Source organism: Dermacentor variabilis, chromosome 3 (genome assembly GCF_050947875.1).
Source record: "Dermacentor variabilis isolate Ectoservices chromosome 3, ASM5094787v1, whole genome shotgun sequence".
NCBI classification, from domain to species: Eukaryota; Metazoa; Arthropoda; class Arachnida; order Ixodida; family Ixodidae; genus Dermacentor; species Dermacentor variabilis.
In genome coordinates, this window is record NC_134570.1 from 149,015,809 (window position 1) to 149,087,897 (window position 72,089).

At 45.5% G+C, this 72,089-nt stretch overlaps 1 protein-coding gene across 1 annotated transcript; it reads left to right on the forward strand.

Moving 5' to 3' along the window:
• Nucleotides 1-23,198: 23,198 nt before the first annotated feature.
• On the forward strand, nucleotides 23,199-30,184 carry LOC142576388 (uncharacterized). Its single transcript, XM_075686503.1, has 8 exons — nucleotides 23,199-23,666; nucleotides 23,725-23,781; nucleotides 23,837-23,932; nucleotides 24,028-24,081; nucleotides 24,596-24,658; nucleotides 24,768-24,938; nucleotides 27,471-28,218; nucleotides 29,788-30,184. The coding sequence occupies exons 1-8, from the start codon at nucleotides 23,349-23,351 to the stop codon at nucleotides 30,000-30,002; spliced, it is 1,722 nt and encodes a 573-aa protein (XP_075542618.1). The 5' UTR covers nucleotides 23,199-23,348; the 3' UTR covers nucleotides 30,003-30,184.
• Nucleotides 30,185-72,089: the final 41,905 nt, after the last annotated feature.

The following is a 72,089-nucleotide window of genomic DNA, read 5'->3' on the forward strand; positions in this document are numbered from 1 at the left end:
AACTGTTCAACAAGGCGACCTCGCGCATCTATACGAGAGTCTCCCCACAGGGAGCTGTGCGCATTGAAATCGCAAAGAACAGCATAAGGTTCTGGCAATTGATCGATCAAGGAGTGAAATTCATGTTTGTTCAGTTGGTAATGCGGGGGTATGTAAAGGGAGCAAATGGTGATGAGTTTGTTTAGTAGGACAACTCGAACCGCCACTGCTTCAAGGGGCGTTTGTAGCTGCAAAGGTTGACACGCAATACTTCTATGAGTAAGAATCGCAACACCACCCGATGATGCGACGGCATCATCGCGATCTTTGCGAAACGTAACATAAGTACGGAGAAAGTTTGTGTGTTTAGATTTTAAGTGTGTTTCCTGTAAACACAGCACTTTTGGATTATGTTTGTGGATGAGTTCTTGCAAATCATCAAGGTTTCTAAGGAGACCTCTGATGTTCCATTGAATTATTTGTGTATCCATGTTTAAGGTAAATTGGTGCTGTGTTTACGGAAACGGAGTGGATGCCTTATATTACAGAGCCCTTTCGAGGCCCTGTAATAGGTGTTTTGTTCTTTCTGAAGCGTTCGAGCGATTCTCGACGCTCCTTAGGCGTTTGGTGCGCCTTGGGGACAGGTGTAGTGTCCATTGCCTCGTGTGAGGCGCCGGACAAGCGCTCTTGCGAGCGAGAGGTTTTCAGAGGGGATCCCGCCTTGGAGGGCAAGACCCCTGCGCCCACCAGCCCGGAGGTCGATGGGGCTCCCTGAGGGATTTGGCTGCGCTGGCCGTTGCCAGCGCTGGAAGGGGCCTCGGAGGTTGGGGCAGCCTCGGCTGCACCCACCTTCGGGGTGGATGGTCCCTTCTCCTCGGTTGACGGAGCAGCGCTAGCTGCAACCGCCGCGGGGGCAGATGGCGTAACTGCCGACTGACTGTTTGTGGGTCGGACAGCCGCCGGAGGCCGTTGTGACGCTGCCCCCTTACGCGCCACATCGGCAAAGCTGCTCTTAGACAGGTATGACACCCGCTTACGTGCCTACTTGAAAGATATATTTTCTTTGACTTTGATTGTCACAATCTCTTTTTCTCTTTTCCAGGACGGGCAGGACCGCGAGTATGCGGCATGCTCGCCCTCACAGTTGACACAATGTGGAGTGTTCTGGCACGTTTCGGATGAATGTTCTTTGTCACTGCACTTGGCACATGTCAGCCGGCCTCGACAGTTCTGTGAACTGTGGCCGAACCTTTGGCACTTAAAGCATCTGAGAGGATTGGGCACGTATGGCCTAACACGAAGTTTGATATAACCGGCCTCGATGGACTCGGGGAGGACACTTGAACCGAAAGTGAGTATCAGGTGTTTTGTTTGGATTTCTTTTCCATCTCGCCTCATCTTAATTCTTTTGACATTTATAACATTCTGTCCGCTGAAGCCCTCTAAGAGCTCAGCCTCAGTGAGCTCCAGCAAATCATCGTCCGAGACAACGCCGCGTGAGGTATTCATCGTGCGGTGCGGGGTTACTACTACTTGGGTGTCCCCAAATGATACTAGCTGAGCCAGTTTCTCAAATTGCTTTTGATCGCGGAGCTCCAGGAGGAGGTCACCGCTAGCCATCCTCGGCACCTTATATCCAGGACCAAAAAGTTCGGTAAGAGACTTAGATACAAGGAACGGGGAGATTGTTCGCACTTGTTTAGCTGGTTTTTCTGCGTGTATTACATGAAAACGAGGAAAATTCTGGACTTGGCGTCCGAAAAACTGGAAGATCTCTTCGGTGCGCCCTCGTTTCTGAGGGCGATCAGGGAGTTTAGGAAAAGCGTTTTCCATGAGTACAGTTGGGTTTTCGGCCTCGATGCCGACCACCCACCATGGAGCCCAACAGGGGGACGTGACAGGACTTTCTGCTAGAGGAACCCTGCCAACGCCAGCCGTACATCGCTGCTATAACCAAATACAGCATAACCAAGGCTGGCTAGCTACACAAGGTTAACCCTTGCCGCCGGGAAACTAGGAAGTAAGGAGAAGTGATGAGAAGACAGGAAAGATGAAAAAGGCGAGAGAGAAAGACGAAGATTGGAGAGGAGGACAGGAAAAGGCGACTGCCGATTTTCCCCGGGTGGGTCAGTCCGGGGGTGCCGTCTATGTGAAGCCGAGGCCGAAGAGGTGTGTTGCCTCCGCCGGGGGGCCTTAAAGGTCCAAAACACCCAGCTTCGGCTCAACCCCCAGGATCCCATTTTCCCCAGACACGGCTAAGCCGCGCAAGGCTACACGCGCGAGGGTCCAACCCTCGTGTGCTCGGGTACGTGGTGTCGCAACACACCAAACGCCTGCTGACGCAGACGCCCCTGCGGGGGAAAGGTTGCTTACTGTTGTTGTCACGCTCTGAAGTTTTCGCTGTAGGAACATCAGGATGTAGTTGTGCAGCTACCTTAGGCCCTACGGAGGCAAAATAGGCACTAAATAATTCAGCTGTACCTTCGTCAACAGTTTCAGGGAAAGTGGAGATGTTGGATCCTAAGCCGATTGCGTAATTTACCGTGTCCCAATACTTTTTTCTATTTACATGCGCCTGCTTCACGAGTGATGAATAACATATTTTTCCTTATCCTCATAGGAAACATAGATAGGTTGAGATAGCGTTTAAATTGAGTTATGTAATATTCGTTTGATCTCAACTGTTACCATTTGTGGTACCATTTATCCTTATCTTTTTACAAAGTTAATATTTCAGTATTCATCGTAGGACACTTTGGGTAGCTATGTTTTTATGGGTAGGCAAAGACCGCCGTTCAACGGCATTTTTAAGTATGTCTAGAAATTTCATATACTCGGTATCAACGTGTTTATCATATGCCGTAATGAAATCTCTTCGTTCTAATATTTCACGCAGCAGGACCCAGTCTATCTGACTCTGTATTTTACTCTGTACCGAACGCAGTGTTTTTCAATAGGAACAATAATGGATGAATGGTCTGCAATCAACTCACCGCAAGGACCAGCCTGCGCAGCTTAAGTAGTATGACACAGGATGTGATCTGCTGAGTAGTTGCGTATTGGGGCGCGAGTTGCTTCTGTTTAAAAAGTTTTCTCCGAAATTATTAATGCTCTTTTGAACAGCTTACACCTCTATGCCACGCTGTTACGGATCTGTGCGCTGGCAACGGCGCGTGCAAGAACACGTTAGATTTTATTGAGAGTAACGCTATTTTTGCGCTATGATGCAGAGGAGTGGTAACTACGCTCGGTCGGCACTGCGGTAACGCCAGATACGCTTGCTCATAGATATCTACATCAACGAACAACATAAGTCTTTCTTTTTATTTCAATAGTAGGCCCTGCCCAAAGGGGCAAGGCCTCTCAAATATTGGCCTAATGGATCAATGGAGTGTGTCCCCCATCCCCACGGTAATGTTTAATAAAATGCGAATAAGGAATTTTCTTCGTAAGTCAGGTACATTAATCAGTTTCTAGTCAGGTTACAATCTTCGGATTTACCGACAGGTTCCAGACAGGTTGAAACAAACTAATTCACATGGTATATTACAGGTGTATACAAGATAGTGGCAGGTTCTATAGCACTGCCGGTGGGAACAAACAAAGTACACATCATGTCCTACACAACCCATCAATCAGGGTGCACTGAAATCTCACCCTACCGTATGCGAGTTCGATGAACGCGCTCGACTACTTCTTGAGGAACTCTTCCCCTAAGAAGAATTCTACCTCCAAATGGTAAATGACTATGTTGTACATTCTTGACAGCAGCCTCCACTGGTTATTTCGGTGCTGACCCTGGTTAACAGCCAGCCCTTGCTTTCCCACAAGACGAAGAACCCTACGGCAATCAAGAGCCGGGCCACGTGGTTGTGCGGGCACGGTCCTTGATTAATAAACCTTTTGATTTTCAAAGAGGAATACGCCTTATCCATCAACGTCCAAAATGTTTTAGCTACCCGACAGGATAGCAATGCATGTTTGTTGTCCTTATGTGCTAGACAGTTGACACAATTTTCGCTTTTAGTACAATGCCATTTGTATGTGCGGTCCGCTGTGGGTAAGACGGACCAGCCGAATCGCCAGACGACATCCTGAATGTCACCTGGTAACCAGCTTGGGGTTAACAAGACCCAGGGGAATTGCCTTTTTCTCGTATCGTTTACTGAAGTTAGGAAGAGTTCCTGTGCTAATTCTGTGTTGCTTACCTCCAAGAGGAGTGTTTCTAATTGTAAGGAGGAGACTGCCTATAAAATGACATGCCTATAATAGGCTGACGGGTTTACTGCTTTAGGGCCAGTTGCCTAGGCCTGAGAAAGAAGGCGACCTTGAACCCCCAAAATGTAGCTAGCCAGCTTCCTTGCTGGGTGCTCTAGACTCAGTTGTAGCACCCTCAGTGTGGTTTTAAGGGCATAGATGTCTGCCAAAACAACTACTAAGGGAATGTTCCAACCGCCTTTCTCTCTTGGCAAGCCGAGATTCTCATACTTCACCAAGGCTGTCTTGGTGTTCCAGAAGAAACGTATTATTTGCTACTTCACCTGTCTTGCTATCTGGTATGGTACGACCACAGAGTTCGCCAAAAACCACAGGCGGCTCGTCAGGACGCTCATTACGAGGCACCTTCCTACGCTAAAAGGGAAGCTAAACTTGAGGGCGTGAGACAACTCCTCTTTGAAAGACTGGAGTTCCGTCTTCCAGCTTTCGACTGATGCTCCCTTGGGATTGTATTCGATGCCTAGTATACGGATCCTGTCTACCATGGCAACTCCATGCAGTGTTGTTGATGCTGAAGAATGCAAATAGAGCGACTTACTTTTGTGTATGCTAAGTTTAGCGCCTGAAATAGATGCATGTTCTGCGAACACTCTTAGGGCTATGCCTTAACTATCTTCATCTCTGTGATAAAATGTCACATCGTCTCCGTATGCCGTGACTTTGACGGAGCAGTTACGTGGGAGTTGTAACCTCAATGCACTTTTTGTTTTTCTACTTGCAACAAGAAAGGTTCTATTGTCAAAGCGAAAAGCAAGGCGGAAAGCGGACAACCTAGCCGCACTCCTCGTCAAAGCTGAAAAGACGCGACTATTTTTTTATTCAGAGTCAGCTCGCTACCGATGTCGTTGTAAAGTTCCATTATCTGGTAGACGAACTGCCTAGGGAACCCAAAGGCTAGCAATACTGCAAATATATACGTGTGCTCCCGCCTATCGAATGCCTGTGCTTGGTCAAGTTAGCCATCCTTTGGCTTGCCTGCTTGCCTTGCCGTGGTGTACTCTAAGATATCCCTATTGAGCATGTTTAATGTTTGGACGATCCTCTCAGAGACAGAACATGATTGCCAGGAGTTTATTATAGATCGCACGATTTCCTATATTCACATTGTGAATACGGTGGTCCCCCGCAGGGGCGTCTGCGTCAGCAGGCGTTTGGTGTGTTGAGACACCACGTACCCGAGCACACGAGGCTTGGACCCTCCCGTGTGTAGCCGTGCGCGGCTTAGCCGTGTCCGGGGAAAGGGGGATCCTGGAGGTTGAGCCGATGCCGGGTGTTAGGACCTTTAAGGCCCCCCCGGCGGAGGCAACACACCTCTTTGGCCTCTGCTTCACGTACACGGCACCCCCGGACTGACCCACCCGGGGGAAATCGGTAGTTGCCTTTTCCTGTCTCTCGCTCTCCCTCCAACCTTGGTCTTTTTCTTACTTTCCATCTTTCCTGTCTTCTCCTATCTTCCTCTCACTTCCAATTTTCCAGGCAGCAAGGGTTAACCTTGTGTGAATAACCAACCTAGGTTATCTCATATTTGGTTATAGTGATAACGTACAGCTGGCGTTTGCAGGACCTGTTCTTACAGTCCCTGTAGCGTCCCCTTGTAGGACTCCCCGGTGGGTGGCTGGCGTTATTGCCGAAAATTCAATCCCTTTATGGCAACCTCTTTCCCTCCGCTTCCTGATCGCCCTCAGAAAAGAGGGCGCACCGATGATGTATTCCAGTTTTTTGGTCGGCAAAAAGAATCCTTCCCTCGTTTTCACAAGATCCACTCTGAAAAACCAGCTAAACCAGTGCGAACTATCTCCCCATCCCTTGTTTCTAAGACATTGACTGAAGTCTTTGGTCCAGGTTATAAGGCGTCGAGGATGGCAAGCGGTGATCTCCTCTTGGAGCTCCGCGATCAGAAACAATATGAGAAATTGACAAAACTAGTGTCGTTTGGGGAAACCCAAGTAATTGCAACCCCGCACCGTATGATGAACACTAGCCACGGTGTTGTCTCGGACGATGACTTGCTGGAGCTCACTGAGGATGAACTCTTGGAGGGCTTCAGTGACCAGAATGTTATCAATGTTAAAAGAATTAAGATCAGGCGTGACAGCAAAGAAATCAAGACAAAACACCTTATATTGACTTTCGGCTCAAGTAATCTGCCCGAGTCTGTAGAGGCCGGGTACATCAAGCTTCGTGTTAGGCCATATGTGTCAAACCCCCTGACATGCTTCAAATGCCAACGTTTCGGCCACAGCTCGCAGAGCTGCCGAGGCCGCCAAACCTGTTCGAAATGCAGTGCCCACGAACACACCTCTGAAGCTTGTGAGAACTCTCTCCACTGCGTGAACTGTGATGGGGAACATGCCCCGTACTCGCGCTCCTGTCCATCATGGAAAAAAGAAAAAGAAATAGTTACAATCAAGGTTAAAGAAAACATATCTTTCAAAGAGGCACGCAGGCGGGTTTAATACCTGCCCAAGAAAAGCTTTGCCGATGTGACCCGTCAGGGGGCAGCGACACAAAGGCTTCCGGCGGCTGTCCGACCCACAGTCAGTGAGTCGCCAGTTACGCCGTCTGCCCCCGCGGCGGTTGCAGCTAGCGTTGCTCCGCCAACCGAGGAGAAGGGACCATCGACCCCGAAGGTGGGCGCAGCCGAGGCTGCCTCAACCTCCCAGGTCCCATCCAGCGCTGGCAACAGCCGGCGCAGCCAAATCCCCCAGGGAGCCCCATCGACCTCCGGGCTGGTGGGCGCAGTGGTCTTGCCCTCCAATTCGGGACTCTCCCTGGTGACCTCTCGCTCGCAAGAGCACGTGTCCGGCGCCTCACAAGAGGCAATGGACACTACACCTATCCTCAAGGCGCATCAAGCGCCTAAGGAGCGGCGAGGCTCCCTCGAACGCTCCAGAAAGGGCAGAACTCCCGTTACAGGGCCTCGAAAGGGCTCTGTAATTTAATCTCTGTAATTTCCATAATCACTACTTCTGTTTCTGTACACACAGCACTTATTGACCTCCAATATGGATACACAAATAATTCAATGGAACGTCAGAGGCCTTCTTAGAAACCTTGATGACGTGCAGGAACTCATCCACAAACACAATCCAAAAGTGCTGTGTCTACAGGAAACACACTTAAAATCTAAACACACAAATTTCCTGCTACAGTATGTTACGTTTCGCAGAGATCGCGATGATGCTCTCGCATCATCGGGCGGTGTTGCCATTGTTATTCAGAAAGGCATAGCGTGTCAACGTTTGCAGCTACAAACGCCCCTTGAGGCAGTGGCGGTTCGTGCTGTTCTCCTCAACAAACTTATCACTGTCTGCTCGCTCTACATACCCCCCCATTACAAATTAACTAAACATGAATTTCAGTCCTTCATAGACGAATTGCCAGAACCTTACGTTGTGCTTGGGGATTTCAATGCGCACAGCAGCCTGTGGGGAGACTCTCGTATCGATGCGCGAGGTCGCCTCGTTGAACAGTTCCTTTTTTCGTCCGGTGCGTGTCTGCTGAATAAGAAGACACCCACATATTATTCTCTTGTAAACAGATCATTTTCTTCAATTGACCTCAGCCTAGTTTCCCCTTGTATGCTGTCTGAACTCGAATGGGAGGTCACCAAGAATCCTTACGGAAGCGACCACTTCCCCATACTGCTAAAGACACATAAAGAAAAAGAATGTCTACCACAGGCTCCTAGGTGGAAGATCGATACAGCCGACTGGGAGAAGTTCCGAAACTTAACTAATATCTCATGGAATGACATGTCTTGTTTAGGAATTGATGCTGCTGTGCAGTATCTCACAGCCTTCATTATAGACATGGCATCTAAATGCATATCAGAAGCACATGGCTTGGCATGTAAACGGCGGGTCCCGTGGTGGAACGAAGACTGCAGGATCGCTCGTAAGAAACAAAACAAAGCGTGGGGGTTGCTGCGCGCTTCTCCCACTGCAGAGAATCTAGTCAACTTTAAGCAAGTAAAATCCCAAGGCAGGAGAACCCGCCGACTGGCCAGAAGAGAAAGCTGGCAGAAGTATTTATCGAGCATTAAATCGTTCACAGACGAGGCCAAAGTCTGGAACAGGGTAAATAGAATTAGAGGGCGACAAACATATTCACTCCCTCTGGTAAATACACAAGGCGATACACTGCAAGATCAGGCAGACTCACTTGCGGAGCACTTTCAGAGCGTGTCAAGTTCAAACAATTATTCGCAATCTTTTCTCATATATAAAGAAATAGAAGAACGTAAGCCTTTAACAAGAAAAAGCCAAGAGAATGAGCCTTACAACCGTCCTTTCAGTATTGCCGAATTGAGAGCTGCCTTGAGTGCATGCAAGAGCTCTGCACCAGGATCTGATAGAATCATGTACGAAATGCTGAAAAACTTACACAATGACACGCAAGTGACACTACTTACACTTTTCAACACTATCTGGGACGCAGGGTACCTTCCGACCGCATGGAAAGAAGCCATTGTGATCCCTGTTCTAAAACAAGGCAAAGATCCTTCATCAGTGGCAAGCTACCGCCCGATAGCCCTCACAAGTTGCATGTGTAAGGTATTTGAAAAAATGATAAATCGGCGACTGATCCATTTCCTTGAACAGAACAAAATGCTTGATCCCTATCAGTGTGGCTTCCGAGAAGGGCGCTCCACAACCGACCATCTTGTACGTATTGAAACAAATATCCGGGACGCATTTATACATAAACAGTTCTTCCTCTCGATATTTCTCGATATGGAAAAGGCGTATGACACAACGTGGCGATACGGCATCTTGCGAGACTTATCGGAAATGGGCATTCATGATAATATGCTCAACGTAATAAAAAGCTACTTGTCCAATCGTACCTTCCGGTTGGCAATGTGCTGTCACGTCCTTTTACACAAGAAACTGGTGTACCCCAGGGAGGCGTGCTCAGTTGCACACTTTTTATTGTTAAGATGACAACGCTTCGTGCTTCCTTACCCCCGGCCATTTTTTATTCCGTCTATGTGGATGACATTCAAATAGGCTTCAAATCCTGTAACCTCGCAGTATGCGAGAGACAGGTACAGCATGCTTTGAACAAGGTGTCAGGGTGGGCAGAGAAAAATGGTTTTAATATCAATCCTCAAAAGAGTTCTTGTGTGCTGTTCACAAGGAAGAGAGGCCTGGTCCCGGATCCTTGCTTGGAAATGTGTGGACATCAGATACCTGTAAACAAAGAGCACAAATTTCTAGGTGTTATACTCGACAATAAACTTACTTTCGTCCCACACATTAAACATCTTAAAGAAAAGTGTCTGAAAACAATTAACTTAATGAAACTTCTATCCCAGACTACATGGGGTAGTGATAGGAAGTGTTTAATGAACCTATACAAGAGCCTAATTCGGTCTCGATTGGATTATGGTGCCGTTGTGTATAACTCTGCCGCCCCGAGCGCGCTAAAGATGCTAGACCCAGTCCACCATCTGGGAATCCGACTGGCCACTGGCGCTTTCAGAATGAGTCCCATACAAAGTCTATATGTGGAATCAAATGAATGGTCTCTCCACCTACAGAGATCATACATTAGCTTTACATATTTCCTTAAAGTACGCTCCAATCCTGAACATCCATGTTTTCATAACGTTACCGATATGACGTGCGCTACACTTTTCAGCAATTGTCCCTCCATAAGACAGCATTTCTCGCTGCGTGTGAAGCAGCTTAGCGATGAAATGCATGTCCCGCTCCTCGAGCATCGCTTAATGCACCTAACCAAGCTCTTACCTTCTTGGGAATGGCAGGTGATACAAAGTGACATATCCTTTATAAAAGTTACAAAGCACGCTCCTGAGGCTGAAATCCGAATGCATTTCCTAGAACTCCAGCACAAGCACTCCTGCGCAGAGTTCTACACAGACGCTTCGAAGTCAAATGCCGGGGTATCCTATGCAGCCGTCGGCCCATCGTTTTCGGAATCCGATGTACTGCATCCGGAAACAAGTATCTTTACGGCCGAGGCCTACGCACTACTCTCTGCTGTAAAGCACATAAGAAAATCGAAACTTCCAAAAGCAGCGATCTATACAGACTCTCTCAGCGTCGTGAAGGCCTTAATGTCGCTCAGCAAACATAAAAATCCCGTATTTAATGAACTATGTTCGGTCTTGTGCAAAGCGTACTCATCTAACCAGAATATCATAATATGCTGGGTCCCTGGCCATAGGGGAATCGAAGGTAACGTTCTGGCGGACGAGATGGCCACGTCAATCACATTGCAAGCTGTTAACCCTACCTCTGCGGTGCCTGTCACAGATCTGAGGCCTTTCTTGCGAAGGAGGCTGCGCGATCACTGGCAACACATGTGGGATGCGGAAACGGATAATAAGCTCCACCTGATAAAACCACAGTTAGGATTTTGGCCGTCTACTACAAAATCGCGCCGAACAGATGTCCTATTCTGTCGTCTCAGAATAGGACACACGTTCAGCACCCATAATTTTCTACTCACCGGAAGTGAGCCTCCAACCTGTGGTAGATGCGGGGAGAGGCTGACCGTACTCCACGTCCTCCTGGAGTGTCGGGAAGCCGAATCTGAGAGAAAAAGACATTTTTCATTAGCATACCGCCGGCACATCCCTCTTCATCCTCTAATGTTTCTCGGTCCAGAACCGCTTTTTAATACAAACAGTGTCCTAGGTTTCCTCAGAGATGTCGTCTTACATGTTATTAGTCCCATGAATTCGTAGCGCCTCCTCTCTCGAGAGGATGCCACTGCGATAATTGTTTTGCGTAGCACATGCCTCCAGGCCCTTGTGCTTCAAGGGCTCTAACGAGGCAGTAGTGCTCTGGCATTTCTTATAATCGTGATATATTTTACCTATCGTATCATTCTTTTTATACGCATCTAAATTTTCATAGTACAAGTCATATGTCATCGCCATAATTTTATCATACAGATTTTACGCACATTAGAGCGTATATTTTAAGGCCTCTTTACAGCCACCTCACACGAACGTCATAGTAATCATAATTACACCGCAAAATCATTAGCACAGACATGGCGCTCTTTGGCCATACCAGGCCCTTGCGCCACGAAACCCCATACATCATCATCAATACGGTGGTCAGCAGCTTGTAATCAGAGCCTAACAATGTGATGGGGCGCCAATTACATGGGTCTTTGAGGCCGTCATCTGTCCTTGGGAGTAAAATTATCCGTCCTTTTTTAAACGACTGTCGGAGTGTGCGTACTAATAAACCTATTCAGTACTTCACACAACTTCGGACCTATGAGGTCCCAAAATGCGGTGTAAAATTGTGCTGTAAGGCCGTCACAACCTGGTGCTGAGCATTTATGCAAGTGACGTAATGCACGTGAGAGCTCCTCTAATGTTATTGGGTTAACCAAATGACAGTACTCATCTGGAGGGATTTGTGACAAGTCCACCAAGAAAGGGTGGCCGGGGACACTATCTAACTCGAGGTCAAGCTCGTGGGTTGAGAGACTCTCATGTTGCGCATAGAACCTTAATATGTCCTGTTTATTGAAGTCCTTCTTGTTCTTCCTTTGACTTAATCTGCGACTGCTTACGTAATTAAAAACTTCCGTGTGTGAGCTTGGCACGTATGCAGCTGGAAATGAAGTGACGGAAGACGTTAGGTTCCTCTGTCGCGATAATCGTATCTTGAGGTCGTTCATATAAGTTTTCATTAACATTGAGGATGGTTCGCCCCGCTGAATTACTCGGATGCGTTGCAATGTATTCCTGATTAAGTTAGAATGCCTGTGTTTGAGCTTCTTCCTTTCATCTATGCATGTATCTTTCCATAATGTTTTAAGCTCATCCCAGTTCCCTGCATTCATTGATGCTGCTAAGCCGTTACGAAGACTAGTCATTGCTCTTTCATCATGCAATAGTTTATGATCTGCATGCCAAAAATGGGAATATAACAATTTATCTTTAATTTCACACACCAGCTCTACTGGTCTGTGATCCAAAATGTCTAGGGCAAACGGAGGACGTTCCACAGCCTTGCAGTCCACGATTGAGGATTCCAACGAAGGGGATACATACGTACTGTCCAAGCGAACCTGCGCATTAATACGACACCATGTGTATTGGCTCCTTTGGCCGTGTCGTAACACATACGCGTCTGTGAAATTGAACTGTTCTACCAGTTTTTTAAGTTCAGAGATGTATATGTCTACCCTTTCCTTAGATGGACCTGTTCTGCCTGATAGATTATTTAAAACGCAGTTGAAGTCTCCCGTGAGGATAAGATGTTTCCTTTCTAAGAATAAGGGGTTCAACTGTTTATAAAAGCTAGCCATTGCCAGGCCTCTTACTGGCGCGTAAGTGTTCACAAGTCTAAATTTCTCCGTTTGGTACTCAAAGTCGAGTACGACCATTCGGCCTTCCGGGTCAAAGCTAAAGTACCATCCGTTGAGGAGTGACCAGTTTAATACTACGATACCTGCCCCACATGCTTGGTGTATGGGGAGCAAGAAAAACCCTTTAGCCCGGAATTGCCTTTCAAAGCCCTTTCTCTAAAGAATCTATATTCGTTTCTTGTAAACATAAGATATCACAGTGTAGTTTCGGGAAAGTCTTGCCACTGTGTTTTGCTTAGCGTGGTTGCTAAGTCCCCTAACGTTCCATGTATCTTTAGAGGCATAGCTTAGTAAGAAGAGGAGAATAAATTACTGTGCGGACCTTTACAGGTATCTGTAACCTTATTTACCTGATCTGGTTTTACCTGTTCTAACGGGTGTGCTGCATTTAAAGGAACCACTTCTCCGCTGGATGAAGTGCTCGTGCCCACTGTTGCTGGGTTGTGTGCGTTATACCGGAACGGAAACGCAAACACCACTCAGATAAAAAAACCTATACACATGTAGCAGCATGCGCACATCGTTCGCCTATCTCAGTGGCGGCTGAAACACGCCTGCGCAAGTCACTAAATGTCCGAAAAGAAACCTGAACTAACAACACAGAACAAGACGCGGTACTGCGTTTATCCCTCTGCTTCCACGATTGGAACGCTCTCCACGTGAGCGGCCCCGAAAACGGCTGTGCGAACGGGCAGGCAACACCGCGGCAGTCCGATCAACCGCAGCACCCGCCCCAAGGGAACAGCGCTGCGCTACGAAAAAAAAAAGAACACCGCCCGCAGTTAGCTAACGTCGTTCGCCTTCTCTCAACGACGGCGGGGACGCGCCCGTACAAGTGACTAACTACTAACAAGGCAGACAGGCTACCGTGAACAATGAGAAGCGAAAACATCGTCGCTCACATACCTAGAAAAAGTCACTGCCAGCGTCCATAGGGTCCCAGCGTCACTGCCATGTTGCCTGGGCGTTAAGTCTGCCCATTCAGTTCCGGCCGACCAGTCTATCTGTCGTTCAGCCCTGTGGGCGCGCCTTGGTTTCTTCGCACTCCCGTGCGTGCACTCTGTTCCTCCTCCTTTTGTGGCTGAGAGGGTCTGGCTGTAGCCGTGGCCGGATGTCTTGGCTGCTGGCGTCCATCTTCTTGCGTTTCCCGGCTGTGTCCCGTGCGTCTGCTTCGTCGGCGTGGGTCCTCGCTGCTCTTGCTCCTCGGTAACTCTGGCGTTCATTCGTCTATTACGAGCGCGCCGGGCTCTTCGGACTATGACAACGCTTCCGCGTCCCAGTGGTTCTTCCCGTCTATGCTCGCCTCCGAACCCCGTCGGACGCCCCGCGCGTCCCCCCGTTCTGGCTGCCCCTGGGGCCTATTATCTGTCGCTGGCAGGGCTGATGGCTGCTGCTTTGCAATAAACTGTGTTCCAGGAAGTCGGTGCTGTTCCTGTGCGTCTTGCTCGCCCCCTGTTTCATGGTCCGACCGCACTGCCGAACCGCTGCCTCCTCCTATACCATCGCTTGCACCTGAGCAAGGGTTGACTTCATGTACGTCTTCATCACTTTTCTTGTCCCACCACGTGCTCTGGCTCTCGCCGGCTTCGTTCCGCTGTCCCGGCTCCCCACGGCTCGGGCGAGATGGCGGCCCGGAATCCTGCCGTCCGTGGCCTTGCTGTTGCGTTGTGCTTTCGTTGTCGCCATGTTGCGTTCACTCCCGGGCGCTATGGCCGCCATGTTGTGCGGCTGCGTGTTCGTCGCCGACCTCAGTCGGCGTCTTGGTGCCGACTTTGTCGCTGCTTTCCGGACGAGTGTCCTGCGAGCCCTTCGGTTCCGCCCTCTGTACGGGGTCTTGCCTCTTCTGTTGCGTCCGAGCTGCTACTTTCAGCGGCGTCAGTGTCCGTTGGTTTTTCACGGCCTCCGTCGCCCTTCCGAGCTGCGGAAAATCGTCCACTTCCATGGCAGCCATACTGTACGATTTCCTAGCGGTGCATTGCACGCTGGCGTGCGCGCCACCACAGCGGCGACACGCCAGCGAGCAGGTCTCTTCCGGGTGGCCGTAGATACCACACCTCCTACAAAACGGTGTCTGGCACTGTGCCTTGCAGTGCCCTTCCTGGCTACAACGACGACATAACCGGCGAACGCCGCGATACTCGAACGTGGCGTTCGAGTTCGGGAGAGGACTGTCGTGCTTCATGTCCATTCTCAAGTAACTTGCGCCTGTGCGTATGCTGGGCCTGTCCTTGTACCTAGCTTCTATTCTCAAAGTGGTTCCAAACATCTTCAAGCTCTCGGCTACCTTCGTTGTCCGAAATGTAGTTCGGGAGATACATACAAGTGACACTGGCGACTTGCCGTGCCACAGGGACTAGGGCTACTAGGGTTCCCGAGGCGAAGTCCGCCTACTTCGAGAAGCTTTTCCACTGCAGGTGCTGAGTTGATGCCGACTTGAAAGTCGAACGCTCCATGGTGCTGGACGCTGTGAATTTCGTTGACCGTGACAAGGGCCTCAACGGCGTCGATGACTTCGTCCACCGACGTGCCTAGCGGCGACCTGACGTTAAAGAAATTATGCTTTGGCGGTGGCATCGCTGCGGTGACCACGCGTGCCGCCCTCGCGCGGGCGCGATAAGACTTGGTTCTGGCGGCAAACAAAGGCGAAAGATTATTACGTGAATTTGAGAAGAGACCTGAGCGATAAAATTACCTATGCTGTCCGCGGTTGGTCTCCTAAATGGTGTCACTTACTTGGCCAAGCGAACCTTCAAGCTATTTTTAAATTTGCATGCTTAAACCTCAACTTGTTATTCTTTAGCAAGTGTATATCTGACTGGGCTTTTCCACATGTACTTGTTATTAGAGATATTTTACATGTTGCCGTATTGACGTTTCAAAGCTAATAACATTGTTAAAAATAGACCGAATCGATTGCACTGCACGACTGCCATTTCCATGCGCAGCAGTCGCCATCTGGTGTTGAACACCGAAGTTTTAAACGCATGTGGAGCACTTTTTTTTTAACCGGATACTTTTTATTATTAGTTCTAAAATCCAGTACACACACAGTTGGTTCCACCCATAGCCTTCAAGGCTGGTGATGGGTCCGCACGCTAAACAACTACAATATTGACAGACTTTTTGGTGAATGGGCTCAATCACAACACACTTCAGTAACACTCAAGAAAATTGGCAAGCTTCAGTATATAACTTTGTGGTATATTCGACCGAAGCAGAGAGTCCAAGGAATGTCCAAAGCACCGACAGGGCATCAAAAATAAAAACAAGCTGTTTCTTTTTTTTGTATATTTCTTTACACGCTTCTTCATTCCAATAGTTCCATAGAAATGAGGAAAAGATGTTTTAACGATGCCAAAATGTCATTCCTTTCCATTACTTTGTTTGGAACTTCATTACACACGCAGGCTCCTTTATATTGTACAGGTCTATGGCTGTATGTATTATGAGAAGGCGGGAAGGTAAATAGACTGTTTGTTGCGGCTCTTGTTTGTTTCATTGATAATCTGAATATAGTAAGGGGCAGCTCGTTATTTGACCTCATTTATTGTATTTACTACTTCAGCTATCTTCAATTTATATGAAATTGATACGGGTAACATGCGTAGCTGTCCAAAAAGTGGCATACAAGGGTGAGTACTTCCTGAATAATTTATTATACGAATAGCACGTTATTGAAGGCAACAAACATGGTCTCAATATGTTTTGTATGTCTTGCCCCTCATTTGCAGGCAATAGCATAAATCGCTGAGCGCAAATGAGAAATACAGAACGCGTGAAATGGAAAGTCCAAAGCACTATCGAGCCCTTAGTAATACAATGACAGCCATGAGTTAATTTGGAGCAGACATCAATAACTTGTTGTTTCCAATGCATATCAGACTCAAACACAGCACCAAGATATTACTTGCATTGCGACACGCTGAGGACATTCTTGTTGTTAATAACTGGTGCAACGTGGTGATAATTTATATTATTCGCGAGTGAAGCACGGTGTACTTTATTTTCTGGTTATAAAGTGTCAGCTGATTACTTATGTACCATTATGATATTTCACTAAGTTCTTCATTAAATTTGCATTTCAGTTCATCTAACGTATCGCCTGTGGAAAGTAATCCTGTGTCATCGGCATGCATAATAGCTTCAGAATCCTTCAGACCTCACGGAAGATCGTTATTATAAAAAAAAACAGAGGCCCAGCAAGGAACCGTGCAGAACACAGAAAATTGTGTTTTGTGGTAGAGACGTTAGATTGCTTACAGCAACATATTGTTTCCTATTTGAAAAATAACGTTTAATTAGATTATAAATCTTTCGTTTCAGGCCCTACGTTTCCAATTTCTGTAGCAGTATTGTCTGATCTACCGCATTGAAAGCTTTGGATACGTCTAAGTAAACTACTATGACTAGTTTGTTATTATGCAGTGCAGTATTTATGAGTTGTGTAAGAACAAGAACTGCGGAAGACTTTGATCTTTCGGGTCTGAAGCCATGCTGATTAGGTCTGATGATGTTATATTTGTTTTAAATATTCTGTATACGCTTACAAAGTGGCTTTACAAAAACTGTATTGATTGCATTTTAGCAGCGGTATCAGCCTGTACATTTCTATGTCGGATCGCTCACCGGTTTTAAAGATAGGTATGACCTTCTTCACCTGCAGTTGATCAGCATACACTTCATTTTCCAACGTATAATATAAGATATGCAGTAGATGGATTCCCAGCATATCAAACTTGTTTTTTATCAGCCTAACGGGTAGTGCATCTGGTTCTGCCGCCTTAGAGACTGAAGGGTTGTTTACTGTTGTAACTACTTCTTCAATTTCTATGTGTGGCAATGCAAAAGTGTTGTTGTCACGCTCTGCCATTTTCACTGAAGGAACATCAGCATGTACTTGTCCATGTACCTTAGGCCCTACGGATGCAAAATAGGTACCAAATGATTCAACTGTACCTTCGTCAACTGTTTCAGGGAAAGTAGAGATGTTCGATCCTATGCCGATTCCGTAATTTAGCGTGTCCCAATGTTTTTTTTTTGTATTAACATGCGCCTGCTTCACGAGAGATGAATAACATTCTGTTTTTTTTTCCATTTCCTCATAGGAAGCATGTAATATTCGTTCCATCTGAACTGTTCCCATTTGTGGCGCCATTTATCCTTAACTTTTTAAAAAGTTAATATTTCAGTATTCATCCAAGGATACTTTGGGTAGCTGTATGTTTATGGGTCGGCAAAGGCCGCCGTTCAACGGCATTTTTAAGTATATGTAGAAATTTCCTGTACTCGGTATCAACGTGTTTATCATATGCCGTAATGAGATCTCTTCTTTCTAATATTTCACGCAGCCGGACGTAGCCTATCTTACTCAGTATCTTACTCTGTACCGAATTCAGTGTTTCTCAATAGGAACAATAATGGGGGGGGGGATGAATGGTCTGCAATCAACTCACCGGAAGGGCCAGTCTGCGCAGCTTAATATGACACAGGATGTGATCTACTGAGTAGTTGAGGTATCGGGTCGCGAGTTGCTTCTGTTTTGAAAAGTTTTCTCCGAAATTAGTATTGCTCTTTTGAACAGCTTACGCCTATACGCCACGCTGTTACGGATCTGTGCACCGACAACGGCGCGCGCAGGTGCACGTTAGACTTTTCTGACAGGAACGCTATTCTTGCGGGATGAGGCACAGGAGCGGTAACTACGCTCGGTCGGCCACTGCGGTAACACAAGATACGCTTGCTCATCGATATCTGCGCCAATCAACAACGTAAGCCTTTCTTTTGATTTCAATGGTAGGCCCTGCCCCAACGGGCAAGGCCTCTCAAAAGTTGGCCTATAGGCACATTGGAGTGTCCCTCCCCACGGTAATCTTTAGTAAAAGGCGAATAAGCAATTTTATTCGTGACTTAGGTACATAAAACAGGTTCCAGTGAGGTTACAGACGTCAAGTTCACAGACAGGTTCCAGACAAATTGAAACACACTACTTCACATGGTGTATCACAAGAATATATTTACAAGAATGTGGCAGGTTCTATATCCCTGCTCTGGACGCAAACAATACACTTCATGTCTTGCGGAACCCTTCAATTGGGGCGCACTGAAATTTCACTCTTCCATGCGTGAGTGCAATAAACGGGCAAGACCACTTCTTAAGGAACTCTTCTTCACCCAAGAAGAAGAGCTCTGCCTCCAAATGATCAATTACTATGGTGTACATTCTTGAGAGCAGCCTCCACTGGCTCTTAAGGGGCTTACCCTGATTAACAGCCAGCCCCCTATTCTCCCACAGCACGAAGAACCCAACTGCAATCAAGAGCCGGGCCACGTGGTTTTGCGGGCACGGTCCTCGGTTAACAAACCTTTGGATCTTTAAGGAGGCATATGCCTTACTCAACAACGTCCAGAATGTTTTTGCTACCTGACAGGAGAGCAAGGCGTGTTTGTTATCTTCATGTGATTTACAGTTAATACATTGTTCGTTTTTGGTGTAGTGCCATTTGTACATGCGGTCCGTTGTGGGTAAGACGGACCAACCAAAGCGCCAGACAACATCCTGAATGTCAGCCGGTAACCAGCTGGGGTTTAACAAGACCCATGGGAATTGTGTTTTCCTCGTGTCGTTTACCGAAGTTAGCAAGAGTTCTCGGGCTAGCTCTGTGTTGTTCACCTCCAAGAGTGGTGTTTCTAATTGTGAGATGCGATTCTCTTGAAAATGCCTATGACATGACTATAAAACGCTCAAGGGTTTACTGCTTTAGGACCTGTTACCTGCGCCTGAGAAAATAGGCGACCTTGAACACCCAGGAAGTAGCATGCCAGCTTCCTTGCTGGGTGGCCCGGACTCAATTGTAGTACTCTCAGTGTGGTCTTAAGAGCAAAGATGTCTGCCAAAACAACCGCCGAGCGGATGTTCCAACCGCCGTTCTCTCTTGGCAAGCCTAGATTTTCATACTTCACCAAGGCTGTCTTGGTATTCCAGAAGGAACGTATCATTTGCGACTTCACCTGTCTGGCTATCTGGTACGGTACGACCGGAGAGTTGGCCAAAAACCACAGGCCCATTAAGGGCGTAAGAACGCCCATTACGAGGTACCTTCGTACAGCGAAGGGAAAGCTGAACTTGAGGGCGTGGGATACCTCCTCTTTGAAAGAGTGGACTTCCGTCTTCCAGCTCTCGACTGACGCTCCGTTAGCATTGTACTCGATCCCTAGTATGCGGATCCTATTTACCACTGTAACACCATGCAGCGTTGTTGGTGCTGACGAGTGCAAACAGAGCGACTTACTTTTGTGAATATTAAGTTTCGCGCCTGAAATGGAGGCGTACTCTGCGAACACTCCTACGGCTACGCCTAGACTGTCGTCGTCTCTGTGATAAATTGTCACGTCGTCTGCATATGCCGTGACTTTTACCGAACAATTGCCTGGAAGATGTAACCCCAGCACGCTCTTATGTTTTTCCACTTGCAACAGGAATGGTTCGATCGTCAGGGCAAAAAGCAGGGGTGAAAGCGGACAGCCTTGTCGCACGCCGCGTGAAACCTGAAAGGATGCTACTATCTCCTGATTCATCGTCAGGTCGCTACCGATATCATTGTACAGTTCCATGATCAGGTACACAAACTCCCTGGGAAACCCAAAGGCTAGTAATATCGCAAATATGTATGTGCGCTCCATCCTGTCGAAGTCTTGAGCTTGGTCGAGAGAAGTTAGCCACCCTCTGGCTTGCCTTGCCCCAGTGTACTCTATTATGTCCCTGTTGAGCATGTTTAGGGTTTGGACATTACGCCCCGAGACGGAGCAAGATTGCCAAGAATGTATTAACGATGGCATGATCTCCTGCACTCGCATCGTCAGTACGGTGGTCAGCAGCTTGTAATCGGTGCGAAGCAGCGTAATGGGGCGCCAATTACGTGGATCCTCGAGGCCTTCTTCCGATTTGGGAAGTAAAATGATCCTTCCCTGTCTAAACGATTGTGGGAGAGTGTGCGTACTTATGAACTTATTAAGGGCCTCACACAACTGCGGGCCTATGAGGTCCCAAAAAGTGGAGTAGAATTCGGCTGTAAGGCCGTCGCAACCTGGCGCTGAGCCTTTATGCAGGTGGTGTAATGCTCGTGAGAGCTCCTCTATTGAAATTGGGGTAACCAGGTAACAGTACTCTTCAGGAGAGAGTTGTGGCAAGTCCGCCAAGAAGGGATGGCCAAGTACACTATCCAACTTAAGCTCAAGCTCGTGGGTAGAGAGGCTTTCAAAATGTGCGTGAAACCTTAAAATGTCCTGTTAACTGAAGTCCTTGTTTTTCATGCGACTCAATCGGCGACTGCTTACATAGTTAAGTACTTCCGGATGATTGCTTGGTAAATGCCTGGCTGGAAATGAAGAGCCAAAAGACGTTAAATTCCTCAGCCGCGTTAATCTCGTCTTAAGGTCGTTCAGGTAGGTCTTCATTAACAGTGATGACGGTTGGCCCAGCTGTACGATCCGGATGCGATGCAATGTGTGTCTGATTAAGTCGGACTGCCCGTGCTTAAGCTTTTTTCCTTCATCTGTGCAGATCTCCCTCCATGATCGTTTGAGCTCGTCCCCGTTTCCTGTGTTCAGCTATCTTCAATTTATATGAAATTGATACGGGTAACATGCGTAGCTGTTCAAAAAGTGACATACAGGGGTGAGTACTTCTTCAATAATTTATTACACGAATAGCACGTTATTGAAGGCGACAAACATGGTCTCAATATGTTTTGTATGTCTCGCCCCTCGTTTGCTGGCAATAGCATGAATCGCTGAGGGCGAATGAGAAATACAGACCGCGTGAAATCGAAAGTCCAAAGCACTCTCGAGCCCTTAGTAATACATGACAGCCATGAGTTAATTTGGAGCAGACATTAATAATTTGTTGCTTCCAGTGCATATCAGACTCAAACACAGCACCAAGATATTACTTGCATTGCGACACGCTGAGGACATTCTTGTTGTTAATAACTGGTGCAACGTGGTGATAATTTATACTATTCGCGAGTGAAGCACGGTGTAATTTATTTTCTGGTTATCAAGTGTCAGCTGATTACTTATGTACCATTATGATACTTCACTAAGTTCTACATTAAATTTACATTTCAGTTCATCTAACTTATCGCCTGTGCAAAGTAATGCTGTGTCATCGACATGCATAATAGCTTCAGAATCCTTCAGACCTGACGGAAGATCGTTACTATAGAAAAAAACAGAAGCCCAGCAAGGAACCGTGCAGAACACAGAAAATTGTGTTTTGTGGTAGAAAGGTTAGATTGCTTACAGCAACATATTGTTTCCTATTTGAAAAATAACGTTTAATTAGATTATAAATCTTTCGTTTCAGGCCCTACGTTTCCAATTGCTGTTGCAGTATTGTCTGATCTACCGCGTTGAAAGCTTTGGATACATCTAAGTTAACTACTATGACTAGTTTGTTATTATGCAGTGCAGTATTTATGAGTTGTGTAAGAACAAGAACTGCGGAAGACTGATCTTTCGGGTCTGAAGCCATGCTGATTAGGACAGATGATGCTATATTTGTTTTAAATATTCTGTATACGCTTACAAAGTGGCTTTTCGCTCACCGCTTTTAAAGATTGGTATGACCTTCTTCACCTGCAGTTCATCAGTATACACTTCATTTTCCAACGTATAATATAAGATATGCAGTAGATGGATTCCCAGCATATCAAAGTTGTTTTTTATCAGCCTAACGGGTAGTGCATCTGGTTCTGCCGCCTTAGAGACTGAAGGGTTGTTTACTGTTGTAACTACTTCTTCAATTTCTATGTGAGGCAATGCAAAAGTGTTGTTGTCACGCTCTGCCATTTTCACTGAAGGAACATCAGCATGTACTTGTGCATGTACCTTAGGTCCTACGGAGGCAAAATAGGTACCAAATGATTCAACTGTACCTTCGTCAACTGTTTAAGGGAAAGTAGAGATGTTCGATCCTACGCCGATTCCGTAATTTAGCGTGTCCCAATGTTTTTTTTTTTGTATTAACATGCGCCTGCTTCACGAGAGATGAAAAACATTGTTTTTTTCCTTTTCCTCATAGGAAGCATGTAATATTCGTTCCATCTGAACTGTTCCCATTTTTGGCGCCATTTATCCTTATCTTTTTAAAAAGTTAATATTTCAGTATTCATCCAAGGATACTTTGGGTAGCTGTATGTTTATGGGTCGGCAAAGGCCGCCGTTCAACGGCATTTTTAAGTATATCTAGAAATTTCCTGTACTCGGTATCAACGTGTTTATCATATGCCGTAATTAGATTTCTTTCTAATATTTCACGCAGCCGGACGTAGCCTATCTTATTCAGTATTTTACTCTGTACCGAATTCAGTGTTTCTCAATAGGAACAGTATTGTGGGGATGAATGGTCTGCAATCAACTCACCGCAAGGGCCAGTCTGCGCAGCCTAATATGACACAGGATGTGGTCTACTGAGTAGTTGAGGTATCGGGACGCGAGTTGCTTCTGTTTAAAAAGTTTTCTTCGAAATTATTATTGCTCTTTTGAACAGCTTACGCCTATAGACATTTCCAACGATAACCTCAAACCAGCGACTCGGGAGCCGGCACTTGTCTCCTGGCAACGAGAGTAGTAGGCCTCTGGGCTGTTGCACGGCCGAATTACTTGGTTAGGTGCTGTATAGCGTGTACGATACGGGCGCTGTATTGGGCTTATTAGTGAATTTTGGAATGTCGTTTAAGAACAGTTTTTCAACAGGGCATCACTGCGCTGTTTACGGTTGTAGCAACAATCAAAAGAAGAGGAATGCTGCAAGAAAACAACTGTGCGGCAAGCACAACGTGGTGCAGGAGGAGTGCGGCTGCAACATTTATTTGTTACATAGGTTTCCAGCTGATGCGGATTTAAAGAGACAGTGGATCGCAGCAGTGAATAGAAAAGATTTCGTCCCTTCGTCATCGTCACGCGTGTGTTCTATGCATTTTGTTGACGGTAAGCGCAGCGATCAAAACCCCGTGCCTATGCTTCGCCTCGGATACGAGAGAAAGGTAAAGCCTGTTGATATGGGTGCCGAAACGTCTCCTGATACAAAATTATTCGTTACAGGTACTTAAAGGACGACGACGCCTAGTGAAGTACGACAGTGAACAGCCAAAGAAAAAGGTATAACGAGACTTCTTATCGACCGAAACGTCAGTAATTGGTGGCGCTTTTTCAGAGGACTGCCGAGAACCTACCACCGACCTCGCTGGCATGCAGCCTCCATCTCGACACGGGGGATACCGATTTTCTGGAAGACGCTTCCGGGGAAAAGGTTCAATTCTTTTTTTTTTCTGTTCCACGAGAGCTGTGCAATGCCCGAAACACCGTAATTGCGCGAGGTAACGTTTTCTTATCGCGCGCTTACAGGATGACGCCTCCAGCGAAGGTCTGCGTCTGCTCTGTGCTGCCGCTTCTATGAAGGTATGCATCCTCGAAGTTCAAGAGAACACATCGCTCTTAAGAGGGAAAGCTACTTTCGTGCTAGTGACTAGCGCAGAGCTTCTGCGAATAAATCAACGTATGGGTTAGCGTTTTAAGAGAACGATCTCTTCGCTACGTTGCACTGCGTTCGCGCGTTTACAACTGTATTTCCTATCCAAAGAGCTAGCTGCGACACGGAGGCGGTGACCAAAAAGCTGCCGCTCACCCAACCGTGCCGATGGCTGATAAGATAATTGCGCAATTGTAGTTATCGCGCAGGTACTGCGGGCGTACACTGCACTTAGGTGCGTGCGACACAGCAGGCTTCGCTGGCGACGAGGTTTCACTCACAAATCACTGCCCTCACCACTGCTGTTCAGCGCTTCGATATATTATTTAGCATTATCAGGGACCTTCCCTGTCCTTTGGATGTTTGCATGCCTTACTTTTATTGCACGCATACACACACACACACACAAAGTGTGTATGTCACGTCTAAATATACTTGTTTCAGGAACAAGATGAAAATGCTGCAATCGCTGCTGCCAATGCCATCGTACAGCTTTATCCCATAAAGGTGGGCACACGTGTGCGTATTTAGCAGAAAATGTGCTATATTTGCAACTGCAGCACCACGTTCAAGTGGGAGCACTGCAATTAAAAGCACTCTTTTTGTTTTACTACAGAATCATGAGGCAGTTCAGGCTGCTCCTTCTGGGGAGCAGGGCGCCAGCAGTGAGCAGCAAGACACAGGCAGTAATTCTGGGGAGCAGGACACTGGCAGTGAGCAGCAAGACTTGCAGCACACAGGTGGTGAACAGCAGGAATGGAATGCAAGTCGAAATGCTGCAGCACTGGTATGTCTGTGTAATTCTTTATTCAAGTACCCTCAAGGCTGCGAAGAGCTACAGGGAGTAGTGGGAGTTTGTAAAACAGTAGAAAAGTAAAGAAAAGCAGATAAACAGTATTTATTTATTTGTGATACCCTCAATATACATAATTGTACATCGCAGAGGGGAGGGGCGAGAATACATTCCAAGAGTAAAAAATACAGGATTAGTTCTAGGAATTCACAGAAAAGTAACGAAGCAGGTGCACTTTATTACAAAATTTCTACAATTGCACATTTGAAAAATGCAGGGGCTGCAATGTAGGCAGGTCATTCCAGTCGATGCTGGTCCCAAGGACCAGTGCCGACGGCAATCACCTGCCATATGCAATCTTTATAGCCTTCAGCAAAATTAACACATCTGCCTTCGTAGAACGGTCAGTACACTACACATAACAGCGTCAGGAGGTCAGGCATGTAAGCAACTGTGGTCAGAAAGCATTCTGAAAGTGCACGATTATGATTACTTGTGGCAAGATGTATGTTTACATTGTAGGAATGGCAAAACTAAATTGGAAGCGCAGGCATATATTCTTTCAAAATGTGAGCAAGGGCCACAATAGGCTGATCAGTTAGGTGCTTTTTTTTTCATACCATGGATGTTTTAAAGTAGTCATTGCTGTTGATTTGTGTGCGTAAGTGGTTGCGAAACAAAATGTACACAGACTCTGAAGCTGTTGCTTCACACAATCCACATTTGAGAGTGTTGTTTGGTTCGGTGATGCTAACAGCAAAGTGCCCACTGGGAGGGAGTGCACAGGATGTGCTATCTGCATTTCTCAGTCTTTGTGTGAGTTGTGATTGTGGTGCCAGCATGTGACTGTCCACCGAGCTTAAGCTTGCACTCTGTGTTTCCTTTAAGAATAGTTAACCTTGTAGCTGTGTCCATTGTTCTAAGGGAACACACAAGTGCACGGCCAGCAGTTTTGAGAGTGCTTCAGCTCTGGTAGGCTCAAGCAGCGCCTAAGTACTGTATAGGCACAAAGTACGGAGCTAGAGAAGCCTGTTTCATAAGCTGCAGGCACACACTGCCAAGCTTGCTACGGCAGTAAATTCGATGCTGGCACAAAAATGTATTGCTTCTTCTAAACACGGGCCAAGCTGTACTTCTAGACGTAAGCAAACAGCACATGCAGATTTTGCTGTGCCAGGAACAAGCTTTTGCACCTTGCCTTCTACGCCAGGTGCAAAACAAACATGCTTGCGTACAAATGTGAAGTATCTATAATCTGCAGATGCATAATAGTGTGATATCCACTGAGAGTAAAATCTGCATCGTAGCAAAACCTTTTCTATGGTGACAAATATATTTATATTTTGGAGTTGATGCTTACTTATTTCATTTATTTATTGATACTGTGAATCCCATCACGGATTGTAACAGGAAGGGCTGTACGTGATACATAGGAACATGGTACAAGGTGTTACATACTAAATCTTATACAATAAAGAATTTGGGCATATAACAATTTGATTACATGATTATACAAGAGAATAACAAGAACGAAGAGGATATGACAGCAATAATTATAGTTGCAGAAACCAGTTACAGTGTCAGCATTGAGGTAGTAACAGTCACGCAACAATCAAGGTTACAATAATGTCAACAAGAAATATATTGCATCATTGCCGTAATTATATTCAAGCACAAACACCGTTAAAATAACAAGGCAACAACGAACTATGTAAATAATGAAAAGAATTATTGCTGCAATACGTATAGTTGATCCGTAATCAGGGTACCAAACGTATCTAAGGATGAGCTGTCAGTGTTAAGATTATTCCATTCGCGTGTCGCCCCTGGAAAAAAATGAGTATTTGAAAATATCAGTGCGGAATGAAAATTCGCTTAATGTGTGTGTGAGTTTGAGGAGTTAATCTATTTGAGGACGTTGATATGTATTTCATAATAGGCAGTTTGAATTGATTGTGTATTAACTGATACATGATTTTTAGTCGAGCCAGCTTGGCTCTGTTATCCATGGTTAGAAGTTCTCCCCATTTCAGCAATGCTGTTGGTGAGTCTGTGATGGAATGTTTATTATATATGTATCTCAGCTCTTTTCGCTGTACCCCTTCAAGTTTTTTAATCATCTTGTTAGTAAACGGGAACCAAACGGTGTTGGCGTACTCTAGAACCGGTCTTATAAGTGTTTTATATGCGAGTAACTTTGTTTCAGATGGTGCTAGTTTAAGGCGTCTGTTAATGAAGAATAGCAGTCTTATTGCGGTTGATGGGATATTGTTAACGTGAGAATCCCACCTGAAGTCAGATGTTAGTGTCACACCAAGGTACTTAAGCTCATGAACAGATGCAAGAGGAATGTTGTTCAGGGTGTACTGGAAGGCTGATGTGCTTTTTATCTGGTTATAGATAATAGAACGGGCTCTTTTAGATTGATATCCATCTGCCAGTACTTACTTATGTGGTTCATACTAACCATGTACTCAACGTATTAAGCCTGCGGGGTTCTGAATGCTTATGTACTTTTGCCCACAGGTGCGAATGTGCGACCGATGGACACAGTGGGAGGACAATTCATATGAAGACCACACATATGTCCAGCACTTCCCCATTGGGTTCAAAGGAAAATCATTTGCTAAATCGCTATCAAGTGACGACATCTTATTTTACACTGGTCAATCCCAGACCGTGTTTGAGAGACTCGTAAGAGCAGTTTCAATCCTGGCAAAGAAGCCAAGTGTTCTAACACGTGCTGACCAGTTATTACTGTGCCTCATGAGGCTTCGCCTTGGGCTATTGTATGGACACCTTGCACGGATTTTTCAAATCTCTGTGTCAACTGTTAGCAATTACGTGTCATACATGCTCAGCCTGCTCTGCAAGGTCATGAAGAAGGTTGTAATCTGGCTGCCAAAATCCCACATTCGAAACAGCATGCCAGATTCCTTCATTGAAAATAAGCATGACGACACCACATGCATTCTTGATTGCACAGAGGTGTTTTTGCAGCGCCCCAAAAAGCTAATGGCCAGGGCACAAACATTCAGTAGCTACAAAGCCCACAACACCGTGAAGTTTCTTGTAGCAATTGCCCCAAATGGGTTTATAATGTTTGTGTCCAAAGCTTATGGAGGGCGTGCCTCGGACAAATTCATTACCAACAGCAGTGGCATCAGCGACTACCTGGTACATGGCGATGTTGTCATGGCAGACAGGGGTTTCGCCCTCACAGATGAAATGCAACTACAAGGCGTTCGATTGAACACACCGGCATTTACGAAAGGTATGGGGCTCTTATTTATAATTGTTGTTGTGCTGTTAATTAGAGCTCTAGTGCTTTGCTGGGTGGAATGAAGGGGTGTTAGTAAAAGTGCAAAGCATTGCAGTTTAAGGTGGGGCCAAACAAAGATGGCGCAGAAAGCTAGGGGCATGTTTTCTTTGCTTCAGGGTCCTTTATCGTCTGAGACTGCAAGTACTGTACCTTATAATGATAAGCTGACCTGCCATTTTTTCAGAACTCTTGACGTGAATGGTTACAGCTTTAATACTATACATATGCATGTGTTTACTAGAATTGCACGAAACAGCTGCAGCCTTAGTGCACAAGGAAACTGAAGCTTACCTATGTATTATAATGTGTGTCGCTTGTTTTGTACCTCTTACATGCTATATTGTGCTGTTTAAGGTTTTAGTAAAAATATGTCAAGAAATTTATTTTTAGCTTTCTGTATTGGCACAATATGTAACACCACAATAACAGCATGTGGTATTTTGGTACCAGTACACATGCCACTAAATTTTAAGAAAATAGGACAAAGCCTTGAATATAGTGTAATGGATTCCATGCGCTTAAGTAATCACTAGAGCCTGGACGTTCAGGAAAAATTCATATTTTTTCTCCGCCGTCTCTACCCTGCCTACTTAGCTAATATACAGATTAAGGCTGTGGCACCATTTTATTCAAACATTTAGAAGACCTATAAGTGCCTAGTTCGATTTTTCTGCATATTTTAGCTTTGACACCTAAAATGCCTTTTTTGTGTTTCATCATGGCATAGTTTCACTTAAGCTGCTGACCTGGATGCAGACTAGAACCACTTGTTTATTTGAAGAGTAATGATGAAACATCACTTCATAAGCACAGGAAGCAGAACGTGTTTAGTTTTCTCAGTGAATTGATGCTGCATGGCATGTATGTGAAAACAGCGACAGTGTGGCATCCACATTGCTGAGACTAAGAAGTTCTAGCCTCTTGCCCGACAGCATCTTAAAGATGAGCTTAGGGTTTTGTAGAAAGGAGCAGTGAAAGTCGACTTCGAAGCTAGGCTACATGTGCTACCTTGAAGGAAAGATGGACTGTTTACTTATTACTTTAGAGACAATGAATATAGGGAAAATCAGACATCCACCCGTTCGTAGCAATTGCTACAAAGGAAACCCATACGGGTTCCTTGAAAGAAAAGCCTCATAGTTGAAGAAAAATTCGTCCCGGACCAGGACGAATTTTTCTTCAACTATGAGGCTTTTCTTTCAAGGAACCCGTATGGGTTTCCTTTGTAGCAATTGCTACGAACAGGTGGATGCCTGATTTTCCCTTTATTCATTACTTCTCTCCACCTTGTGGGTTTCCGCAGAACTACTACATCAAATACTTTAGAGACACTATGCGGAGAGAAAGAAATAATAGTAAGTCTTCCTCATGCTTCTGAGTCTGTGGGCCCCTTTCTGCAAGATCACTCGTGCATAAAAATGAGCGCATGTATAAAACTATGATACAATGATTATAAAAAAATTGAGAACACTGATCCTTGGGCATGTTGCATAAGTGCTAACTTCTGCATTACAATTTCAGGAAAACCACAACTGAGTGACAAAGAGGTGACGAGCACAAGACGCATTGCATCTGTTCGAATTCATGTCGAGCGTGCAATAAACAGGATTAAGACTTACAGGATCTTTAAGCAAGCACTTCCCATACGGTCAAAGAAAAGCATTAGTAACATGGTATTTGTATGTGCAGGACTCTGCAACATGAAGTCCGAATTGATCAAGAAGCCAAGTGCTTAGGAAAATAAACAGACTTGCTTGTATTGGTTTTATGTTATACCTTTGCATCCTATTCTTGTACTCTGTGGTGCAGCTAAAGTGTTGAATGAGATAGAAGAGCACAGTGGAAGTGGATTGCAAATCTCCATGGCTGTTTCATTTGCAACATTTCCAATGCCCCATGCCCTTTTTCAAGTACTCCAGTGCAGTATTAAAAAGTACTTAGTATGACTTACACTCATATTTATTTATTTGGCATGGTTTTAAATTTGACAAATTGTTGAGTACTCGTTAGGTATATCTAGACTTCCATCATTGTGCATGTCTACCATGCGTGGAAGCAATTCAGCAAAGTAAAATTTCTTTAGCCGTGGCATATTTTTGGCTATGTAGGCAGGGTTAAAAGGGACATTAATGAGCACATCACTTTGAGCGCTCCATACATAAAAAAAGCAAAGTGGCTTCTCAGTGCACAGCAACTGAAGTTGCACCTGACTGTAATAGCCATTTGGCCCATTTTCAGCTAGGAACAATGTCCCGTCCTGGCTCAGCCTGACATCATACTTTCCGTGTCCAATTAGCTGTATGATGTCATGCACATATGGGCATTTTATTTCAACAATGGCATTTGGATTGTCAATCATGCCATCAGAGCTAGCCGAAAGCCATGGAAGCTTTTGGTGTACTGACGTACCCACTTCTCTAACTAAAAAAACCTGTTTTTTTCGAGAATTGAGCGCGGGCAACTGCCTCCATTTGTTTTCCATGTTTTGTGGCTGCATTGCCAGAGAACACTGGGCAAAGCATTCTTGTTGCAGCTTTTTTTCCTGCGGTTGTTTCCTTTTTTGGCACTTTGGCCACATTTGACGCAGTCAGGCGCAGTCTGCGAGAAACCATCCACAGCTCAGAAGACTGGTTGGCAGTCTTCAAGCTGAGAGTAGCAGCAGCTGCTGTAGATAAGGCTACATACTTATCATAAAACGTACAGCACAATGCACAGCCATTTGGAGCATTGTCCCCTGTGTGGTCACCATGCGTGTTGTCCACAAGAATATCCGTTGCAAGATGCTGTTGCCGTGGAGGCGCATTCAGTGTTTCGTATAGGAGTGTACCTGCATGAAAACAGTGAAAGATAATGGTACTACGTAACCAACCAACATCATCCCGTCAATACCACTACACTAACTAGTGAGTTAGGCAAATGTGCCATGCTGTGCAGATTAACAAGCAGCAATACAAAGGCATGACAAATTTTTAGGTTATTTGATTTTATCAAGGATATCGCACTACAGCATTGAAAGTTTTTTGCAGAGCCACAGCTTCCAGATGTACAAATTTGATTTTCCAATGAGGTACGCTACTATGAGGTAGTGGTTGTTTGAACAGCTCTATGCTTCATTTCCATGTTATTGCTGCCCTTGAAAGACAGAAATTGTAGCTGCACTTGTCCATGCAGTGCACTCAATTACAAGATGACCATGTCAAATTATATATTCCAGTCATCACACAAGGGCCATTAAACTCGTCTATCCAAAATAGTGTTCTCAGCAAAACAGAAACGTTGTATGACACAGCACACAACACATATTCAATACCTCTTTTGCTTTAACAAAACTTCAGGAGCACTGAGATAGCAAGTTTCCTCCTCTGCATCAAAAATGTAATCCCCGCTTAGTACAAGCTATCTTACGATGAAGGCGGTAAATTGCAGACACATTGCAGTGCTTCATCCAGACACTGGGTTTTTATCGCTGCTTGCGGAACAAAAAACATTTCAGCTATCCACATTCTCTCATCATAGTCGCATTTACAATAAACACCTGCAATTACAAAATGTCAATACTTTTATGGTAAGTACGAGTATAAGTGCACAGCAAGCTCCTAATAATTTATAAACAGATTAATACTGTCATATCACTGCTGATCGCATAATTTGGCTGAAGGCACAATGTTTTGTCCATGCCTATCCTATATAAAACCAAAGTGCTGCCATTCATGTACTCATTAAGTTCCCACTAGTAGTGCATCATATGACAGTAGCGTAGCATCTGAAATACGTACCAGGAATGGTGAAAAGGTCGGGAAATGGCGACTCTTCATGCAGCTTTCGTATGTCTTCTTCCGTTGGTGGCACGAACGTTGGCCTTGAACACCCCGCAGGCTGAGGATCTACAGTGCCTTGCTCCAGATGAAAGTCTATATCTTCAAGCACAGCAGGCTGAACATTTCGCTTTGTGCCTGAGTTCCAGGCTGCTGTTTGGTCAGTGCACGTCTTGGTTGTCAACCCTTGACAAACTGCCATATCAATTTTCCATAACATGGCTCCAACGAGGCTGCAGACTTTACCTCGGCCAGCCATACATGTGCAGCCAGCTGTGATTACCTCACCGCTTTTTTTTGCACAAACCCATGCAGTACGGGGAGTGCCACTGAGAGCTTGCGATGGAGACACTTCCCATTTCACATAGCTGAGCTCCAGGTCAATGCAGTGGACGAACAGTTTTCCAACCCATCCACTCTGGAAATAGTTGTACGACTCCAGTGATCTGTAACTCCTTACAGCCTGCAGGTCGCATGCCTTGGAATTCAATAGATAAAAAATTATATCGGGGGCTCTCACAGCAGGCCACTCTCGCATGTCGTCTAGCCATCTCTTCACCAGGTCAGGATGGTCATAACTGCGGCCATCTAGAAATAAAGCCAGAACAAAATGAAGCTTAAGATAGGTTTGCTGGTGTTCTTAGATGGATAACGATTTGCATTCATTAATTGCACATGACAAATGGTGAAAATGATGAAGGCAATAACAGCAACGACAGGCTACAACTATGTCATAAATCATGACTTACTGCTTGCAACTCTAATGCTGTCGCAGGGGCGCTTTGAACGGCGATTTTATGCTATCCAGATCCACACATTCACGATCCATCTATCGCGTTTGAGCCTCTCGATCACGATTGTAGGCTGTCGCCTACCTCCCCTAATTAAGCTGTGAACTCAACTGGCTCAACCAACGCGATCCGGATCGTTGCACCGTACGGCAGCAATTCGACGCCGGCAAGAGAGAAAAATCTGACGGCAGATCTCGGTCTCATGCTGGAGCAGATCGCTGCGAGTCAAAAGCGAGCTTTCGTTCATTAGCTTCAACAAACCACCGATTTTGAATGCGTCCGAAAACATGCGAAGCACGACGTCGTAACGGTAGACCGAACTGATCTCATGAAAAACAGCGAGCGCTCGCCTTGGAATTAAGGCGCTATTGCAGTTCAAGATTTACCAGAGCCAGCGGAAAACTTCTGCACCACCGGCCGGCTATACAGCGTTGAAGTAGCGGCATTTGGCTATCTGCCCTGGCGCAATGTTGAATTTGCAAGGAGACCTAGTGCGAGCATGCCATTTCATCGTGCTCGCTTGGAGAATTGTCAATACGACGCTGTCGTGAACATCAAAGCAGTGAAATAAATCGGGAACATAGTGAGTGGTCTTACCTCCCAAGTCAACGGGTTCCTTAGACGCACCAGCGCAAGGCGTCGCCGACTGTGCAGGTGACGGCGCCATCCGGAGCGTGAGCACGCACGTAGAGCGCGCACGGTACGTGCACCCACAGCAGAACACGCGAAACACTGGCGATGCTAGCCTTTGTGTCAGTGATCTAGGCCCAAGAGATGCAAAAATTAATCAAGCCAACGTTTCCGCAAGCCTTACATAGAACGAAAACGAGAGGTATTAGACACAGGTTACGTTGAGTGTGCGCGGCTGGACCGAAAGCCTGGAGAGCCAACAGCCCAAGATGGCGTCGCCGTCAGACGTCGCTAGTGGCGCAGTATGGCGGAGCCCAAGCGGGCTTCAGTGGAAAGGTGTATACGCCACGCTGTTACGGATCTGTGCGCCGACAACGGCGCGCGCAGGCGCACGTTAGACTTTTCTGACAGGAACGATATTCTTGCGGGATGAGGCACAGGAGCGGTAACTACGCTCGGTCGGCCACTGCGGTAACACAAGATACGATTGCTCATCGATATCTGCGCCAATCAACAACGTAAGCCTTACTTTTGATTGCAATGGTAGGCCCTGCCCAAACGGGCAAGGCCTCTCAAAAGTTGGCCTATAGGCACATTGGAGTGTCCCTCCCCACAGTAATCTTTAGTAAAAGGCGAATAAGCAATTTTATTCGTGACTTAGGTACATAAAACAGGTTCCAGTGAAGTTACAGACGTCAAGTTCACAGACAAGTTCCAGACAAATTGAAACACACTGCTTCACATGGTGTATCACAAGAATATATTTACAAGAATGTGGCAGGTTCTATATCCCTGCTGTGGGCACAAACAATACACTTCATGTCTTGTGCAACCCTTCAATTGGCGCGCACTGAAATTTCACTCTACCATGCGTGAGTGCAATAAACGGGCAAGACCACTTCTTAAGGAACTCTTCTTCACCCAAGAAGAGCTCTGCCTCCAAATGGTCAATTACTATGGTGTACATTTTTGAGAGCAGCCTCCACTGGCTCTTTCGGGGCTTACCCTGATTAACAGCCAGCCCCCTGTTCTCCCACAGCACGAAGAACCCAACTGCAAGCAAGAGCCGGGCCACGTGGTTGTGCGGGCACACTCCTCGGTTAACAAACTTTTGGATCTCTAAGGAGGCATATACCTTACTCAACAACGTCCAGAATATTTTTGCTACCTGACAGGAGAGCAAGGCGTGTTTGTTATCTTCATGTGATTTACAGTTAATACATTGTTCGTTTTTGGTGTAGTGCCATTTGTATGTGCGGTCCGCTGTGGCTAAGACGGACCAACCAAAGCGCCAGACAACATCCTGAATGTCACAAGTTAACCAGCTGGGGGTTAACAACACCCTTGGGAATTGTGTTTTCCTCGTGTCGTTTACCGAAGTTAGCAAGAGTTCTTGGGCTAGCTCTGTGTTGTTCACCTCCAAGAGGGGTGTTTCTAATTGTAGAGATGAGATTCTCTTCAAAATGCCTAAGACATGACTATAAGACTCTGAGGGGTTTACTGCTTTAGGACCTGTTACCTGTGCCTGAGAAAACAGGCGACCTTGAACACCCAGCAAGTAGCAAGCCAGCTTCCTTGCTGGGTGGTCCGGACTCAATTGTAGTACTCTCAGTCTGGTCTTAAGAGCAAAGATGTCTGCCAAAACAACCGCCGAGTGATGTTCCAACCGCCGTTCTCTCTTGGCAAGCCAAGATTTTCATACTTCACCAAGGCTGTCTTGGTATTCCAGAAGAAACGTATTATTTGCGACTTCACCTGTCTGGCTATCTGGTACGGTACGGCCACAGAGTTGGCCAAAAACCACAGGCCCATTAAGGGCGTAAGAACGCCCACTACGAGGTACCTTCGTACAGCGAAGGGAAAGCTGAACTTGAGGACGTGGGATACCTCCTCTTTGAAAGAGTGGACTTCCGTCTTCCAGCTCTCGACTGACGCTCCGTTAGCATTGTACTCGATCCCTAGTATGCGGATCCTATTTACCACTGTAACACCATGCAGCGTTGTTGGTGCTGACGAGTGCAAACAGAGCGACTTAATTTGTGGATATTAAGTTTCGCGCCTGAAATGGAGGCGTACTCTGCGAACACTCCTACGGCTACGCCTAGACTGTCGTCGTCTCTGTGATAAATTGTCACGTCGTCTGCATATGCCGTGACTTTTACCGAACAATTGCCTGGAAGATGTAACCCCAGCACGCTCTTATGTTTTTCCACTTGCAACAGGAATGGTTCGATCGTCAGGGCAAAAAGCAGGGGTGAAAGCGGACAGCCTTGTCGCACGCCGCGTGAAACCTGAAAGGATGCTACTATCTCCTGATTCATCGTCAGGTCGCTACCGATATCATTGTACAGTTCCATGATCAGGTACACAAACTCCCTGGGAAACCCAAAGGCTAGTAATATCGCAAATATGTATGTGCGCTCCATCCTGTCGAAGTCTTGAGCTTGGTCGAGAGAAGTTAGCCACCCTCTGGCTTGCCTTGCCCCAGTGTACTCTATTATGTCCCTGTTGAGCATGTTTAGGGTTTGGACATTACGCCCCGGGACGGAGCAGGATTGCCAAGAATGTATTAACGATGGCATGATCTCCTGCACTCGCATCGTCAGTACGGTGGTCAGCAGCTTGTAATCGGTGCCAAGCAGCGTAATGGGGCGCCAATTACGTGGATCCTCGAGGCCTTCTTCCGATTTGGGAAGTAAAATGATCCTTCCCTGTCTAAACGATTGTGGGAGAGTGTGCGTACTTATGAACTTATTAAGGACCTCACACAACTGCGGGCCTATGAGGTCCCAAAAAGTGGAGTAGAATTTGCCTGTAAGACCGTCGCAACCTGGCGCTGAGCCTTTGTGAAGGTGGTGTAATGCTCGTGAGAGCTGCTCTATTGAGATTGGGGTAACCAGGTAACAGTACTCTTCAGGAGACAGTTGTTGCAAGTCCGCCAAGAAGGGATGGCCAAGTACACTGTACAACTTAAGCTCAAGCTCGTGGGTAGAGAGGCTCTCAAAATGTGCGTGAAACCTTAAAATGTCCTGTTGACTGAAGTCCTTGTTTTTCATCCGACTCAATCTGCGACTGCTTACATAGTTAAATACTTCCGGACGCGAGCGTGGTAAATGCCTGGCTGGAAATGGAGAGACAGAAGACGTTAAATTTCTCAGCCGCGTTAATCTCGTCTTAAGGTCGTTCAGGTAGGTCTTCATTAACAGTCAGGACGGTTGGCCCCGCTGTACGATCCGGATGCGATGCAATGTGTGTCTGATTAAGTCGGACTGCCCGTGCTTAAGCTTTTTTCCTTCATCTGTGCAGATCTCCCTCCATGATCGTTTGAGCTCGTCCCAGTTTCCTGTGTTCAGCTATCTTCAATTTATAAGAAATTGATACGGGTAACATGCGTAGCTGTTCAAAAAGTGACATACAGGGGTGAGTACTCATTCAATAATTTCTTATACGAATAGCACGTTATTGAAGGCGACAAACATAGTCTCAATATGTTTTGTATGTCTCGCCCCTCCTTTGCAGGCAATAGCATAAATCGCTGAGCGCGAATGAGAAATACAGACCGCGTGAAATCGAAAGTCCAAAGCACTCTCGAGCCCTTAGTAATACATGACAGCCATGAGTTAATTTGGAGCAGACATTAATAATTTCTTGCTTCCGGTGCATATCAGACTCAAACACAGCACCAAGATATTACTTGCATTGCGACACGCTGAGGACATTCTTGTTGTTAATAACTGGTGCAACGTGGTGATATTTTATATTATTAGCGAGTGAAGCACGGTGTACTTTATTTTCTGGTTATAAAGTGTCAGCTGATTACTTATGTACCATTATGATACTTCACTAAGTTCTTCATTAAATGTACATTTCAGTTCATCTAACTTATCGCCTGTGGAAAGTAATGCTGTGTCATCGGCATGCATAATAGCTTCAGAATCCTTCAGACCTGACGGAAGATCGTTACCATCAAAAAAAAACAGAGGCCCAGCAAGGAACCGTGCAGAACACAGAAAATTGTGTTTTGTGGTAGAGAGGTTAGATTGCTTACAGCAACATATTGTTTCCTATTTGAAAAATAACGTTGAATTAGATTATAAATCTTTCATTTCAGGCCCTACGTTTCAAATTTCTGTTGCGGCATTCTTTGATCTACCGCATCGAAAGCTTTGGTTACATATAAGTAAACTACTATGGCTAGTTTGTTATTATGCAGGGCAGTATTTATGAGTCGTGTAAGAACAAGAACTGCGGAAGACTTTGATCTTTGGGGCCTGAAGCCATGCTGATTAGGACAGATGATGTTATATTTGTTTTAAAAATGCTGTATACGCTTACAAAATGTCTTTACAAAAACTATTGATTGCATTTAGCAGCGGTATCAGCCTGTATTTTTCTATGTCGGATCGCTCACCACTCTTAAAGATAGGTATGGCCTTCTTCACCTGCAGTTCATCACGATACACTCCATTTTCCAACGCATGGTTTAAGATATGCAGTAGATGGATTCCCCGCATATCAAAGTTGTTTTTTATCAGACCTACAGGTAATGCATCTGGTTGTGCCGCCTTAGCCACTGAAGGGTTGTTTACTGTTGTAACTAATTCTTCAATTTCTATGTGAGGCAATGCAAAAGTGTTGTTGTCACGCTCTGCCGTTTTCACTGAAGGAACATCAGCTTGTACTTGTGCATGTACGTTAGGCCCTACGGAGGCAAAATAGTTACCTAATGATTCAACTGTACATTCGTCAACAATTTCAGGGAAAGTAGAGATGTTCGATCCTAAGCCGATTGCGTAATTTACCGTGTCCCGATTTTTTTTTATTTACATGCGCCTGCTTCACGAGAGATGAATAACATTGTTTCTTTTTCCTTTTCCTCATATGAAACATAGATAGGTTTAGATAGCGATTAAATTTAGTTATGTAATATTCGTTTGATCTGAACCGTTACCATTTGTGGTACCATTTATCCTTATCTTTTTACAATGTTAATATTTCAGTATTCATCCAAGGACACTTTGGGTAGCTGTATATTTATGGGTCGGCAAAGGCGGCCGTTCAATCGCACATTTAAGTATATCTAGAAATTTCCTGTACTCGGTATCAACGTGTTTATATCATATGCCGCAATGAGATCTGTTCTTTCTAATCTTTAACGCAGCCGGATGTAGTCTATCTTAGTCAGTATTTTACTCTGTACCGAATTCAGTGTTTCTCAATAGGAACAGTATTGTGGGGATGAATGGTCTGCAATCAACTCACCGCAAGGGCCAGTCTGCGCAGCTTAATATGACACAGGATGTGGTCTACTGAGTAGTTGAGGTATCGGGTCGCGAGTTGCTTCTGTTTAAAAAGTTTTCTCCGAAATTATTATTGCTCTTTTAAACAGCTTACGCCTATACGCCACGCTTTTACGGATCTGTGCGCCGACAACGGCGCGCGCAGGCGCACGTTAGACTTTTCTGACAGGAACGCTATTCTTGCGGGATGAGGCACAGGAGCGGTAACTACGCTCGGTCGGCCACTGCGGTAACACAAGATACGCTTGCTCATCGATATCTGCGCCAATCAACAACGTAAGCCTTTCTTTTGATTGCAATGGTAGGCCCTGCCCAAACGGGCAAGGCCTCTCAAAAGTTGGCCTATAGGCACATTGGAGTGTCCCTCCCCACAGTAATTTTTAGTAAAAGGCGAATAAGCAATTTTATTCGTGACTTAGGTACATAAAACAGGTTCCAGTGAAGTTACAGACGTCAAGTTCACAGACAAGTTCCAGACAAATTGAAACACACTGCTTCACATGGTGTATCGCAAAAATATATTTACAAGAATGTGGCAGGTTCTATATCCCTGCTATGGGCACAAACAATACACTTCATGTCTTGCGCAACCCTTCAATTGGCGCGCACTGAAATTTCACTCTACCATGCGTGAGTGCAATAAACGGGCAAGACCACTTCTTAAGGAACTCTTCTTCACCCAAGAAGAAGAGCTCTGCCTCCAAATGGTCAATTACTATGGTGTACATTCTTGAGAGCAGCCTCCACTGGCTCTTTCGGGGCTTACCCTGATTAACAGCCAGCCCCCTGTTCTCCCACAGCACGAAGAACCCAACTGCAAGCAAGAGCCGGGCCACGTGGTTATGCGGGCACACTCCTCGGTTAACAAACTTTTGGATCTCTAAGGAGGCATATACCTTACTCAACAACGTCCAGAATGTTTTTGCTACCTGACAGGAGAGCAAGGCGTGTTTGTTATCTTCATGTGATTTACAGTTAATACATTGTTCGTTTTTGGTGTAGTGCCATTTGTACATGCGGTCCGCTGTGGGTAAGACGGACCAACCAAAGCGCCAGACAGCATCCTGAATGTCAGCCGGTAACCAGCTGGGGTTTAACAAGACCCATGGGAATTGTGTTTTCCTCGTGTCGTTTACCGAAGTTAGCAAGAGTTCTTGGGCTAGCTCTGTGTTGTTCACCTCCAAGAGTGGTGTTTCTAATTGTGAGATGCGATTCTCTTGAAAATGCGTATGACATGACTATAAAACGCTCAAGGGTTTACTGCTTTAGGACCTGTTACCTGCGCCTGAGAAAATAGGCGACCTTGAACACCCAGGAAGTAGCATGCCAGCTTCCTTACTGGGTGGCCCGGACTCAATTGTAGTACTCTCAGTGTGGTCTTAAGAGCAAAGATGTCTGCCAAAACAACCGCCGAGCGGATGTTCCAACCGCCGTTCTCTCTTGGCAAGCCAAGATTTTCATACTTCACCAAGGCTCTCTTGGTATTCCAGAAGAAACGTATCATTTGCGACTTCACCTGTCTGGCTATCTGGTACGGTACGACCACAGAGTTGGCCAAAAACCACAGGCGGCCCGTAAGAACGGCCATTACGAGGTACCTTCGTACAGCGAAGGGAAAGCTGAACTTGAGGGCGTGGGATACCTCCTCTTTGAAAGAGAGGACTTCCGTCCTCCAGCTCTCGACTGACGCTCCCTTAGCATTGTACTCGATCCCTAGTATGCGGATCCTATTTACCACTGTAACACCATGCAGCGTTGTTGGTGCTGACGAGTGCAAACAGAGCGACTTACTTTTGTGAATATTAAGTTTCGAGCCTGAAATGGAGGCGTACTCTGCGAACACTCCTAGGGCTACGCCTAGATTGTCTTCGTCTCTGTGATAAATCGTCACGTCGTCTGCATATGCCGTGACTTTTACCGAACAATTGCCTGGAAGATGTAACCCCAGCACGCTCTTATGTTTTTCCACTTGCAACAGGAATGGTTCGATCGTCAGGGCGAAAAGCAGGGGTGAAAGCGGACAGCCTTGTCGCACGCCGCGTGAAACCTGAAAGGATGCTACTATCTCCTGATTCATCGTCAGGTCGCTACCGATATCATTGTACAGTTCCATGATCAGGTACACAAACTGCCTGGGAAACCCAAAGGCTAGTAATACCGCAAATATGTATGTGCGCTCCACCCTGTCGAAGGCTTGAGCTTGGTCGAGAGAAGTTAGCCACCCTCTGGCTTGCCTTGCCCCAGTGTACTCTATTATTTCCCTGTTGAGCATGTTTAGGGTTTGGACATTACGCCCGGAGACGGAGCAGGATTGCCAAGAATGTATTAACGATGGCATGATCTCCTGCACTCGCATCGTCAGTACGGTGGTCAGCAGCTTGTAGTCGGTGCCCAGCAGCGTAATGGGGCGCCAATTACGTGGATCCTCGAGGCCTTCTTCCGATTTGGGAAGTAAAATGATCCTTCCCTGTCTAAACGATTGTGGGAGAGTACGCGTACTTATGAACTTATTAAGGACCTCACACAACTGCGGGCCTATGAGGTCCCAAAAAGTGGAGTAGAATTTGGCTGTAAGACCGTCGCAACCTGGCGCTGAGCCTTTATGAAGGTGGTGTAATGCTCGTGAGAGCTCCTCTATTGAGATTGGGGTAACCAGGTAACAGTACTCTTCAGGAGACAGTTGTTGCAAGTCCGCCAAGAAGGGATGGCCAAGTACAGTATACAACTTAAGCTCAAGCTCGTGGGTAGAGAGGCTCTCAAAATGTGCGTGAAACCTTAAAATGTCCTGTTGACTGAAGTCCTTGTTTTTCCTCCGACTCAATCGGCGACTGCTTACATAGTTAAGTACTTCCGGATGATTGCTTGGTAAATGCCTGGCTGGAAATGAAGAACCAGAAGACGTTAAATTCCTCAGCCGCGTTAATCTCGTCTTAAGGTCGTTCAGGTAGGTCTTCATTAACAGTGAGGACGGTTGGCCCAGCTGTACGATCCGGATGCGATGCAATGTGTGTCTGATTAAGTGGGACTGCCCGTGCTTAAGCTTTTTTCCTTCATCTGTGCAGATCTCCCTCCATGATCGTTTGAGCTCGTCCCCGTTTCCTGTGTTCAGCTATCTTCAATTTATATGAAATTGATACGGGTAACATGCGTAGCTGTTCAAAAAGTGACATACAGGGGTGAGTACTTCTTCAATAATTTATTACACGAATAGCACGTTATTGAAGGCGACAAACATGGTCTCAATATGTTTTGTATGTCTCGCCCCTCGTTTGCTGGCAATAGCATGAATCGCTGAGGGCGAATGAGAAATACAGACCGCGTGAAATCGAAAGTCCAAAGCACTCTCGAGCCCTTAGTAATACATGACAGCCATGAGTTAATTTGGAGCAGACATTAATAATTTCTTGCTTCCGGTGCATATCAGACTCAAACACAGCACCAAGATATTACTTGCATTGCGACACGCTGAGGACATTCTTGTTGTTAATAACTGGTGCAACGTGGTGATATTTTATATTATTAGCGAGTGAAGCACGGTGTACTTTATTTTCTGGTTATAAAGTGTCAGCTGATTACTTATGTACCATTATGATACTTCACTAAGTTCTTCATTAAATGTACATTTCAGTTCATCTAACTTATCGCCTGTGGAAAGTAATGCTGTGTCATCGGCATGCATAATAGCTTCAGAATCCTTCAGACCTGACGGAAGATCGTTACCATCAAAAAAAAAAACAGAGGCCCAGCAAGGAACCGTGCAGAACACAGAAAATTGTGTTTTGTGGTAGAGAGGTTAGATTGCTTACAGCAACATATTGTTTCCTATTTGAAAAATAACGTTGAATTAGATTATAAATCTTTCATTTCAGGCCCTACGTTTCAAATTTCTGTTGCGGCATTCTTTGATCTACCGCATCGAAAGCTTTGGTTACATATAAGTAAACTACTATGGCTAGTTTGTTATTATGCAGGGCAGTATTTATGAGTCGTGTAAGAACAAGAACTGCGGAAGACTTTGATCTTTGGGGCCTGAAGCCATGCTGATTAGGACAGATGATGTTATATTTGTTTTAAAAATGCTGTATACGCTTACAAAATGTCTTTACAAAAACTATTGATTGCATTTAGCAGCGGTATCAGCCTGTATTTTTCTATGTCGGATCGCTCACCACTCTTAAAGATAGGTATGGCCTTCTTCACCTGCAGTTCATCACGATACACTCCATTTTCCAACGCATGGTTTAAGATATGCAGTAGATGGATTCCCCGCATATCAAAGTTGTTTTTTATCAGACCTACAGGTAATGCATCTGGTTGTGCCGCCTTAGCCACTGAAGGGTTGTTTACTGTTGTAACTAATTCTTCAATTTCTATGTGAGGCAATGCAAAAGTGTTGTTGTCACGCTCTGCCGTTTTCACTGAAGGAACATCAGCTTGTACTTGTGCATGTACGTTAGGCCCTACGGAGGCAAAATAGTTACCTAATGATTCAACTGTACATTCGTCAACAATTTCAGGGAAAGTAGAGATGTTCGATCCTAAGCCGATTGCGTAATTTACCGTGTCCCGATTTTTTTTTATTTACATGCGCCTGCTTCACGAGAGATGAATAACATTGTTTCTTTTTCCTTTTCCTCATATGAAACATAGATAGGTTTAGATAGCGATTAAATTTAGTTATGTAATATTCGTTTGATCTGAACCGTTACCATTTGTGGTACCATTTATCCTTATCTTTTTACAATGTTAATATTTCAGTATTCATCCAAGGACACTTTGGGTAGCTGTATATTTATGGGTCGGCAAAGGCGGCCGTTCAATCGCACATTTAAGTATATCTAGAAATTTCCTGTACTCGGTATCAACGTGTTTATATCATATGCCGCAATGAGATCTGTTCTTTCTAATCTTTAACGCAGCCGGATGTAGTCTATCTTAGTCAGTATTTTACTCTGTACCGAATTCAGTGTTTCTCAATAGGAACAGTATTGTGGGGATGAATGGTCTGCAATCAACTCACCGCAAGGGCCAGTCTGCGCAGCTTAATATGACACAGGATGTGGTCTACTGAGTAGTTGAGGTATCGGGTCGCGAGTTGCTTCTGTTTAAAAAGTTTTCTCCGAAATTATTATTGCTCTTTTAAACAGCTTACGCCTATACGCCACGCTTTTACGGATCTGTGCGCCGACAACGGCGCGCGCAGGCGCACGTTAGACTTTTCTGACAGGAACGCTATTCTTGCGGGATGAGGCACAGGAGCGGTAACTACGCTCGGTCGGCCACTGCGGTAACACAAGATACGCTTGCTCATCGATATCTGCGCCAATCAACAACGTAAGCCTTTCTTTTGATTGCAATGGTAGGCCCTGCCCAAACGGGCAAGGCCTCTCAAAAGTTGGCCTATAGGCACGTTGGAGTGTCCCTCCCCACAGTAATTTTTAGTAAAAGGCGAATAAGCAATTTTATTCGTGACTTAGGTACATAAAACAGGTTCCAGTGAAGTTACAGACGTCAAGTTCACAGACAAGTTCCAGACAAATTGAAACACACTGCTTCACATGGTGTATCGCAAAAATATATTTACAAGAATGTGGCAGGTTCTATATCCCTGCTATGGGCACAAACAATACACTTCATGTCTTGCGCAACCCTTCAATTGGCGCGCACTGAAATTTCACTCTACCATGCGTGAGTGCAATAAACGGGCAAGACCACTTCTTAAGGAACTCTTCTTCACCCAAGAATAAGAGCTCTGCCTCCAAATGGTCAATTACTATGGTGTACATTCTTGAGAGCAGCCTCCACTGGCTCTTTCGGGGCTTACCCTGATTAACAGCCAGCCCCCTGTTCTCCCACAGCACGAAGAACCCAACTGCAAGCAAGAGCCGGGCCACGTGGTTATGCGGGCACACTCCTCGGTTAACAAACTTTTGGATCTCTAAGGAGGCATATACCTTACTCAACAACGTCCAGAATGTTTTTGCTACCTGACAGGAGAGCAAGGCGTGTTTGTTATCTTCATGTGATTTACAGTTAATACATTGTTCGTTTTTGGTGTAGTGCCATTTGTACATGCGGTCCGCTGTGGGTAAGACGGACCAACCAAAGCGCCAGACAGCATCCTGAATGTCAGCCGGTAACCAGCTGGGGTTTAACAAGACCCATGGGAATTGTGTTTTCCTCGTGTCGTTTACCGAAGTTAGCAAGAGTTCTTGGGCTAGCTCTGTGTTGTTCACCTCCAAGAGTGGTGTTTCTAATTGTGAGATGCGATTCTCTTGAAAATGCGTATGACATGACTATAAAACGCTCAAGGGTTTACTGCTTCAGGACCTGTTACCTGCGCCTGAGAAAATAGGCGACCTTGAACACCCAGGAAGTAGCATGCCAGCTTCCTTACTGGGTGGCCCGGACTCAATTGTAGTACTCTCAGTGTGGTCTTAAGAGCAAAGATGTCTGCCAAAACAACCGCCGAGCGGATGTTCCAACCGCCGTTCTCTCTTGGCAAGCCAAGATTTTCATACTTCACCAAGGCTCTCTTGGTATTCCAGAAGAAACGTATCATTTGCGACTTCACCTGTCTGGCTATCTGGTACGGTACGACCACAGAGTTGGCCAAAAACCACAGGCGGCCCGTAAGAACGGCCATTACGAGGTACCTTCGTACAGCGAAGGGAAAGCTGAACTTGAGGGCGTGGGATACCTCCTCTTTGAAAGAGAGGACTTCCGTCCTCCAGCTCTCGACTGACGCTCCCTTAGCATTGTACTCGATCCCTAGTATGCGGATCCTATTTACCACTGTAACACCATGCAGCGTTGTTGGTGCTGACGAGTGCAAACAGAGCGACTTACTTTTGTGAATATTAAGTTTCGAGCCTGAAATGGAGGCGTACTCTGCGAACACTCCTAGGGCTACGCCTAGATTGTCTTCGTCTCTGTGATAAATCGTCACGTCGTCTGCATATGCCGTGACTTTTACCGAACAATTGCCTGGAAGATGTAACCCCAGCACGCTCTTATGTTTTTCCACTTGCAACAGGAATGGTTCGATCGTCAGGGCGAAAAGCAGGGGTGAAAGCGGACAGCCTTGTCGCACGCCGCGTGAAACCTGAAAGGATGCTACTATCTCCTGATTCATCGTCAGGTCGCTACCGATATCATTGTACAGTTCCATGATCAGGTACACAAACTGCCTGGGAAACCCAAAGGCTAGTAATACCGCAAATATGTATGTGCGCTCCACCCTGTCGAAGGCTTGAGCTTGGTCGAGAGAAGTTAGCCACCCTCTGGCTTGCCTTGCCCCAGTGTACTCTATTATTTCCCTGTTGAGCATGTTTAGGGTTTGGACATTACGCCCGGAGACGGAGCAGGATTGCCAAGAATGTATTAACGATGGCATGATCTCCTGCACTCGCATCGTCAGTACGGTGGTCAGCAGCTTGTAGTCGGTGCCCAGCAGCGTAATGGGGCGCCAATTACGTGGATCCTCGAGGCCTTCTTCCGATTTGGGAAGTAAAATGATCCTTCCCTGTCTAAACGATTGTGGGAGAGTGCGCGTACTTATGAACTTATTAAGGACCTCACACAACTGCGGGCCTATGAGGTCCCAAAAAGTGGAGTAGAATTTGGCTGTAAGACCGTCGCAACCTGGCGCTGAGCCTTTATGAAGGTGGTGTAATGCTCGTGAGAGCTCCTCTATTGAGACTGGGGTAACCAGGTAACAGTACTCTTCAGGAGACAGTTGTTGCAAGTCCGCCAAGAAGGGATGGCCAAGTACAGTATACAACTTAAGCTCAAGCTCGTGGGTAGAGAGGCTCTCAAAATGTGCGTGAAACCTTAAAATGTCCTGTTGACTGAAGTCCTTGTTTTTCCTCCGACTCAATCGGCGACTGCTTACATAGTTAAGTACTTCCGGATGATTGCTTGGTAAATGCCTGGCTGGAAATGAAGAACCAGAAGACGTTAAATTCCTCAGCCGCGTTAATCTCGTCTTAAGGTCGTTCAGGTAGGTCTTCATTAACAGTGAGGACGGTTGGCCCAGCTGTACGATCCGGATGCGATGCAATGTGTGTCTGATTAAGTGGGACTGCCCGTGCTTAAGCTTTTTTCCTTCATCTGTGCAGATCTCCCTCCATGATCGTTTGAGCTCGTCCCCGTTTCCTGTGTTCAGCTATCTTCAATTTATATGAAATTGATACGGGTAACATGCGTAGCTGCTCAAAAAGTGACATACAGGGGTGAGTACTTCTTCAATAATTTATTACACGAATAGCACGTTATTGAAGGCGACAAACATGGTCTCAATATGTTTTGTATGTCTCGCCCCTCGTTTGCTGGCAATAGCATGAATCGCTGAGGGCGAATGAGAAATACAGACCGCGTGAAATCGAAAGTCCAAAGCACTCTCGAGCCCTTAGTAATACATGACAGCCATGAGTTAAGTTGGAGCAGACATAAATAATTTGTTGCTTCCAGTGCATATGAGACTCAAACACAGCACCAAGATATTACTTGCATTGCGACACGCTGAGGACATTCTTGTTGTTAATAACTGGTGCAACGTGGTGATAATTTATACTATTCGCAAGTGAAGCACGGTGTAATTTATTTTCTGGTTATCAAGTGTCAGCCGATTACTTATGTACCATTATGATACTTCACTAAGTTCTACATTAAATTTACATTTCAGTTCATCTAACTTATCGCCTGTGCAAAGTAATGCTGTGTCATCGGCATGCATAATAGCTTCAGAATCCTTCAGACCTGACGGAAGATCGTTACTATAGAAAAAAACAGAAGCCCAGCAAGGAACCGTGCAGAACACAGAAAATTGTGTTTTGTGGTAGAGAGGTTAGATTGCTTACAGCAACATATTGTTTCCTATTTGAAAAATAACGTTTAATTAGATTATAAATCTTTCGTTTCAGGCCCTACGTTTCCAATTGCTGTTGCAGTATTGTCTGATCTACCGCATTGAAAGCTTTGGATACATCTAAGTTAACTACTATGACTAGTTTGCTATTATGCAGTGCAGTATTTATGAGTTGTGTAAGAACAAGAACTGCGGAAGACTGATCTTTCGGGTCTGAAGCCATGCTGATTAGGACAGATGATGTTATATTTGTTTTAAATATTCTGTATACGCTTACAAAGTGGCTTTACAAAAACTGTATCGATTGCATTTAGCAGCGGTATCAGCCTGTGCTTTTCTATGTCGGATCGCTCACCGGTTTTAAAGATTGGTATGACCTTCTTCACCTGCAGTTCATCAGCATACACTTCATTTTCCAACGTATAATATAAGATATGCAGTAGATGGATTCCCAACATATCAAAGTTGTTTATCAGCCTAACGGGTAGTGCATCTGGTTCTGCCGCCTTAGAGACTGAAGGGTTGTTTACTGTTGTAACCACTTCTTCAATTTCTATGTGAGGCAATGCAAAAGTGTTGTCACGCTCTGCCATTTTCACTGAAGGAACATCAGCATGTACTTGTTTTTTTTTATTTATTTATTGATACTGTCAGCCCATGACGGGCTATTACAGGAGAGGATGTAACATACATAAACAGAAGTGTATTAGTGCGATTGAACAATGCACAAAAAAATTTTAAGGATTTAAAAAATGAAGTAGCACTGCTGATATGAAACACATTAACAATATAAATACAGAGCACATTTTGACTTATTATGTCACAATATTACTACAGAACATCAGGGTGTATCAGGGTACATAAGACAATGTATTGCTTCCAAGAATGTATTAAGTGATTTTATTTGGACAATTGAGTCAGGCAAAGCGTTCCACTGCTGAATTGCCCTGGGAAAAAAACTATACCTGAAGCAGTCATTGTGCACTGTGGGAGGAGGTATATACATGCTGTGTCTGTGCCGTGATGTTTCCTGTGTCTTGATCTGGAAGTACTCGTCGTATCTTATTTTGACATGGTTATGAATTACTAAGAACAGGAATTTAAGCCTTTCATACTCCGTACGTTTTTGCAGAGGTGGAAGCTTTGCAAGTTTACAGAATTCAGTCGGAGAGTGAAAACGGCAGTATTTATTAAATATAAACCTAGAAGTAAGACGCTGGACCTTCTCTAGTTTTAGACAGTTACTTTGGGTGTAGGGATCCCATACTATTTTTGCGTATTCAATTATAGGCCTTAACAAGGTTTTGTAAGCTATAATTTTAATTTCAGGGGAGGCACAGTGCAGGTTACGTCGCAGCCCCCACAATACTTTGTTAGCTTTTGCGGAAAGCTCATATACATGAAGATTCCAACGCAAGTCGGGTGTAAATATAAGGCCTAGGTATTTATGTTGTTTAACTCGAGCAAGCTCATTACCGTTGATACTGTATGAGAAATTTAAGATATTCTTTTTTCTAGCGATGGACATAAAAACCGATTTAGTTGGGTTAAGCTGCATTTGCCACCGATCACACCAGTCCTTAATTTTCTGTAAGTTAAGCTTAAGGTCGGCCTGATCACCTGGTGACTCTATTCTCTTGTACAATATGCAGTCGTCGGCAAACATTCTTACTTGGGTAGTGATGTCATTTGGCAGATCATTTATAAAAACTAAGAATAAAAGGGGCCCTAAGACACTACCCTGGGGCACCCCAGATACCACGGGAGATAAACTAGATTGCTGATGTCCCAATTGAACATATTGTTCTCTACGTTCAAGGTAGGAAGTGAACCACCGCGTAAGAGAAGAATTTTTGAAAGTAACACTGATTTTAAGTAAAAGCTTTTTGTGGGACACCTTGTCGAAGGCCTTTGCAAAGTCTAAGAATATTATATCAGTTTGGCCGCGGGCAATAATTGTGCTAGAAAGGTCATGCACAAGCTCAATAAGCTGAGTGACGGTGGACAAACCTTTGCGAAAGCCATGTTGACCTGGAAAAAGTAATTTATGTTCACCTAAATAGGTGAGCAGATGCTTTGACACAATGTGTTCTAGCATTTTAGAACAGGTGCTCGTGAGCGATATCGGTCGGTAGTTGCTAGTGCCTGAGGTTGGGCCACCTTTATGTATGGGCACAATTTTTGCGCGCTTCCAGGCAGTGGGAAACGAGCCACTGGAAATGGATGATTGAAAAATTAGTGTTAAAAACTTGGATGTCCATTCGGCATATCTATAAAGGAATTCATTGGGGATTTCATCAGGACCGGGACTTTATTTATATTAACGTGAAGTAAGAGATTGAAAACGCCCTCTTCTGTAATCTTGATATTCTGAATAGGAAGTCTGTCTGCATAATCATTGATGGTAGGCAAAATACCGTCATCGATGGTAAAAACTGAGGAAAAGAAGGAGTTAAATGCCTCCGCTTGGTTCGGGCTACTTTTGTCTGTGGGCATGCTACACGACTTAGCCGTTGGATTCAAGTACCTCCAAAACTTATCTGGGGCTTCTTTGAGAAATCGTTTCAGTGTTGAGTTATAAAAGTTATCTTTAGACGTCTTCAGGTTATGCCGGAGCTTTTTACCTAAAAGATGAATGTCATGTTTCTGTTCGATACTAGGACGGAGGGTGCAAGCCTTTCGCATACGTTTAAGTTTCCTTTTTGTGTGTATTATTTCCCGAGTTACCCAGGGGTTTCTTTTTCCTACACGTTTAGAACGTTCAGGAATGAAATGTTGTATGCAAAATGTTGTCATATCATGGAAAAATTTCCATAGTTCCTCAGTAGTACCAGATGATCTGCACAACTCCAAAAAAGAATATTATGACTGCTCCAGATGTTCCAGTATTGCCAGGTCATTGGCGGCTTTGAAGTTTGGAATCAGGAGTTTCTCGTTCTCGCGCATGAGATTGGCACACACATCTAGTGACATCATAACCATTTTATGATCAGAGAGACATTCAACAATTTCACACATGTTAACAAATGGGAGCAACCAACCAGATAAGAATATTAAATCAAGGATTGAGGAAGTAGTTGGACCCACGCGCGTACAAGCTGAGACGACCTGAGATAAGTCAACAGAAAGCGATCTCCAGTAGTTGTTCACAATTAGGGACGTCATTTCCCTCTGCACAAAAGGTCGACCAATTAATTCCAGGAAGGTTGAAGTCTCCTAGTAAAATAATATTGCCTTCATGCTTTAGGTGTGCGTCCATAAAGCTTCTCAGTTTAATGAGCACATTCACTGGAGAGTTTGGTGGTCTGTATATAGCACCAAGGTATACTGTACGATTATTAAGTTTGGTTTTAATCCAAAGAGCTTCGACATCAGTGACATGCGGGAGAACACTGAACAATATACATTCTTTAATTAGCAAGGCAACTCCTCCTCCTCTCGTTTCGCGGTCTCTTCTCACAATTTTGTATCCTGGAGGTGTGACTTCGGCATCTAGTATGTCTTTCTTGAGCCATGCTTCGGTAATTGCCAGAATATCTGGTTCATGTTCCAGTACTAGAGCCTCAATGTCCGGTATTTTATTTAAAATGCTTCTTAGATTTATGTTTATTATCTTGAATTGTTCAGAAGCACTGTGACGTCGTCAATCGTTGTTACCGTGCTTGTCATCTCTTTCGGAAGGTGCCTTACATATGTACCTCAAATTGGTAGCCTCATTCCAGCCATACACCACATCATTTATTTTCATCTTGTCAAACATAAGTTTCACCTTGATCCCCCTTTTCCTCTCCTCAGAACTAGAGTTCCATAGCTGTTTGCGGATCTCGGCAATTCGTTTAGAAAAGTCTTCGTTAATGCTGATGTCCTTGCCTCGGAGCATAAAGCAGTTTCGCAGGATTTTGGTTTTATCACGGAAATCTGAGAGTCTCAAAATGATTGCCCGCTCTTTACCATCCTGTCGCTTTCCTAAGCGATGAATCCGTTCGACTGAATCAATTTTTAGCGTTAAGACTGTATGAAAAACATCAACATTGACCTTCTTACGTAATGCCTCTTCAGTTTCATTCACATCTTCCCTTATCCCTCTGATAATGAGGTTATTTCTCCGCGAGCGATTTTCAAGGTCGTCAATTCGTTTGACGAGAGCGTTACTGTCAGGATTTGATTTAAGGTCCAAGTAGTCAACTCTTTTGCCAAGAGTTGTCATTGCAGTTTTAGTTTCATTGGCAAACTTCTCAAGGTTAGCAAGCCTGGTTGGGGCTTCGCCCAAGATCTCTAATCTTTCCTCTATTTTCGAAAGCCTGCCCTCCACACGAGCCTCGAAAGATGCTTGATTTTTTTCAATATAAGTTACCTTTTCCAAGACCGCCCTCTGTGTCTTAATCATCTCGTTAAACATTTCTTCAGTGATAGGACCGGGATTTTCCTCAACATCTCCCGAGCGGGCCATTAGCAAACGAGCAACGGAAAAACACTCAGATACACAGCATAAGAGAGTATGTGGACACGGCAACACGACTAAGCATAGAAAATCACTGCGACAGCCATATTTTCGATCACCAACCTGCACAAGGAGCGGGAAAGTTGATGACATTGCCACGGCAGTGTTGCCGTGTCCACTGGTGTTTGCTGAAATGGGCGTCCCTTTTAAAGCCAGAAAGGCAGCAGTTCCGAGATAGTCAGGTGACGTCACGGTGCGTGTCGATGATGCGCTGTAGCCATAGTCCACGTGTGGCAGCCGCGATGTGACGGGATCACCGAAGGGTGCGCCTAAGATGCAATCCAGCAAGGTCAAAGGCGAGGCAAGCTGGCAGCGTCCATCCGCCGTGAAAGGTGCAGCAGTGCTGATCCAAAAGCACCCAGCCAGAGCCTGCACAAGGAGCGGGAAAGTCGGTGACATTGCCACGGCAGTGTTGCCGTGTCCACTGGTGTTTGCTGAAATGGGCGTCCCTTTTAAAGCCAGAAAGGCAGCAGGTCCGACATAGTCAGGTGACGTCACGGTGCGTGTCGATGATGCGCTGTAGCCATAGTCCACGTGTGGCAGCCGCGACGTGACGGGATCACCGAAGGGTGCGCCTAAGATGCAATCCAGCAAGGTCAAAGGCGAGGCAAGCTGGCAGCGTCCATCCGCCGTGAAAGGTGCAGCAGCGCTGATCCAAAAGCACCCAGCCAGAGCCTGCACAAGGAGCGGGAAAGTCGGTGACATTGCCACGGCAGTGTTGCCGTGTCCACTGGTGTTTGCTGAAATGGGCGTCCCTTTTAAAGCCAGAAAGGCAGCAGGTCCGAGATAGTCAGGTGACGTCACGGTGCGTGTCGATGATGCGCTGTAGCCATAGTCCACGTGTGGCAGCCGCGATGTGACGGGATCACCGAAGGGTGCGCCCAAGATGCAATCCAGCAAGGTCAAAGGCGAGGCAAGCTGGCAGCGTCCATCCGCCGTGAAAGGTGCAGCAGCGCTGATCCAAAAGCACCCAGCCAGAGCCTGCACAAGGAGCGGGAAAGTCGGTGACATTGCAACGGCAGTGTTGCCGTGTCCACTGGTGCATGTGCATCCACTGGTGCATGTGCAAGGTGCATGTACCTTAGGCCCTACGGAGGCAAAATAGGTACCACATGATTCAACTGTACCTTCGTCAACTGTTTCAGGGAAAGTAGAGATGCTCGATCCTACGCCGATTCCGTAATTTAGCGTGTCCCAATGTTTTTTTTTTGTATTAACATGCGCCTGCTTCACGAGAGATGAATAACATTCTGTTTTTTCCTTTTTCTCATAGGAAGCATGTAATATTCGTTCCATCTGAACTGTTCCCATTTGTGGCGCCATTTATCCTTATCTTTTTAAAAAGTTAATATTTCAGTATTCATCCAAGGATACTTTGGGTAGCTGTATGTTTATGGGTCGGCAAAGGCCGCCGTTCAACGGCATTTTAAGTATATCTAGAAATTTCCTGTACTCGGTATCAACGTGTTTATCATATGCCGTAATGAGATCTCTTCTTTCTAATATTTCACGCAGCCGGACGTAGCCTATCTTACTCAGTATTTTAATCTGTACCGAATTCAGTGTTTTTCAATAGGAACAATAATGGATGAATGGTCTGCAATCAACCCACCGCAAGGGCCAGTCTGCGCAGCTTAAGTAATATGACATAGGATGCGATCTACTGAGTAGTTGGGGTACCGGGTCGCGAGTTGCTTCTGTTTAAAAAGTTTTCTCCGAAATTATTATTGCTCTTTTGAACAGCTTACGCCTATACGCCACGCTGTTACGGATCTGTGCGCCGACAACGGCACGCGCAGGCGCACGTTAGACTTTTCTGACAGGAACGCTATTCTTGCGGGATGAGGCACAGGAGCGGTAACTACGCTCGGTCGGCCACTGCGGTAACACAAGATACGCTTGCTCATCGATATCTGCGCCAATCAACAACGTAAGCCTTTCTTTTGATTTCAATGGTAGGCCCTGCCCAAACTGGCAAGGCCTCTGAAAAGTTGCCCTATAGGCACATTGGAGTGTCCCTCCCCACGGTAATCTTTAGTAAAAGGCGAATAAGCAATTTTAATCGTGACTTAGGTACATAAAAGAGGTTCCAGTGACGTTACAGAGGTCAAGTTCACAGACAGGTTCCTGACAAATTGAAACACACTACTTCACATGGTGTATCACAAGAATATATTTACAAGAATGTGGCGGGTTCTATATCCCTGCTCTGGACGCAAACAATACACTTCATGTCTTGCGGAACCCTTCAATTGGGGCGCACTGAAATTTCACTCTTCCATGCGTGAGTGCAATAAACGGGCAAGACCACTTCTTAAGGAACTCTTCACCCAAGAAGAGCAGCTCTGCCTCCAAATGGTCAATTACTATGGTGTACATTCTTGAGAGCAGCCTCCACTGGCTCTTACGGGGCTTACCCTGATTAACAGCCAGCCCCCCGTTCTCCCACAGCACGAAGAACCCAACTGCAAGCAAGAGCCGGGCCACGTGGTTATGCGGGCACGGTCCTCGGTTAACAAACCTTTGGATCTTTAAGGAGGCAGATGCCTTACTCAACAACGTCCAGAATGTTTTTGCTACCTGACAGGAGAGCAAGGCGTGTTTGTTATCTTCATGTGATTTACAGTTAATACATTGTTCGTTTTTGGTGTAGTGCCATTTCTACATGCGGTTCGCTGTGGGTAAGACGGACCAACCAAAGCGCCAGACAACATCTTGAATGTCAGCCGGTAACCAGCTGGGGTTTAACAAGACCCATGGGAATTGTGTTTTCCTCGTGTCGTTTACCGAAGTTAGCAAGAGTTCTTGGGCTAGCTCTGTGTTGTTCACCTCCAAGAGTGGTGTTTCTAATTGTGAGATGCGATTCTCTTGAAAATCCCTATGACATGACTATAAAACGCTCAAGGGTTTACTGCTTTAGGACCTGTTACCTGTGCCTGAGAAAACAGGCGACCTTGAACACCCAGGAAGCAGCATGCCAGCTTCCTTGCTGGGTGGTCCGGACTCAATTGTAGTACTCTCAGTGTGGTCTTAAGAGCAAAGATGTCTGCCAAAACAACCGCCGAGCGGATGTTCCAACCGCCGTTCTCTCTTGGCAAGCCAAGATTTTCATACTTCACCAAGGCTGTCTTGGTATTCCAGAAGAAACGTATTATTTGCGACTTCACCTGTCTGGCTATCTGGTACGGTACGGCCACAGAGTTGGCCAAAAACGACAGGCCCATTAAGGGCGTAAGAAAGCCCATTACGAGGTACCTTCGTACAGCGAAGGGAAAGCTGAACTTGAGGGCGTGGGATACCTCCTCTTTGAAAGAGTGGACTTCCGTCTTCCAGCTCTCGACTGACGCTCCGTTAGCATTGTACTCGATCCCTAGTATGCGGATCCTATTTACCACTGTAACACCATGCAGCGTTGTTGGTGCTGACGAGTGCAGACAGAGCGACTTACTTTTGTGAATATTAAGTTTCGCGCCTGAAATGGAGGCGTACTCTGCGAACACTCCTACGGCTACGCCTAGACTGTCGTCGTCTCTGTGATAAATTGTCACGTCGTCTGCATATGCCGTGACTTTTACCGAACAATTGGCTGGAAGATGTAACCCCAGCACGCTCTTATGTTTTTCCACTTGCAACAGGAATGGTTCGATCGTCAGGGCAAAAAGCAGGGGTGAAAGCGTACAGCCTTGTCGCACGCCGCGTGAAACCTGAAAGGATGCTACTGTCTCCTGATTCATCGTCAGGTCGCTACCGATATCATTGTACAGTTCCATGATCAGGTACACAAACTCCCTGGGAAACCCAAAGGCTAGTAATATCGCAAATATGTATGTGCGCTCCATCCTGTCGAAGTCTTGAGCTTGGTCGAGAGAAGTTAGCCACCCTCTGGCTTGCCTTGCCCCAGTGTACTCTATTATGTCCCTGTTGAGCATGTTTAGGGTTTGGACATTACGCCCCGAGACGGAGCAAGATTGCCAAGAATGTATTAACGATGGCATGATCTCCTGCACTCGCATCGTCAGTACGGTGGTCAGCAGCTTGTAATCGGCGCCAAGCAGCGTAATGGGGCGCCAATTACGTGGATCCTCGAGGCCTTCTTCCGATTTGGGAAGTAAAATGATCCTTCCCTGTCTAAACGATTGTGGGAGAGTGTGCGTACTTATGAACTTATTAAGGGCCTCACACAACTGCGGGCCTATGAGGTCCCAAAAAGTGGAGTAGAATTCGGCTGTAAGGCCGTCGCAACATGGCGCTGAGCCTTTATGCAGGTGGTGTAATGCTCGTGAGAGCTCCTCTATTGAGATTGGGGTAACCAGGTAACAGTACTCTTCAGGAGAGAGTTGTGGCAAGTCCGCCAAGAAGGGATGGCCAAGTACACTATCCAACTTAAGCTCAAGCTCGTGGGTAGAGAGGCTCTCAAAATGTGCGTGAAACCTTAAAATGTCCTGTTAACTGAAGTCCTTGTTTTTCATGCGACTCAATCTGCGACTGCTTACATAGTTAAGTACTTCCGGGTGCGAGCTTGGTAAATGCCGGGCTGGAAATGAAGAGACAGAAGACGTTAAATTCCTCAGCCGCGTTAATCTCGTCTTAAGGTCGTTCAGGCAGGTCTTCATTAACAGTGAGGACGGTTGGCCCCGCTGTACGATCCGGATGCGATGCAATGTGTGTCTGATTAAGTGGGACTGCCCGTTCTTAAGCTTTGTTCCTTCATCTGTGCAGATCTCCCTCCATGATCGTTTGAGCTCGTCCCCGTTTCCTGTGTTCAGCTATCTTCAATGTATATGAAATTGATACGGGTAACATACGTAGCTGTTCAAAAAGTGACATACAGGGGTGAGTACTTCTTCAATAATTTATTATACGAATAGCACGTTATTGAAGGCGACAAACATGGTCTCAATATGTTTTGTATGTCTCGCCCCTCGTTTGCAGGCAATAGCATAAATCGCTGAGCGTGAATGAGAAATACAGACCGCGTGAAATCGAAAGTCCAAAGCACTCTCGAGCCCTTAGTAATACATGACAGCCATGAGTTAAGTTGGAGCAGACATTAATAATTTGTTGCTTCCAGTGCATATGAGACTCAAACACAGCACCAAGATTTTACTTGCATTGCGACACGCTGAGGACATTCTTGTTGTTAATAACTGGTGCAACGTGGTGATAATTTATACTATTCGCGAGTGAAGCACGGTGTAATTTATTTTCTGGTTATCAAGTGTCAGCTGATTACTTATGTACCATTATGATACTTCACTAAGTTCTACATTAAATTTACATTTCAGTTCATCTAACTTATCGCCTGTGCAAAGTAATGCTGTGTCATCGGCATGCATAATAGCTTCAGAATCCTTCAGACCTGACGGAAGATCGTTACTATAGAAAAAAAACAGAAGCCCAGCAAGGAACCGTGCAGAACACAGAAAATTGTGTTTTGTGGTAGAGAGGTTAGATTGCTTACAGCAACATATTGTTTCCTATTTGAAAAGTAACGTTTAATTAGATTATAAATCTTTCGTTTCAGGCCCTACGTTTCCAATTGCTGTTGCAGTATTGTCTGATCTACCGCATTGAAAGCTTTGGATACATCTAAGTTAACTACTATGACTAGTTTGTTATTATGCAGTGCAGTATTTATGAGTTGTGTAAGAACAAGAACTGCGGAAGACTGATCTTTCGGGTCTGAAGCCATGCTGATTAGGACAGATGATGTTATATTTGTTTTAAATATTCTGTATACGCTTACAAAGTGGCTTTTCGCTCACCGCTTTTGAAGATTGGTATGACCTTCTTCACCTGCAGTTCATCAGTATACACTTCATTTTCCAACGTATAATATAAGATATGCAGTAGATGGATTCCCAGCATATCAAAGTTGTTTTTTATCAGCCTAACGGGTAGTGCATCTGGTTCTGCCGCCTTAGAGACTGAAGGGTTGTTTACTGTTGTAACTACTTCTTCAATTTCTATGTGAGGCAATGCAAAAGTGTTGTTGTCACGCTCTGCCATTTTCACTGAAGGAACATCAGCATGTACTTGTGCATGCACCTTAGGCCCTACGGAGGCACAATAGGTACCAAATGATTCAACTGTACCTTCGTCAACTGTTTAAGGGAAAGTAGAGATGTTCGATCCTACGCCGATTCCGTAATTTAGCGTGTCCCAATGTTTTTTTTTTGTATTAACATGCGCCTGCTTCACGAGAGATGAAAAACATTCTGTTTTTTTCCTTTTCCTCATAGGAAGCATGTAATATTCGTTCCATCTGAACTGTTCCCATTTTTGGCGCCATTTATCCTTATCTTTTTAAAAAGTTAATATTTCAGTATTCATCCAAGGATACTTTGGGTAGCTGTATGTTTATGGGTCGGCAAAGGCCGCCGTTCAACGGCATTTTTAAGTATATCTAGAAATTTCCTGTACTCGGTATCAACGTGTTTATCATATGCCGTAATTAGATCTCTTCTTTCTAATATTTCACGCAGCCGGACGTAGCCTATCTTATTCAGTATTTTACTCTGTACCGAATTCAGTGTTTCTCAATAGGAACAGTATTGTGGGGATGAATGGTCTGCAATCAACTCACCGCAAGGGCCAGTCTGCGCAGCTTAATATGACACAGGATGTAGTCTACTGAGTAGTTGAGGTATCGGGTCGCGAGTTGCTTCTGTTTAAAAAGTTTTCTCCGAAATTATTATTGCTCTTTCGAACTGCTTACGCCTGTACGCCACGCTTTTACGGATCTGTGCGCCGACAACGGCGCGCGCAGGCGCACGTTAGACTTCTCTGACAGGAACGCTATTCTTGCGGGATGAGGCACAGGAGCGGTAACTACGCTCGGTCGGCCACTGCGGTAACACAAGATACGCTTGCTCATCGATATCTGCGCCAATCAACAACGTAAGCCTTTCTTTTGATTGCAATGGTAGGCCCTGCCCAAACGGGCAAGGCCTCTCAAAAGTTGGCCTATAGGCACATTGGAGTGTCCCTCCCCACAGTAATCTTTAGTAAAAGGCGAATAAGCAATTTTATTCGTGACTTAGGTACATAAAACAGGTTCCAGTGAAGTTACAGACGTCAAGTTCACAGACAAGTTCCAGACAAATTGAAACACACTGCTTCACATGGTGTATCACAAGAATATATTTACAAGAATGTGGCAGGTTCTATATCCCTGCTGTGGGCACAAACAATACACTTCATGTCTTGCGCAACCCTTCAATTGGGGCGCACTGAAATTTCACTCTACCATGCGTGAGTGCAATAAACGGGCAAGACCACTTCTTAAGGAACTCTTCTTCACCCAAGAAGAAGAGCTCTGCCTCCAAATGGTCAATACTATGGTGTACATTCTTGAGAGCAGCCTCCACTGGCTCTTTCGGGGCTTACCCTGATTAACAGCCAGCCCCCTGTTCTCCCACAGCACGAAGAACCCAACTGCAAGCAAGAGCCGGGCCACGTGGTTATGCGGGCACACTCCTCGGTTAACAAACTTTTGGATCTCTAAGGAGGCATATACCTTACTCAACAACGTCCAGAATATTTTTGCTACCTGACAGGAGCGCAAGGCGTGTTTGTTATCTTCATGTGATTTACAGTTAATACATTGTTCGTTTTTGGTGTAGTGCCATTTGTACGTGCTGTCCGCTGTGGGTAAGACGGACCAACCAAAGCGCCAGACAACATCCTGAATGTCACCCGGTAACCAGCTGGGGGTTAACAACACCCATGGGAATTGTGTTTTCCTCGCGTCGTTTACCGAAGTTAGCAAGAGTTCTTGGGCTAGCTCTGTGTTGTTCACCTCCAAGAGGGGTGTTTCTAATTGTAGAGATGAGATTCTCTTGAAAATGCCTAAGACATGCCTATAAAACGCTGAGGGGTTTACTGCTTTAGGACCTGTTACCTGTGCCTGAGAAAACAGGCGACCTTGAACACCCAGCAAGTAGCAAGCCAGCTTCCTTGCTGGGTGGTCCGGACTCAATTGTAGTACTCTCAGGGTGGTGTTAAGAGCAAAGATGTCTGCCAAAACAACCGCCGAGCGGATGTTCCAACCACCGTTCTCTCTTGGCAAGCCAAGATTTTCATACTTCACCAAGGCTGTCTTGGTATTCCAGAAGAAACGTATTATTTGAGACTTCACCTGTCTGGCTATCTGGTACGGTACGACCACAGAGTTGGCCAAAAACCACAGGCCCATTAAGGGCGTAAGAACGCCCATTACGAGGTACCTTCGTACAGCGAAGGGAAAGCTGAACTTGAGGGCGTGGGATACTTCCTCTTTGAAAGAGTGGACTTCCGTCTTCCAGCTCTCGACTGACGCTCCGTTAGCATTGTACTCGATCCCTAGTATGCGGATCCTATTTACCACTGTAACACCATGCAGCGTTGTTGATGCTGACGAGTGCAAACAGAGCGACTTACTTTTGTGAATATTAAGTTTCGCGCCTGAAATGGAGGCGTACTCTGCGAACACTCCTAGGGCTACGCCTAGACTGTCGTCGTCTCTGTGATAAATTGTCACGTCGTCTGCATATGCCGTGACTTTTACCGAACAATTGCCTGGAAGTTGTAACACCAGCACGCTCTTATGTTTTTCCACTTGCAACAGGAATGGTTCGATCGTCAGGGCAAAAAGCAGGGGTGAAAGCGGACAGCCTTGTCGCACGCCGCGTGAAACCTGAAAGGATGCTACTATCGCCTGATTCATCGTCAGGTCGCTACCGATATCATTGTACAGTTCCATGATCAGGTACACAAACTGCCTGGGAAACCCAAAGGCTAGTAATACTGCAAATATGTATGTGTGCTCCACCCTGTCGAAGGCTGAGCTTGGTCGAGAGAAGTTAGCCACCCTCTGGCTTGCCTTGCCCCAGTGTACTCTATTATGTCCCTGTTGAGCATGTTTAGGGTTTGGACATTACGCCCCGAGACGGAGCAGGATTGCCAAGAATGTATTAACGATGGCATGATCTCCTGCACTCGCATCGTCAGTGGTGTGGTCAGCAGCTTGTAGTCGGTGCCCAGCAGCGTAATGGGGCGGCAATTACGTGGATCCTCGAGGCCTTCTTCCGGTTTGGGAAGTAAAATGATCCTTCCCTGTCTAAACGATTGTGGGAGAGTGTGCGTACTTATGAACTTATTAAGGACCTCACACAACTGCGGGCCTATGAGGTCCCAAAAAGTGGAGTAGAATTTGCCTGTAAGACCGTCGCAACCTGGCGCTGAGCCTTTGTGAAGGTGGTGTAATGCTCGTGAGAGCTCCTCTATTGAGATTGGGGTAACCAGGTAACAGTACTCTTCAGGAGACAGTTGTTGCAAGTCCGCCAAGAAGGGATGGCCAAGTACACTGTACAACTTAAGCTCAAGCTCCTGGGTAGAGAGGCTCTCAAAATGTGTGTGAAACCTTAAAATGTCCTGTTGACTGAAGTCCTTGTTTTTCATCCGACTCAATCTGCGACTGCTTACATAGTTAAATACTTCCGGACGCGAGCGTGGTAAATGCCTGGCTGGAAATGAAGAGACAGAAGACGTTAAATTCCTCAGCCGCGTTAATCTCGTCTTAAGGTCGTTCAGGTAGGTCTTCATTAACAGTGAGGACGGTTGGCCCCGCTGTACGATCCGGATGCGATGCAATGTGTGTCTGATTAAGTCGGACTGCCCGTGCTTAAGCTTTTTTCCTTCATCTGTGCAGATCTCCCTCCATGATCGTTTGAGCTCGTCCCAGTTTCCTGTGTTCAGCTATCTTCAATTTATATGAAATTGATACGGGTAACATGCGTAGCTGTTCAAAAAGTGACATACAGGGGTGAGTACTCATTCAATAATTTCTTACACGAATAGCACGTTATTGAAGGCGACAAACATAGTCTCAATATGTTTTGTATGTCTCGCCCCTCCTTTGCAGGCAATAGCATAAATCGCTGAGCGCGAATGAGAAATACAGACCGCGTGAAATCGAAAGTCCAAAGCACTCTCGAGCCCTTAGTAATACATGACAGCCATGAGTTAATTTGGAGCAGACATTAATAATTTCTTGCTTCCGGTGCATATCAGACTGAAACACAGCACCAAGATATTACTTGCATTGCGACACGCTCAGGACATTCTTGTTGTTAATAACTGGTGCAACGTGGTGATATTTTATATTATTAGCGAGTGAAGCACGGTGTACTTTATTTTCTGGTTATAAAGTGTCAGCTGATTACTTATGTACCATTATGATACTTCACTAAGTTCTTCATTAAATTTACATTTCAGTTCATCTAACTTATCGCCTGTGAAAAGTAATGCTGTGTCATCGGCATGCATAATAGGTTCAGAATCCTTCAGACCTGACGGAAGATCGTTACCATAAAAAAAACAGAGGCCCAGCAAGGAACCGTGCAGAACACAGAAAATTGTGTTTTGTGGTAGAGAGGTTAGATTGCTTACAGCAACATATTGTTTCCTATTTGAAAAATAACGTTGAATTAGATTATAAATCTTTCATTTCAGGCCCTACGTTTCCAATTTCTGTTGCGGTATTGTTTGATCTACCGCATCGAAAGCTTTGGTTACATATAAGTAAACTGCTATGGCTAGTTTGTTATTATGCAGGGCAGTATTTATGAGTCGTGTAAGAACAAGAACTGCGGAAGACTTTGATCTTTGGGGCCTGAAGCCATGCTGATTAGGACAGATGATGTTATATTTGTTTTAAATATTCTGTATACGCTTACAAAGTGCCGTTACAAAAACTATATTGATTGCATTTAGCAGCGATATCACCCTGTACTTTTCTATGTCGGATCGCTCACCGCTTTTGAAGATAGGTATGGCCTTCTTCACCTGCAGTTCATCACGATACACTCCATTTTCCAACGCATGGTTTAAGATATGCAGTAGATGGATTCCCCGCATATCAAAGTTGTTTTTTATCAGACCTACAGGTAATGCATCTGGTTGTGCCGCCTTAGCCACTGAAGGGTTGTTTACTGTTGTAACTAATTCTTCAATTTCTATGTGAGGCAATGCAAAAGTGTTGTTGTCACGCTCTGCCATTTTCACTGAAGGAACATCAGCTTGTACTTGTGCATGTACCTTAGGCCCTACGGAGGCAAAATAGTTACCTAATGATTCAACTGTACCTTCGTCAACAGTTTCAGGGAAAGTAGAGATGTTCGATCCTAAGCCGCTTGCGTAATTTACCGTGTCCCAATTTTTTTTTTATTTACATGCGCCTGCTTCACGAGAGAGGAATAACATTGTTTTTTTTCCTTTTCCTCATAGGAAACATAGATAGGTTTAGATAGCGTTTAAATTGAGTTATGTAATATTCGTTTGATCTGAACCGTTACCATTTGTGGTACCATTTATGCTTATCTTTTTACAATGTTAATATTTCAGTATTCATCCAAGGACACTTTGGGTAGCTGTATAATTATGGGTCGGCAAAGGCCGCCGTTCAATCGCACATTTAAGTATATCTAGAAATTTCCTGTACTCGGTATCAACGTGTTTATCATATGCCGCAATGATATCTGTTCTTTCTAATCTTTAACGCAGCCGGATGTAGTCTATCTTAGTCAGTATTTTACTCTGTACCGAATTCAGTGTTTCTCAATAGGAACAATAATGGATGAATGGTCTGCAATCAACTCACCGCAAGGACCAGTCTGCGCAGCTTAAGTAATATAACACTGGATGTGATCTACTGAGTAGTTGAGGTATCGGGTCGCGAGTTGCTTCTGTTTAAAAAGTTTTCTCCGAAATTATTATTGCTCTTTTGAACAGCTTACGCCTATACGCCACGCTGTGACGGATCTGTGCGCCGACAACGGCGCGCGCAGGCGCACGTTAGACTTTTCTGACAGGAACGCTATTCTTGCGGGATGAGGCACAGGAGCGGTAACTACGCTCGGTCGGCCACTGCGGTAGCACAAGATACGCTTGCTCATCGATATCTGCGCCAATCAACAACGTAAGCCTTTCTTTTGATTGCAATGGTAGGCCCTGCCCAAACGGGCAAGGCCTCTCAAAAGTTGGCCTATAGGCACATTGGAGTGTCCCTCCCCACAGTAATCTTTAGTAAACGGCGAATAAGCAATTTTATTCGTGACTTAGGTACATAAAACAGGTTCCAGTGAAGTTACAGACGTCAAGTTCACAGACAAGTTCCAGACAAATTGAAACACACTGCTTCACATGGTGTATCACAAGAATATATTTACAAGAATGTGGCAGGTTCTATATCCCTGCTGTCGGCACAAACAATACACTTCATGTCTTGCGCAACCCTTCAATTGGCGCGCACTGAAATTTCACTCTACCATGCGTGAGTGCAATAAACGGGCAAGACCACTTCTTAAGGAACTCTTCTTCACCCAAGAAGAAGAGCTCTGCCTCCAAATGGTCAATTACTATGGTGTACATTCTTGAGAGCAGCCTCCACTGGCTCTTTCGGGGCTTACCCTGATTAACAGCCAGCCCCCTGTTCTCCCACAGCACGAAGAACCCAACTGCAAGCAAGAGCCTGGCCACGTGGTTATGCGGGCACACTCCTCGGTTAACAAACTTTTGGATCTCTAAGGAGGCATATACCTTACTCAACAACGTCCAGAATATTTTTGCTACCTGACAGGAGAGCAAGGCGTGTTTGTTATCTTCATGTGATTTACAGTTAATACATTGTTCGTTTTTGGTGTAGTGCCATTTGTACGTGCGGTCCGCTGTGGGTAAGACGGACCAACCAAAGCGCCAGGCAACATCCTGAATGTCACCCGGTAACCAGCTGGGGGTTAACAACACCCATGGGAATTGTGTTTTCCTCGTGTCGTTTACCGAAGTTAGCAAGAGTTCTTGGGCTAGCTCTGTGTTGTTCACCTCCAAGAGGGGTGTTTCTAATTGTAGAGATTAGATTCTCTTGAAAATGCCTAAGACATGCCTATAGAACGCTGAGGGGTTTACTGCTTTAGGACCTGTTACCTCTGCCTGAGAAAACAGGCGACCTTGAACACCCAGCAAGTAGCAAGCCAGCTTCCTTGCTGGGTGGTCCGGACTCAATTGTAGTACTCTCAGTGTGGTCTTAAGAGCAAAGATGTGTGCCAAAACAACCACCGAGCGGATGTTCCAACCGCCGTTCTCTCTTGGCAAGCCAAGATTTTCATACTTCACCAAGGCTGTCTTGGTATTCCAGAAGAAACGTATTATTTGCGACTTCACCTGTCTGGCTATCTCGTACGGTACGGCCACAGAGTTGGCCAAAAACCACAGGCCCATTAAGGGCGTAAGAACGCCCATTACGAGGTACCTTCGTACAGCGAAGGGAAAGCTGAACTTGAGGGTGTGGGATACCTCCTCTTTGAAAGAGTGGACTTCCGTCTTCCAGCTCTCGACTGACGCTCCGTTAGCATTGTACTCGATCCCTAGTATGCGGATCCTATTTACCACTGTAACACCATGCAGCGTTGTTGGTGCTGACGAGTGCAAACAGAGCGACTTACTTTTGTGAATATTAAGTTTCGCGCCTGAAATGGAGGCGTACTCTGCGAACACTCCTACGGCTACGCCTAGACTGTCGTCGTCTCTGTGATAAATTGTCACGTCGTCTGCATATGCCGTGACTTTTACCGAACAATTGCCTGGAAGATGTAACCCCAGCACGCTCTTATGTTTTTCCACTTGCAACAGGAATGGTTCGATCGTCAGGGCAACAAGCAGGGGTGAAAGCGGACAGCCTTGTCGCACGCCGCGTGAAACCTGAAAGGATGCTACTATCTCCTGATTCATCGTCAGGTCGCTACCGATATCATTGTACAGTTCCATGATCAGGTACACAAACTCCCTGGGAAACCCAAAGGCTAGTAATATCGCAAATATGTATGTGCGCTCCATCCTGTCGAAGTCTTGAGCTTGGTCGAGAGAAGTTAGCCACCCTCTGGCTTGCCTTGCCCCAGTGTACTCTATTATGTCCCTGTTGAGCATGTTTAGGGTTTGGACATTACGCCCCGAGACGGAGCAGGATTGCCAAGAATGTATTAACGATGGCATGATCTCCTGCACTCGCATCGTCAGTACGGTGGTCAGCAGCTTGTAATCGGTGCCAAGCAGCGTAATGGGGCACCAATTACGTGGATCCTCGAGGCCTTCTTCCGATTTGGGAAGTAAAATGATCCTTCCCTGTCTAAACGATTGTGGGAGAGTGTGCGTACTTATGAACTTATTAAGGACCTCACACAACTGCGGGCCTATGAGGTCCCAAAAAGTGGAGTAGAATTCGGCTGTAAGGCCGTCGCAACCTGGCGCTGAGCATTTGTGAAGGTGGTGTAATGCTCGTGAGAGCTCCTCTATTGAGATTGGGGTAACCAGGTAACAGTACTCTTCAGGAGAGAGTTGTGGCAAGTCCGCCAAGAAGGGATGGCCAAGTACACTATCCAACTTAAGCTCAAGCTCGTGGGTAGAGAGGCTCTCAAAATGTGCGTGAAACCTTAAAATGTCCTGTTGACTGAAGTCCTTGTTTTTCATGCGACTCAATCTGCGACTGCTTACATAGTTAAGTACTTCCGGATGCGAGCTTGGTAAATGCCTGGCTGGAAATGAAGAGACAGAAGACGTTAAATTCCTCAGCCGCGTTAATCTCGGCTTAAGGTCGTTCAGGTAGGTCTTCATTAACAGTGAGGACGGTTGGCCCCGCTGTACGATCCGGATGCGATGCAATGTGTGTCTGATTAAGTGGGACTGCCCGTGCTTAAGCTTTGTTCCTTCATCTGTGCAGATCTCCCTCCATGATCGTTTGAGCTCGTCCCAGTTTCCTGTGTTCAGCTATCTTCAATTTATATGAAATTGATACGGGTAACATGCGTAGCTGTTCAAAAAGTGACATACAGGGGTGAGTACTCATTCAATAATTTCTTATACGAATAGCACGTTATTGAAGGCGACAAACATAGTCTCAATATGTTTTGTATGTCTCGCCCCTCCTTTGCAGGCAATAGCATAAATCGCTGAGCGCGAATGAGAAATACAGACCGCGTGAAATCGAAAGTCCAAAGCACTCTCGAGCCCTTAGTAATACATGACAGCCATGAGTTAATTTGGAGCAGACATTAATAATTTCTTGCTTCCGGTGCATATCAGACTCAAACACACCACCAAGATATTACTTGCATTGCGACACGCTGAGGACATTCTTGTTGTTAATAACTGGTGCAACGTGGTGATATTTTATATTATTAGCGAGTGAAGCACGGTGTACTTTATTTTCTGGTTATAAAGTGTCAGCTGATTACTTATGTACCATTATGATACTTCACTAACTTCTTCATTAAATTTACATTTCAGTTCATCTAACTTATCGCCTGTGAAAAGTAATGCTGTGTCATCGGCATGCATAATAGGTTCAGAATCCTTCAGACCTGACGGAAGATCGTTACCATAAAAAAAACAGAGGCCCAGCAAGGAACCGTGCAGAACACAGAAAATTGTGTTTTGTGGTAGAGAGGTTAGATTGCTTACAGCAACATATTGTTTCCTATTTGAAAAATAACGTTGAATTAGATTATAAATCTTTCATTTCAGGCCCTACGTTTCCAATTTCTGTTGCGGTATTGTTTGATCTACCGCATCGAAAGCTTTGGTTACATATAAGTAAACTGCTATGGCTAGTTTGTTATTATGCAGGGCAGTATTTATGAGTCGTGTAAGAACAAGAACTGCGGAAGACTTTGATCTTTGGGGCCTGAAGCCATGCTGATTAGGACAGATGATGTTATATTTGTTTTAAATATTCTGTATACGCTTACAAAGTGCCGTTACAAAAACTATATTGATTGCATTTAGCAGCGATATCACCCTGTACTTTTCTATGTCGGATCGCTCACCGCTTTTGAAGATAGGTATGGCCTTCTTCACCTGCAGTTCATCACGATACACTCCATTTTCCAACGCATGGTTTAAGATATGCAGTAGATGGATTCCCCGCATATCAAAGTTGTTTTTTATCAGACCTACAGGTAATGCATCTGGTTGTGCCGCCTTAGCCACTGAAGGGTTGTTTACTGTTGTAACTAATTCTTCAATTTCTATGTGAGGCAATGCAAAAGTGTTGTTGTCACGCTCTGCCATTTTCACTGAAGGAACATCAGCTTGTACTTGTGCATGTACCTTAGGCCCTACGGAGGCAAAATAGTTACCTAATGATTCAACTGTACCTTCGTCAACAGTTTCAGGGAAAGTAGAGATGTTCGATCCTAAGCCGCTTGCGTAATTTACCGTGTCCCAATTTTTTTTTATTTACATGCGCCTGCTTCACGAGAGAGGAATAACATTGTTTTTTTTCCTTTTCCTCATAGGAAACATAGATAGGTTTAGATAGCGTTTAAATTGAGTTATGTAATATTCGTTTGATCTGAACCGTTACCATTTGTGGTACCATTTATGCTTATCTTTTTACAATGTTAATATTTCAGTATTCATCCAAGGACACTTTGGGTAGCTGTATAATTATGGGTCGGCAAAGGCCGCCGTTCAATCGCACATTTAAGTATATCTAGAAATTTCCTGTACTCGGTATCAACGTGTTTATCATATGCCGCAATGATATCTGTTCTTTCTAATCTTTAACGCAGCCGGATGTAGTCTATCTTAGTCAGTATTTTACTCTGTACCGAATTCAGTGTTTCTCAATAGGAACAATAATGGATGAATGGTCTGCAATCAACTCACCGCAAGGACCAGTCTGCGCAGCTTAAGTAATATAACACTGGATGTGATCTACTGAGTAGTTGAGGTATCGGGTCGCGAGTTGCTTCTGTTTAAAAAGTTTTCTCCGAAATTATTATTGCTCTTTTGAACAGCTTACGCCTATACGCCACGCTGTGACGGATCTGTGCGCCGACAACGGCGCGCGCAGGCGCACGTTAGACTTTACTGACAGGAACGCTATTCTTGCGGGATGAGGCACAGGAGCGGTAACTACGCTCGGTCGGCCACTGCGGTAGCACAAGATACGCTTGCTCATCGATATCTGCGCCAATCAACAACGTAAGCCTTTCTTTTGATTGCAATGGTAGGCCCTGCCCAAACGGGCAAGGCCTCTCAAAAGTTGGCCTATAGGCACATTGGAGTGTCCCTCCCCACATTAATCTTTAGTAAACGGCGAATAAGCAATTTTATTCGTGACTTAGGTACATAAAACAGGTTCCAGTGAAGTTACAGACGTCAAGTTCACAGACAAGTTCCAGACAAATTGAAACACACTGCTTCACATGGTGTATCACAAGAATATATTTACAAGAATGTGGCAGGTTCTATATCCCTGCTGTCGGCACAAACAATACACTTCATGTCTTGCGCAACCCTTCAATTGGCGCGCACTGAAATTTCACTCTACCATGCGTGAGTGCAATAAACGGGCAAGACCACTTCTTAAGGAACTCTTCTTCACCCAAGAAGAAGAGCTCTGCCTCCAAATGGTCAATTACTATGGTGTACATTCTTGAGAGCAGCCTCCACTGGCTCTTTCGGGGCTTACCCTGATTAACAGCCAGCCCCCTGTTCTCCCACAGCACGAAGAACCCAACTGCAAGCAAGAGCCTGGCCACGTGGTTATGCGGGCACACTCCTCGGTTAACAAACTTTTGGATCTCTAAGGAGGCATATACCTTACTCAACAACGTCCAGAATATTTTTGCTACCTGACAGGAGAGCAAGGCGTGTTTGTTATCTTCATGTGATTTACAGTTAATACATTGTTCGTTTTTGGTGTAGTGCCATTTGTACGTGCGGTCCGCTGTGGGTAAGACGGACCAACCAAAGCGCCAGACAACATCCTGAATGTCACCCGGTAACCAGCTGGGGGTTAACAACACCCATGGGAATTGTGTTTTCCTCGTGTCGTTTACCGAAGTTAGCAAGAGTTCTTGGGCTAGCTCTGTGTTGTTCACCTCCAAGAGGGGTGTTTCTAATTGTAGAGATGAGATTCTCTTGAAAATGCCTAAGACATGCCTATAGAACGCTGAGGGGTTTACTGCTTTAGGACCTGTTACCTCTGCCTGAGAAAACAGGCGACCTTGAACACCCAGCAAGTAGCAAGCCAGCTTCCTTGCTGGCTGGTCCGGACTCAATTGTAGTACTCTCAGTGTGGTCTTAAGAGCAAAGATGTGTGCCAAAACAACCACCGAGCGGATGTTCCAACCGCCGTTCTCTCTTGGCAAGCCAAGATTTTCATACTTCACCAAGGCTGTCTTGGTATTCCAGAAGAAACGTATTATTTGCGACTTCACCTGTCTGGCTATCTGGTACGGTACGGCCACAGAGTTGGCCAAAAACCACAGGCCCATTAAGGGCGTAAGAACGCCCATTACGAGGTACCTTCGTACAGCGAAGGGAAAGCTGAACTTGAGGGTGTGGGATACCTCCTCTTTGAAAGAGTGGACTTCCGTCTTCCAGCTCTCGACTGACGCTCCGTTAGCATTGTACTCGATCCCTAGTATGCGGATCCTATTTACCACTGTAACACCATGCAGCGTTGTTGGTGCTGACGAGTGCAAACAGAGCGACTTACTTTTGTGAATATTAAGTTTCGCGCCTGAAATGGAGGCGTACTCTGCGAACACTCCTACGGCTACGCCTAGACTGTCGTCGTCTCTGTGATAAATTGTCACGTCGTCTGCATATGCCGTGACTTTTACCGAACAATTGCCTGGAAGATGTAACCCCAGCACGCTCTTATGTTTTTCCACTTGCAACAGGAATGGTTCGATCGTCAGGGCAACAAGCAGGGGTGAAAGCGGACAGCCTTGTCGCACGCCGCGTGAAACCTGAAAGGATGCTACTATCTCCTGATTCATCGTCAGGTCGCTACCGATATCATTGTACAGTTCCATGATCAGGTACACAAACTCCCTGGGAAACCCAAAGGCTAGTAATATCGCAAATATGTATGTGCGCTCCATCCTGTCGAAGTCTTGAGCTTGGTCGAGAGAAGTTAGCCACCCTCTGGCTTGCCTTGCCCCAGTGTACTCTATTATGTCCCTGTTGAGCATGTTTAGGGTTTGGACATTACGCCCCGAGACGGAGCAGGATTGCCAAGAATGTATTAACGATGGCATGATCTCCTGCACTCGCATCGTCAGTACGGTGGTCAGCAGCTTGTAATCGGTGCCAAGCAGCGTAATGGGGCACCAATTACGTGGATCCTCGAGGCCTTCTTCCGATTTGGGAAGTAAAATGATCCTTCCCTGTCTAAACGATTGTGGGAGAGTGTGCGTACTTATGAACTTATTAAGGACCTCACACAACTGCGGGCCTATGAGGTCCCAAAAAGTGGAGTAGAATTCGGCTGTAAGGCCGTCGCAACCTGGCGCTGAGCATTTGTGAAGGTGGTGTAATGCTCGTGAGAGCTCCTCTATTGAGATTGGGGTAACCAGGTAACAGTACTCTTCAGGAGAGAGTTGTGGCAAGTCCGCCAAGAAGGGATGGCCAAGTACACTATCCAACTTAAGCTCAAGCTCGTGGGTAGAGAGGCTCTCAAAATGTGCGTGAAACCTTAAAATGTCCTGTTGACTGAAGTCCTTGTTTTTCATGCGACTCAATCTGCGACTGCTTACATAGTTAAGTACTTCCGGATGCGAGCTTGGTAAATGCCTGGCTGGAAATGAAGAGACAGAAGACGTTAAATTCCTCAGCCGCGTTAATCTCGGCTTAAGGTCGTTCAGGTAGGTCTTCATTAACAGTGAGGACGGTTGGCCCCGCTGTACGATCCGGATGCGATGCAATGTGTGTCTGATTAAGTGGGACTGCCCGTGCTTAAGCTTTGTTCCTTCATCTGTGCAGATCTCCCTCCATGATCGTTTGAGCTCGTCCCAGTTTCCTGTGTTCAGCTATCTTCAATTTATATGAAATTGATACGGGTAACATGCGTAGCTGTTCAAAAAGTGA

Excerpts from the sequence above, each read along its gene's own strand:
- LOC142576388 (XM_075686503.1), top strand. The coding sequence starts at position 23,349 with ATGTCGTTTAAGAACAGTTTTTCAACAGGGCATCACTGCGCTGTTTAC. Across the intron at positions 23,782-23,836 it reads GTGAACAGCCAAAGAAAAAG|AGGACTGCCGAGAACCTACC; the intron begins GTATAACGAGAC and ends GCGCTTTTTCAG. Across the intron at positions 23,933-24,027 it reads AAGACGCTTCCGGGGAAAAG|GATGACGCCTCCAGCGAAGG; the intron begins GTTCAATTCTTT and ends GCGCGCTTACAG.